Source organism: Panthera onca, chromosome C1, assembly GCF_046562875.1.
Source record: "Panthera onca isolate mPanOnc1 chromosome C1, mPanOnc1 haplotype 2, whole genome shotgun sequence".
Lineage (NCBI taxonomy): Eukaryota > Metazoa > Chordata > Mammalia > Carnivora > Felidae > Panthera > Panthera onca.
In genome coordinates, this window is record NC_138346.1 from 148560432 (window position 1) to 148632520 (window position 72089).

General features: G+C 37.5%; 1 protein-coding gene across 1 annotated transcript; it reads right to left on the minus strand.

Moving 5' to 3' along the window:
• Positions 1-17524: 17524 nt before the first annotated feature.
• LOC132672554 (calcium-activated chloride channel regulator 4) lies at positions 17525-41315 on the minus strand. The gene is made up of 14 exons (XM_060624704.3): positions 41108-41315; positions 36983-37123; positions 36695-36842; positions 34037-34145; positions 32330-32507; positions 31783-32001; positions 29508-29735; positions 27249-27426; positions 25835-25941; positions 23172-23387; positions 22311-22578; positions 20311-20481; positions 19132-19365; positions 17525-18542 (listed from the first exon to the last, which is right to left on the minus strand). The coding sequence occupies exons 1-14, from the start codon at positions 41261-41263 to the stop codon at positions 18100-18102; spliced, it is 2796 nt and encodes a 931-aa protein (XP_060480687.2). The 5' UTR covers positions 41264-41315; the 3' UTR covers positions 17525-18099.
• Positions 41316-72089: the final 30774 nt, after the last annotated feature.

The window sequence follows — 72089 nt, forward strand, 5'->3', positions numbered from 1 at the left end:
CAAGCAGGTGGAGGCTGAACAACATGCTATTAAACAACCAATGAGTGAATGAAGAAATAAAAGAGGAAATTTGAAAATACCTTTAGAGAAATGAAAATAGAAATGCAAAGTTTCAAAATCTTTGGGACTCCCAAAAAGCAGTTTTAAGAATGAAGTTTATAGTTGTACATGCACATCTCAAGAAACAAGAAAAATCTCAATCTACCTTACACCTAAAGGAACTAGAAAAAGAAAAACACACAAAGCTCAATGTTATGCGAAGGAAGATAATAATAAAAATCAGAATGGAAATAAATGAAATAGAGACAAAAATAGAAAAAAATCAATGAATCTAAAAAGTATTTTTTGAAAATATTAAAAAAGATAACTTTTAGCCAAATTCATCAAGAAAAAAAAATGGAGAACCCAAATAAATAAAATCAGAAATGCAAGAGAAGTAAGCAAACACCACAGACATCCAAAAGATTATAAGAAACTACTATTAAAAAGTATATACCAAAAAATTATATCCCCCAAAATTGGACAACCTAGAAGAAATAAATTCCTAAAAATGTGTAGTCTTCTAAGACTGAATCAGTAAGAAATAGAAAATTTGAACAGACCAATTGCTAGTAATGAAATTGAATCAGTAATCAAAACACTTTCAACAAAGATGCAGGACCAGATGTGTTCACAGGTGAATTCGACCAAACATTTAAAGAAGTGTTAATACCTATTCTTCTCAAACTATTTCAAAAAATAGGAGAGGAGTGGGTGCTTCCAAATTCATTCCATGAGGCCAACATAACCCTGATACCAAAACCAGTTGAAGACACTACCAAAAAATTATGTCAATATCCTTGATATACATAGATGTAAAAACTTTAACAAAATATTAGCAGCAAATTCAAAAATACATTAAAAATATCATTCACCATGATCAAGTGGGATTTATTCTAAGAATGCAAAGATGGTTCAATATTCACAAATCCTGGAAGATAGAGGGAGAAGTGCTAATACACAATTAAACCCTTCCAAAAGGAAGGTAGAGGGAGATGAAGCAGAAACAAATGGGAAAAAAAATAATAGATGCTAAATTTTAGAACTGATTAAGTAATCAATCCAAATATTAATCCAACTCCAAAAATCCCAGGCAAGATAAATAAAAAGAAGCCAAATCCTAATTACATCACAGTGAAAGTGGCAGAACACTGAAGGTATAATAGACAGAATGCTTTCAAAAATAACAATTAGAGTGACAGATGACTTCTCACTAGCAACAATGGAAACCAGAATATAGCTGAACACTGTTTTAAATGTACCAAGAGATTTTAAGATATTTTTAAGAATGAGTAAAAAGGATATTTTGGGAGGTAAGACTTGAGAGAAAGATAATTATTAAGAATACAACTTGGGGCAAGGAAATAGCTATGGTTAGAATATCTGAGAGATAAAAAGGAATGAAGAGCAAAGTTATCCAAGAATGTGAGTAAATAAAAACAAACACTGATTATTTGTAAACAAAAATAAAGTCTTGTGGTTTTAAATATGTGGACTTAGGATATATGAAAATGGTAACATAAATTGGGAGCGTGATTGAAATTCAAGTTTTCTAGGGTCTTTGTTTAATTGGAACAAAAGATAATTTTATTAACTTTATAGCTTGTTAAGACAAACATGCATGTTACAATTTCTAGAACAAATATAAATAGAGCATATAGCTTCCAAATTGCTAGAGGAGAAAAAATGGCAAGGGAACTGGCTGATGGTCTTGAGCCCAGCCAGTTAGCTTAACTGGTTAAGGCCCACCACAAGAAAGACTGCTTCTGTGAGTTTTATTGTATATAGAACAGTTGACTTACCGAGAGAACATTTTGTTTTATGGCTGGACAATATGGGCCCTAAACTAAGGTAAAATACCTGTTAAGCAGGTATAATTAAATTATTATTTGAGTAGATATAAAAAAAATAATGTGTTACTTCCAGCACAAATGTATCACTACTACTTCAAAAAGTACTCAGACCACATGACCTTTTCAACAGTGAGGTCTCTTTACAGACCAAGAGCTATCCCTGATTCTTAGACCTATTGTATGGTATATACAATTCTTGGGACTCCCATTATCCTAAATAACCACACTTCCTATTTCAATGGCATTTTGTATACACAAATAGTACTTATGTGATCTCATTAAATTTCCATGGAAACTCTTAAGAGGCAGATGTTAATTGATGTTATAAATGAGGAAATAGAGGCTATACAAGTTGAAATAATTTGTACAAAGTAAACTAGTAGTATATATAGACTTCAAACACTATTCTTCCGGCTGCCTATTAAACCCTCTAAAATATTCCCAAGTTGCCACTTGACTAAATTTCCCCAAAAGAAGTTTAATCATAATGTCTTATAAAATATTTAATTTTCAAGATGCTTATTTTCCTATGCCATAAATTGTCTTTCTAACCCATCATGCCTATGATATATATAAACTGTATGTGTTTACATGTATATGTGTATACATTTCAAACTTCCAAACTGAGTTCATTTCAGGGAGGTAGCAAATATCGATTCTTGATAAATAACTATGAAGAAGTGATTCAATAGTTCAATACTGTATATCCTTCCCTTAGTTTTCTTCTTTCAAAATTTTTAAACTGCTCCTCATTTCATCTACAAACATGTTCATATATATAACAACAACAACAAAAAATTGTTTCCTGGCTGTTAAGGTATGAATTGTTAAAATTCAAGCCAAGTATGGCTTCTTAGAAACTGTTTACTGTTTATTAATAGTTTTTTGAGTATTTTAATGAAAAGATAGTACAAATAAAATATTTATTAATTGGTAATTAAATTTTAAGTGATACCAGTTTTGCTGAAATTTTAGAAATAAGTATTTTTAAACATCCACTGATTTACAAATCAGATCACAAATCAAATAAATGAAATTGATTCTCTGCTAAATAAATATCAGTTGGTGTATCTTATATTTTGAATAGATCTTTTAGCCTTGCACAATTTGTTAATATCATGCATTGGTAATTTGGAAAATATTGGTTCACTAAGATATGTAGAACTTCCAGTGTTGATATATTTTGCTATACAACATCAAAAACTCACAATAATTAATACCACCACCAACTTTATCAGATAAGTCTTTAAGTATTAGAAAGTGGTCAAGAATGCAATAATGCAAGTTTTCCAAAATACTAATTTTTGAAAACTCAAATTTTATCATTGACAACAAATACTGTTGGTTGTCTTCCTCCTCATTGAAATTTTTGAAAAAAAAATCTGCAAAATATCTAAGTCTGAAAAAACCAGTTTGTCAGTAGTTTTTTTTTCAAGTAAAAAGGTGCTTATGAAACTGCATTTACTTGCACATAAAACTCTTATGAAAAGTGACTTTGTCAGTTTTATCCTAAACAAAAATAACTTGAAGATTGTTTTTCACTTGAAAAATAAAAATTTGTACGTGAAATTCTCTTTTAAAAATGACTTCAGCTTCTTATTTTTTTCATTTTTTAATTATGAATTTTTAAAAATTTACATCCAAGTTAGTTAACATGTAGTGCAATAATGATTTCAGGAGTAGAATCCAGTGATTCATTACCTATATATAACACCCAATGCTCACCCAACAAGTGTCCTCCTTAATGCCCCTTGTCCAATTAGCCCATCCCCCACCCCAAACCCCTTAGCAACCCTCAGTTTTTTCTCGGTATTTAAGAATCTCTTATGGTTTGTCTCCCTCCCTGTTTTTATATTATTTTTGCTTCCCTTCCCTTATGTTCATCTGTTTTGTATCTTCAATTCCACATGAGTGAAGTCATATGATATTTGTGTTTCTATAATTTCACTTAGCATAATACCCTCTAGTTCCATCCATGTTGTTGCAAATGGTAAGATTTCATTCTTTTTGATTGCCAAGTAATATTTCATTGTATATATTTACTACATCTTTATCCGATCATCCATGGATGGACATTTGGGCTCTTTCCATATTTTGACTATTGTTGATAGTGCTGCTATAAACATTGGGGTGCATGTGCCCCTTCAAAACAGCACTCCTGTATCCTTTGGATAAATACCTAGTAGTGCAGTTGCTGGGTTGTAGGGTAGTTCATTTCTAATTTTTTGAGGAACCTCCATACTGTTTTCCTGAGTGGCTTCACCAGTTTGCATTCCCAGCATCAGGGCAAAGGAGATCCTCTTTCTCCACATCCTTGTTAGCATGTGTTGTGCCTGAATTGTTAATTTTAGCCATTCTGACAGGTATGACTTGGTATCTTATTGTGGTTTTGATTTGTATTTCCCTGATGATGAGTGATGTTGAGCAGTTTTTCATGTCTGTTAGCCACCTGGATGTCTTCTTTGGAAATGTGTCCATTCATGTCCTTTGCCCATTTCTTCACTGGATAATTTGTTTTTTGGGTATTGAGTTTGATAAGTTCTTTATAGATTTTGGATACTAATCCTTTATTTGATATGTCATTTGCAAATATCTTCTCCCATTCCATCAGTTGCCTTTTAGTTTTGCTGATTGTTTCTTTTGCTCTGCAGAAGCTTTTACTCTTGATGATGTCCCAATAGTTCATTTTTGCTTTTGTTTCCCTTGCCTCAGGGGATATGTTAAATAAGAAGTTGCTGCGGCCAATGTCAAAGAGGTTTTGTCTGTTTTCTCCTCTAGGATTTTGATGGCTTCTTGTTTTACATTTAGGTCTTTCATCCATTTTGAATTTATTTTTCTGTATCGTGTAAGAAAGTGGTCCAGTTTCATTCTTCTGCATGTCACTGTCCAGTTTTCCCCAAACCATTTGCTGAAGAGACTGTCTTTATTCCATTGGATATTCTTTCCTGCTTCATCGAAGATTAGTTGGCCATATGTTTGTGAGTCCGTTTCTGGGTTCTGTATTCCGTTCCATTGATCTATGTGTCTGGCTTTGTGCCAGTACCATACTGTCTTGATGATTACAGCTTTGTAATACAGCTTGAAGTCTGGAATTGTGATGCCTCCAGCTTTAGTTTTCTTTTTCAGGATTGCTTAGGCTATTAGGGGTCTTTTCTGGTTCCATACAGATTTTAGGATTATTTGTTCTAGTTCTGTGAAGAATGCTGGTGTTATTTGGACAGGGATTGCATTGAATATGTAGATTGCTTTGGAAGTGACTTCAGCTTCTACGTAAACTTGTATAACATTTAAGTCACCTCTGACATAATTTTTCAATTGCAGCCCAAGAAAATTCTTCATAAGATATTAAAGTAATACATTTCGGAACTTAATAAGCCTCATTTTTGGTAAATATATTCTCACTGAAACCCACTTTCTCTCCTTTTTTAAATGTAAAATGTAATGATCATAGACATTAAAAACTTATCCTTTACTTTGCTGAATAGAATCCTGCCTCTATGTTCATTATTCTATAAATCTGGATTTTTAAAGACTAATTTAAAAAGAAATAATACTATTTGTAACATTCTTTCTCTTTTCTTGGCCCTAGAAAATATTCTAATAATTTAAATCTCTGAAATTACACACCCTTCCATTTCCCAGACCTATGCTCTAAAGCCTTCCTCATTTTTTGTTTATCCTACCAGACAGCTTCCTTTACTGACATTACTGACACCTCATTTCTTTTCCTACCATAGTCCTCTATTAGATCTTATTTTTCAATGGAATTCAGTTTTGGAACTATGGCCACAAAATGTTTGTTAGCATGGCCCTTTGGATGAGCTTGATTTAGGGCAATGAATATGACACATTTTGAAACCAGAATGCTCTCTAATACATATTTGTTTTTCTATTTTCTGCATGAAAATTTGAAAGATAAAATTTGGTTATAGAATGTATTTCTTATATGTGCAAACAAAGCATTTATAATTATATAGATAAGATCTTAACAAATATCAGGAATTAATGTCAGATTCAGAGAAGAATTTGAAAATATTGCTGTTCCATTTTAAAATGTTAATGAATTAGTCATTAAGGGAGTGCAAATTAAAACCACAAGATTCCACTAACCCATTAAAACCTCTCAATAAAATGGAAAATTTTACTAGATAAATAGAATCAGTCATAGGAAACTTGAAGAGACCAAGGATTAACTTTTGTTCAACTAATAAACAAGGAAAAGATACTACACTTGTAAAAATAAGTTAATGACATATATTTTTGTAACTGACAAAAATTTTAAAAAGACAGTCTATCTATTTTTGGTGAGTGTTTAGAAGGCAAATAACTTCCGTAGATAGTTGATACAAAAAACAAAAAGGGTCGCTAATATTTTCTTGTGAATAAACTGCCAGTGCCAATTAAAAACCTGAAAAAAGTTCTTGTCTCTGAAAATGCTCTTTTAGAAATTCTTCCTAACAAATTAGTTAAAGATATAAATTAAGATTTTGTTATAAGAATGTTCGAGGGGTGCCTGGGTGACTCAGTCAGCTGAGCAACCGACTTCAGCTTAGGTCATGATCTCAGTTTGTGGGTCTGAGCCCCGCTTGGGGCTCTGTGCTGACAGACAGGTCGGAGCCTGGAGCCTGCTTCGGATTCTGTGTCTCCCTCTCTCTCTGCCCCTTCCCCGCTCATGCTCTGTCTCTCTCTGTCTCTCAAAAATAAATTTAAAAAAATGTTAAAAAAAAAAGAATGTTTTAAAAGTGAAAAATAAGGGCGCTTGGGTGGCTTAGTTGGTTAAGCATCCGACTTTGGCTCAGGTCATGGTCTCACGGTTTGTGTGTTTGAGCCCCGCATCAGGCTCTGTGCTGACATTCAGAGCCTGGAGCCTAGTTCAGATTTTGTGTCTTACTGTCTCTCTCTGCCCCTGCTCATGCTTGTCTGTCTCTCTCTCTTAAAAATAAACTTAAAAAAAATAAAAGAGTGAAAAATAGGAACGATTCTAGATTTCCTTGTATAAATTTTATTATATGTATATACGATCATTTAAAATTAATTTAAGATTCAATATGTTAATGATACAGTTTTGAATTTTAAAAGCTAGTATTATATTGCAATGGGATCGGCAAAACACAACTGTACACAGCAATATGGGTGAATCTCACACAAATGTTTCAATAAAAGAAGTCAGTCATAAAAAATACAAATCAAAACCACACTCAGATATCACCTCACACCAGTAAGAGTGGCCAAAATGAAGAAATCAGGAGACTATAGATGCTGGAGAGGATGTGGAGAAACGGGAACCCTCTTGCACTGTTGGTGGGAATGCAGATTGGTGCAGCCACTCTGGAAAACAGTGTGGAGGTTCCTCAAAAAATTAAAAATAGATCTACCCTATGACCCAGCAATAGCACTGCTAGGAATTTACCCAAGGGATACAGGAGTACTGATGCATAGGGGCACTTGTACCCCAATGTTTACAGCAGCACTCTCCACAATAGCCAAATTATGGAAAGAGCCTAAATGTCCATCAACTGATGAATGGATAAAGAAATTGTGGCTTATATACACAATGGAGTACTAGGTGGCAATGATAAAGAATGAAATATGGCTTTTTGTAGCAACGTGGATGGAACTGGAGAGTGTGATGCTAAGTGAAATAAGCCATACAGAGAAAGACAGATACCATATGTTTTCACTCTTATGTGGATCCTGAGAAACTTAACAAAAGACCATGGGGGAAAGGAAGGAAAAAAAAAAAGAGGTTAGAGTGGGAGGGAGTCAAAGCATAAGAGACTCTTAAAAACTGAGAACAAACTGAGGGTTGATGGGGGATGGGAGGGAGGGGAGGGTGGGTGATGGGTATTGAGGAGGGCACCTTTTGGGATGAGCGCTGGGTGTTGTTTGGAAACCAATTTGACAATAAATTTCATATACTGAAAAAAAATAAAAAATAAAAAAATATTCTATTTACTTAAAGTGCATATGTCAACTACACTTTAAAAAAACTGTAAACAGATAAAAACAATTTATGTGGTTAGAAGTTAAGATAATGTTTACCTCTTGGGGAGATAATGTAGGGAACAGGGGGCATCTGGTAAGGTCTTGATACTGATTTTGATTAATGGATATGTTTATGAAAATTCATCCTTCAAATAACAAAAGCCAAGGTTTGCTTGTACTATGCTCTAGAAAGGAGTGGGAAATGATATAGACAAGTTATTATATAACATAAATATTTACAATAAACCTCCTTGGCCTGATTTTGTGTCCTCATACAAGAGAAGATACCTACAATAACCAGGTTATTCTCCCCTTATCTCTTCATTCATTCAATGAAGTTAAATTTTGAGAATTTATTATGCACCGGGTCCAGTTGTAGTTCATGATGTGAACAAAACCAACAGGTCACTGCTCTAACGGAACTTTTATCCCAGTGGGGAATATTAATGATAAACATTCTAACATTCCATTGAACATTAAAATATATCAGCCAGTGTTAAAAGCTATACAGAGAATTTTATAATGAAAGATAATGGTGATTATATTGCTGCTTAAGACTAAGTTGAAAGAGAAGGCCTAATTGTAAGAGATATTTAAACAGAGAAGTGAAAAGAAGGAATCAGCAATGAAAAATTGAGATTTTCAAAAAAAAAAATGACTTCTGGGTTTGAATTCAGGCAGCTGGGTGGATCAGTGTTACTGTGTATATAGAAGTAACAGGAAGAGCAACAGGCTGACACAGCAGGGTAAGGAAGGACTGCTTTTCTCAAGTGTGAAATAAGTCTTTAGCTGCTTTTGAATGAGTCTGGCCTTGATATCTTTAAAATGGATTTGAAGGATTGAAGTCCTGAAAAAGCTAAACACAGTTACAGAAGGGATTAGGATTAGAGAATTAGGCAGAAGCAAATTCATATAAAATTTGAATCAACCTAAATAAATAGAGACTGAAAGCTAGTTGGGAGATTACTTAAGAGGAAATGTTAAACCAAAATTTGTTATTTCAGTAGCAATGAAGATATAGTTCAAGATACTTTTTCCTCATTAGTTGGGTGATTCGACATTCCTGTCTAAAGGTATAATATTGTCTTTCTGTGGCTTAAGGCTATTCTGTAAGGTTGTTACTGGTCTCCTTTTGTGGTCCTTTTGTTAGCTCTGGGATTGATTTATTGCAACTGGTACTCTAGAGAAGACAAATTCTATGCCTTCATGTATTGAACATGGCAATAATCACTGGGGATATAATGGTGATAAGATTGTCTCCTTCCCTCAAGAATCCCACCTTCTGGAGTGAAATAGGGACAAGTAAATTGTCAATGAAAACACAAAGGGTTGGGGCACCTGGGTGGCTCAGTTGGTTAAGTCTCCAAGTCTTGATTTTGGCTTAGGTCATGATCTCACAGTTGTGGGATCAGCCCTGTGTTGGGCTCCTCCCTGAGCATGGAGCCTGCTTGGGATTTTGTCTCTCCCTCTTTCTCTGTCTCTTCCCTGGTCTTGCTCTCTCTGTCTCTCTCTGTCTCTGTCTCTGTCTCTCTCTCTCTCTCTCTCTCTCACACACACACACACACACAATAAATAAACAAACAAACATTTAAAAAAAGCCACAGGTGGTTAAGTGTTACCTTGAGGATGAGAATGAGGTAATGTGAGGGAACCAAACCCAATCAGAAGGGGGACTGGAGAAGTTAGGGACTGCCTCCAGGGGAGTGACACCAAGTCAAGACTAAAAGTATGAGCGTGAGTTATCCATGTGACTGCAGGATATGGAAGTGGAGAGAGACTTTCCAGGAGAATGAAAAGCACTTCACAGGCCAAGAATGAGAGATCCTGCATATATTGAGATAGGGTTCATGGAACCAAGTATATACAATGTGAGAAGGTATGAGACTTGAGATGGGAGTGGTAAGCGGGAGGTGGAACATGAAATACATTCAGTCATATCATGGGGCTTGAACTTCACACCAAGTGCAAAGGAGAGTGACAAGATCAGATCTGTACTTTAGAAAGACTCTGGCCACAGGCTGAAACAGGTTGGAAACAGGGCCACATTGCTATCGTGTATATCTTGTATGACGTAGAAAACAACTTGTGTGAATTAGAAGAATGTGCTCCTTCAACCTTGATCTTGAGAGCTGAGTTTTGACTGTATTTTGTCCTTGTTCTCCTTACCATCAACATGACTAGATGTCTTTGGGCAGGGCATGATGGAAAAGGATTATGTAGGAATCCAGGTGAGAGATGCTGGGGGCATGAACTAAGGATAGAGGCAGGCTTTTTGAGGTGTTCAGAATTGACAGGATTTGATGACTGATTGGATGTGAAGGGTAAGAAAAGGGAATGGGAAAGTTTGTGTATTTTTATGAGCATTTGAATATTCATCACTGTATTCTTCCCTCTCTCTTCTTTTATTCTCTCTCCCCAGGACACAGTCCTGTTCTCCAGAGAGAGCTCAGGGAGCTAAAGGAAGATTTATGTCAGATATGTAAACAGGTAAATGCATTTGGGATTTAGAATACTATATGAAGAGTAGAGAGTAGGACACAAAAGAAGGGATGGTCCATTCTTCCTGAGAGTTGGGAAGGCAGCCAGGAGAGTCAGTAGGAGTAGAATTTTAAAAGAGGGGCATATGGTCAGAAGGCACACAAGGGAAACTGAAGATGCTGAAGTTAGAAGTGGAGAAGGATGAGGGGAGTGTTGTGCTCTTGACAAAGACCCAGAGATGTAAAACAGTGTGGACTTTTGGGAAAACTGAAAGTCTGACTGATTGAAGCTGTGAGACCAATGGATACGGTGTAATAAGAGATAGGGAAGTAGAGTTAAGGGCCAAATGACTGGGGCCTAATATTCATTTGACAAATATTTTGGTGCTTTTGTGCTAGGCACCTAGTAAAAGTGATATATAAACAGGCATAGTCTTTGCTTTCATGGCATTTAGACTTTCTTGTGAAAGCAGTATGGGGCTAGTATTATAGTCTTTCTCTAGTTCCTTTGGGGGTCGTGTGGTAGATGTATTGGGGAAGGTAGACTGAAGACAGACAGATCAGGTAGGAATCATCTTTATCCAGGAGATGGTGATGGGCACTGAACTGAGGCAGCCTCACTGAAGGTGAAGCAGGGAGAGAGAAAGGTTAAGGAGATGTCACTGATAGGACTGGTTGACTAATTGGATAAAAAGTGTGTGGAAGTTGAAGGGTCAGGGTTGGCCTCTTGGTCTCTGATTTAAATGACTGAGTGGCAAGATATTTTTCTCTCATTGAGATAAGGCATTTAGAAGGAGGTGTGGGTGAAGAAAATGAATTCAGTTTTATAGAATTATTTTGTTTCCTGCCAAAATTGATAAATTTATATCCAAATTGTTCTCTAAACTTCTAAACTACCCATCTTCCAGGTTGGCTCAAAATTGTGTGTGTGTGTGTGTGTGTGTGTGTGTGTGTGTGTGTGTGTGTGATATTCATGTTGATGGCACAGAGGGTGGAGGTGGAACAGGAAACTCAATGGGACTTTTCTTAATAGTACTATCCTCTGATATTAGACTCTCTCAAATCTGGAAAGCAATGATTTACTCTGTAAAGGAAACTAGCTGATCAAGGTACTAAATACATTTGAGACATTGTATCTACTTGGAGAAAAGCAGAAGATTTTCACAGTTGTTAGTTCCCAGCTTGGCCAGACCTTCAAGTTATGAAATAAGTGATGGCTCTATGTTTATACCACCGAATTCCTAGTTTCCAGTTTCTCACATGCCTCTAAAACAGTTTTATGTAAGAGCCACTCCCTTATTTCTTGGCAACCTTGTGACAACAAATGGCAGGGCACAGAATGTGAGGTACTCTGCTTACATTCCCTGTGGGGCCAACCCTTCAGGAACTAATGTACTGATCATCACATAAATTATTAAAGCATGGTAGTGGGATCGTATATCATGTAACTTATTTGTAACAAATATTATTTGAATAGGTATTTTATTAAAATGTTATTAAAGGTGCTAAGGTTTTAAGACAACTTCCTGGTTCATGGAGCAATATAAAGTTATTTGCAAAGAATACTTATTTTTTCATATGTTGACTTGAAAGGTAGATCTACATGAGGATATAGAGACTGTACTTTGTGAACATGCCATTCATGTAAGGTATGATTTGAATGGATCTCTTTAGAGTTGTGTATGTGGCGGTCCTAGATAATTTTTAGGATTCTATGGGGAGAAAGGATAGAAATTAGTGGAAATGGGACCAATACTAAACATAAACCATGCTGGGCACCAGAAGTAAAGGCTGATAGTAGGAGGGAGGGCTGACTGGAGATGAAGACAAGGACTTGCCAAGAAGGCCTGCATGGAAAATGACTGGGCCTTTGCCTGCAGAATGGAGAATTGATGATGAGGAGGTAAACACAAGTGTTTTCTATGAAAGGGAAAAAAGTGGAAAGACACTAGGAGTTTAGTGGCTAGGGAATGGGTCTGTATATTATTAGTTGGATTGTCACCATAAATTTGTACAGTGATATTGTTGAATGTGATCAATCATTATAAAATCTATTTATTGAGCAGTATTAACTCACTGGGATATAAGCATAAAAAAAATGATGTTTTCCAGTAGCTATAATGAGCTGTGTTCTATTGAGGTCCCCTATCTCTTTGGGTAGCAAAATCTCTTACTGTCTTCATAGCCCAACTCCATGAGTATTGTCAATTTTGGCTATTCAAACAGCTTTGGTTTTACAGTTAAAACTCAAATCCTGTTCATTTTTAAACTTGTATCTTATTTGAGTTGAAGTTTTCCTCTTTCTCTTCCTCTAACGCAGATTTATCTTTGGTGACTTGAAATAGTGGTAGCAGAGGGTATATGGGCTCAGTCCCAATTAGCTGCCTCTCCCTTTTCCTAGGGATATTCTATTTAAATCTTGGGTAGGAGGAATAGGAGATGCCAGTGTCTTCAGCCTCTCCTGCTGTTGTGTGGTTTCAGATGTCACTCAGAGTGGCGTGTGTTCAAAGCTGGTCTCTAGCAGGTTCTTAGGTGGGTCCTGTAAGGCTCTTCTCTCTACACAATTTCTTGGCATAGGAGATCCAACTAAGTTATACTGTTGTCTTCTGGAATTCCCCTCAGTTAGTAAGAAACCGTATTTTTTAATGCATCAGACATGCATGAAATCCTTAGTGCATGCAGGTGATTCCACTGGCAGACCTCTCTTTTTCACCTTCTCTCTCTTGCCTGTTTCTTCAGTCTTGCAACATCTAGAACTCTGCCCATCTAGTGGCTCAACAACAATGTTGGTATAAATTACCATCTCTTAATTTATGTGGCTTCCTGAGATTTACTACCAACAGACCAACCCCCTTTTCTTTCTCCTAGTTCTCTTCTTATACTGGGGAATGTTTAGGGTACTGGGGTTGGTGATAGCGTAGCTTGGCTGACCCAGTACCTCTCCCTTACTGTAAGGAGATATGGCTGGCAATATCCTGAGCTTGAAATCTGGGATACATGGGGTGCCTGGGTGGCTCAGTTGGTTGAGCTTCCGACTCCGGCTCAGGTCATGATCTCACAGTCTGTGAGTTCACGTTGGGCTCTGTGCTGACAGCTCAGAGCCTGGAGCCTGCTTCAGATTCTGTGTCTCCCTCTATGACCCTCCCCTGTTCATGCTCTGTCTCTCTCTCGGAAATAAATAAACATTAAAAAAATTAAAAAAAAAAAAGAAATCTGGGATACATAGATCACTCCATTCTTGGAATCTGGAACACTTCTCGTTCTCAGATTTGGGGCTTCATAATTGATTTCAGAAAAGTGGAATCTGGGTAAGTATGAAATTTTATCCTGTTTCAATAGCAAAGGTCCCATAATGAGGACAAAACCAGTGTGTTCCTGGGAAATCTGACTATGAATGGAGGGTCAGATGTGTGAATGGTGAGGATTTTATTTGTGATGGGCTTGATAAATCTCTGTAACTTAATGATGCTTCAGACCACTTTGAAAACATGTAGTTATTTATATCTTGTGATTTGCTTAATGTTTGGCTTTCCTGCTAGGCTGTAATCTCCATGAGGACTGAGAGAGTATGTTTCATTCACCACTTTTCCACAGCACCTTGCTGCAGAATGATGGCAATTAGTAGGAGCTTCATAAACTGACTGACTGTTGGACAGGTGGTTCTCAGTGTTAAGACCTCTGAGTTTGGGACACAGTAGTACAAAGCTTCTTAACATAAAAGCTGCCATACACCTGGGTTGCTCAGCCAGTTAAGTGACCAACTTTGGTTCAGGTCATGATCTCATGGTTTGTGAGTTTGAGCCCCACGTTGGACTGTGTTGACAGCTCAGAGCCTGGAGCCTACTTTGGATTCTGTGTGTTTCCCTCTCTCTGCCCCTCCCCTGCTTGTGCTCTGTCTCTAAAAAATAAATACATGTTAAAAAACTAAAAAAAAAAGGTGCCATAAATTGAGCACTAGCTATGTTCGGGAATGGGGCTAATTACCTCTCATTTTCTAATGGGATTCATACAACACTTGGAGGTGGGTACTAGTATCTGATTTTTAAAAAAGACAAAACTAAGGCTGAACCATAGTTCAGTTCTATACCAAAGTCTGTCTCCAAATACTTAAAAATTAAAAAAAAATTAAATCAGTTTGTATATATGGAGCTTAAAATATCAAATATTTCTATAGTACTTATCATAAAACATAGCAGTTCCTTGTTCTACAGATCAAACCTCTCTTAACCACACATTACTTCTCCCAATTTCTGCTCCTTCTATATGCTCTATTTCACAGTCAAGATTCTTGAAAGTATTGTGTTTACATACTTTCTCTGTTTATTTACAGCCCATTTTTCCTTTACCATAATTGGTCTCATTAAGGTCATTTGTAACTTTGTGTTATGCTTAATGTCTACCCCTGAGCTTCCATGTTCTGTATTCAATGCCACCAATGTGGAGTGAGTAATCAACCAGGACACAGAAGCTCATAACCTCCTGCCTGTTGTCTTTTAAAACTATTTATTTTAAAATGTAAGTCATTTTATTTATTCATATATTTATAATTACTTTGTAGTTATTTATATATTATTTATAAATGATTTATTTATTACTTTATTATTTATTTTATTATTAGTCTGGGGGAGGTTCACACACCTCCATGTAAGGAATTCCTTGCTATTCCACAGCTGTCATTGTTGCATTCTTCCATGTCTAATGTGGCCTTTCTGAGGCAAGTTGGAGAAACTAGGCTACATTTCCCAGAAACTGAAGGATTTTGGGTTAGAGTTGGTCAAAAGAGACATTTGCTTGAAATCTGAAAGTCTTCTGTGTCAGCCCCCTTCACAGTATTATTCTGTTTCTTGGTCTTGCTAAGCTTCCAACATCTAACACCAAAAACCAACTTCAGTGCTTCAGGGAGGCTTGGCAGTATATTTTTTTCTGATCCTCCAATTCCTTCAGCTCTTTACTTACACAGCTTAAATCCTTCAATAAATTCCCTGCTCTGGAATATTCATAGTGATCCTGTTTCCCTGATGGAACTCTAATACCATTGTTGTTTCAGTTATCTATTACTGTGGACCAAACTATCCCAAAGCTTAGTGGCTTGAAACAACCATTTTATTATTTTCATGATTCTCTGGGCTGACTGGGCTAAGCTAGGTGGCTCTTCTGCTGGCCTTACTTGAAGTTTGGTGACTGACTATGGATGGAATCATCTAGAGGTTTGCTCATCTAGTGCTATGGACTGAACCGTTTGAAAACTTAGTGGCTTGAAACAATAGCCATTTTATTTTCTCCATATCTTTTGGTTGACAGGGTTTAAATGGGAGTTTCATTTCCTGGTCATGCTTAGAGTCTGGTAACTGCAATGGAATCACCTTATGGTTTGACTGGGAAGTAGAGATTTTGGCCTCTTTCTTTCTCCATACACTCTCAGAACCTCTTCAGTAGTCTCCCCATCACCATAGCTGAATTTTGTATATGGAAGCTCAGGGTTCCCAAGAACAACAAATAGAAGCTTTAATCATTTCTGCTATATTCTATTAGTTAAAGCAAGTCATTGAGATAGCCAAGGTCTAATGTAGGAAGTGACTACACAAGGCCATGTTGTGGTGTAATAATAATGATAATGATAATAGTTGTGGATCTTTAGAAATCATTTTGGAGACGAGCTACATAATTTTCCATTTGGCCTACAGTAGGCTTGGTTCATTTCCATGTTACTTTGAGCTGTGCTCTTCCTAGACCCATTTTATGCTATGCTGGTGTCATAGTGCGTGTTCATCAGGCACTATGTTTGGGTCCCACATTTATACATGCTCTGTTAGAATACTCTAGCCTGAAACACCAGCCACTACAAGTAGCATGAATAGGAGCATCAGAGGGTACTTCCCTTCGTCCTGGTTGAGCAGCTATGATTGTGAATGTATACCATCACTCAGTATAACAACTTGGATAGACCCTAGCCTGCAGGCATTTAGCTTGTGACACTGACCACTGCCTGCCTCTAGGGGCAGCAGCCAGTTGGATGGCTGCTGGTGTGAGCTTTTTTCTATTGACAAATCCTGAAGTCATTCGATTCTCTAAGGCTGGTACAGGAGTTGTCCTCCTCCACCTAGGGTTGCCACTTTTCCTTTACTGGGACAATTTAGGTTTATTTTTTGTACCTGGATTCCCTGTCAGGGGTGTTGGTCCTGAGGTTCCTTTTCTAACCCTGATACTTTTTTTGTGATTAACTAGATCAACTGTTAGATTATGAATGATGCCATGTGACCATAATAGAAAGCCCATGTCAGAGATCCCATATTGTATATGCTATCACTAGTTTATTCTAGACTACAGCTAGAGTTGGCTTCACTGGCATGAGATCTGTGCATTTGCACAAAGAACAGGTCTGGTTCAATGCTTTGGCATTGCTATCTTGATATTCTTGTTAATTTTTGAACAGGGGTCCCTCATTTTCTCTTTTGCACTAGGCCCTGTAAACTATATAGCCTGTACTGACCATAACAATTGTATCCAGTTATTTTTCTGATTCTTACTAATTCACAATTAGCTACTGAGGTAGATCTGGAAATAAAACTAAACTAGGGTCTGACCTTGAAGGTGAGAGCCCACAAGACCTATCTGAGCATAGCTATTGTACTGGTGCATCAGGGAGGGTAATAGCCAGGTTGGTAGGCTTTGCCTTGTAAGGAGTGGTGAGGTAGGTAGAAAGGACATAGGGAATGTCTGGCTGTTATGTATTATTTCTGTTGCCAACATAGAATTTCAGGCTTTTATTCCCCTCTTGGCAAAAGACCAGGTGTCTTATACTTACTCCTTTCCTACATTTTCTCCATAAAGCATGTTAACTATGGCTTACCACTGTGCTGAAAGAATTTCTATTCAAGAGAATAGGTACTTTATGTCCCATTTTGTTTGCATCATTAGGGTCTCAGGCTGGCCTGGCCATGGCCTACCATGTGAACCTGCTCTTCTCAATCTACATACTCTCTTTAATTGATTTAATTTAATTGATCCCATTTATTACTATGGTTGTGAATTTTAGGCTGTAACTTTGAGTAATAATTAAAACATTATGGTTTAAAATTTTTAATTTTCTTTCTGTATCTGAAAACAAGGGCAATTCAGTAATTCTTTCCTATAATAAAAGAAAATTACACAGTAGGTAGGCATGACTTTTTAAATGAAAAGGGAGATGACATATAGTATATATACATGTTATTATATTGAGCTGAAATTAGGAAAAACTATGATTGACAGATGGTAACTGAGTTTTTTGCTATTATCTTCCATGTCAACGATCTTGTTCATGTTGTATATAGTAATATATAAGTGGAGACTTTAGATGAAAGTAATAACATCAATTTATACTTAAAAGTACCAAGACCAAATTCATTTTTTCTCAAATATTGTTTATTTGCTCTTATATTTGTATTTTGACTACTGAAATAGATAATCTTAACTTCTTGATGGAATTTGAATTATCATTCTAGAAAACTTTTGTATCAAATAATCAATATGAATATCAGGTATCAATATGAAAAAGGATCTTTATTCATTTTTTATGAAAAATAATTTGTAAATAAAAAGTTTAACCTTTAATATTGACCTACAATTTTCCAAGTACCCCTGCATGTTTATAGTTAATCCAGGTATCCCTTCTAGAACTCTTAAAATTATTTTTATGAATTCGTAGTCACACAAAATGAATTTAAAAATTCAGAAATATCCTTAAGTTTTGCTGTTGATGTTTTTTAAAATCCTATTCTAGGTCTTCTTGAATTTTTTTTCTTTTTTAATATATAAATGGTGGCACCTATAATAGTACTAACAATTGCCACAGATCCAACCACTAACACCACCAAAATAACAATGTTAACCCTGGAATTAGACTGATTTTCATCAGGACTAGGATTTGGAGGACTTTCATCAGGACCTGGTTCTGCTTGAGGAATAAACAAAGCTACTTGTGCAATGTTGGATAGTTTTGATGTCAAATTGCTTTTATCCACACTTTGAATGGCAATAAAGATGTGAGTTGCATTTTCTTCTGAGATATTTCCCTGTTTAAATGCAAAGGTTTCTTTGGAGTTGGCTTCATTTGGCAACAGATCAGTAGTGTTTACTTGGAGAGCATTGTCAAAATTGTCTCTTAGATCCAGAATACTTCCACTTATCCTTATAATATACCGCTGAACTAAGAAAAAAAAATTACATGTAGTTCAGAAACTAGAGCATATAATGTTAAATTCCTTTTTATCTATTCTCCTCAAAATGTTTAGTTATGCAAAGCTTATACGTATAGCCAAAACCTTACTAATTTTTCTATGAGAGCTTAATTCTGATATGCTAAATACTATCTTCATTGTTTGAAAAGTGGGACCGGGTTAAAATGTGTCATGTTTGGGGCGCCTGGATGGCGCAGTCGGTTGAGCGTCCGACTTCAGCCAGGTCACGATCTCGCGGTCCGTGAGTTCGAGCCCCGCGTCAGGCTCTGGGCTGATGGCTCGGAGCCTGGAGCCTGTTTCCGATTCTGTGTCTCCCTCTCTCTCTGCCCCTCCCCCGTTCATGCTCTGTCTCTCTCTGTCCCAAAAATAAATAAAAAAATGTTGAAAAAAAAATTAAAAAAAAATGTGCCATGTTTGATTGATTTGAAAATATCAGATTATAAAATTAATACTTCACTGGGTAGTCAATTAAAAATTGTTCTCCTCCCACCCACCTTTATACCCTTGCTTTTGCAAAGAGCACCTTTCACTTAACACTACATGTCACTTCATCCTTACCTTTTCCAACATCAAAATTATCTCCTGGTGCTGTCCATGTTAAATTGATCTCATCTCCATTAAGTGTGGCCTCAAGATCTGTGATTTGACTTGGTGGGTACAGATCAGGCAAGGGAAGTTTTGAAATATTTGAAACTATAAATGCACCTCCAGATGCTGTTCTGGTGAAACTCTCCAAGGTTGTGTGAGTATCTTCATCAATTTCAACTCTTGGTGGATTCCCTTCAATTTTCCCTGCATTAAAATTTGCTATATTTAATGGCAAATCTCTACTAGTATTTTTAGAACTCAATGAATTGAATTCCTCATCCTACATCCCCCTGCTCCCTTTTCATACATATACACAATCACATTTTACTAAGTTTGGTGACAAAGTCATAGGCATCCAATTGGTGGCAGATTTTTTTTTCTTTAGCATTCCTGACTACGATATTGTAGGATAGAATTATATAACATATCGCTTGGAATTAAGGCTGCACTGAATGGGAATAATGTTATATAATTCAATATGTGCCCTTAAAAAAAAGAACTGCTTTATTTCTCAAATTATCTCCAAGCTAGGAATGAACCTGGGTAAATTTTTACTGTTTCCCTTTCAAATGCTTGAGACAGGTTTTTCCCTTGCTCTCTGCTACAAGCGCTAAGGAATAATAGTTCAAGTTATATTCCAGTTGCCAACAGAGAACCCCTAAAAGTCACAAGGTAAGGAATGGACTGAAGGAAAGCTGACAAAGAATGCATACTTAATCCTTATCATCACCTTACTCTACACAGTTTCCCTTTTGACTTAACAAAACATCAAAATAAGTGTTTACTCATTTAGGTGTTTTTGTGAACTGAATCCAGTATCTATGTGAACTGAAGAATAAATTCTGCCACTAGCTTGTGCTTAGGTACATAACACATTAGCATGTTTTCTTTATCTGAGTTAGAAATTTGACATATTGTTGTTAATATAGGTAAGGTGCTCCAAACTAATATAATAATGGCTGACATTTGTTGAGTGCTTACTAGATGCCAGACACTGTAAAAAGCTTAGCATAATTTGGAGGCAAACACAGTATGACTGAGAACTTCATTTCAGAAATGGGAAAAGCTGTACTTGAGTTGTAAAGTGTTTGAAGCCTTAATCATGTTAACTACAATTATTCAAACCAGATATAAGATATCATTACTCACCATCCACTACCCATCCTGGTATATGTGCGGCTCTATTCAGTGGACGCCTTAAGTTTTGTGTGGTCACATTTGCTCCTCTATAAGCCCGTACTTTTAAGCTATATCTGCCATTTTCTGAATAAGCTATAAAATATCTGGAGTACACCCCATCATTCTTGAAAGAATCAGCACCTTATTATAAAAATGAAGGAATAAAATATTACTGTGAAGAAAAAGAAAAATGTATGCATTTTCTAAGCCAAGCATATAGACTTTATAAGCATATCCTCTTGATTAGGCTCTCTATTTTGTGATTGACCCACTGGGGAATAGTTCTATTATGCTTTACAAACCAGTATCTTCTTTAATTGATATATCTTTTATATATATATATTTATAAATATATATATATATATAAAATAAGTACCTTTACTTTATCAACTTCTATGCCGATTATTTTAGTACTCTTCTTACCATGTTTTAGCCAAATGGTTTTCTTGCAGTTCTTACTTTACCTAAACACATAATTATGTCATCTCCTGTTAAAAGCAAAAGGATTCACACTAAAAAAATGTATCTTGGCATAACAATTTAATTCTCAGTATGTTTACCTAAAAATTACTTATTTTGACTTCTCTTCAACCACTCTTTGTGTGTGTGTAAGTGTGTGTGTGTGTGTGTGTTGTATCCTCTCCTCTTGTTCTATGATCCATTAACTCTCTGGTCTGATAGTGGAAAACCCCATCTATTATTATAATAAACATTTGGGGAGCTCAGGAATATTGTATCATAAGTTTATGTCTGATATCACCAGTACTAGAGTTATTCATTAAATTACAGACAAATTTCTCAGGGGGTTTAACACTCTAAGATAAAGGTTCTTCAATTGAGGTCCTTGGATGAGCACCATGTGCATGTCTCTTGATCATATTAGGAATGCCAATTACTTAGACCTTCTATGGAAGGGCCTAGCATTCTGTGTTATAACAAGCCCCTCAGGTGATTCCTTTGCAAGCTAAAGTTTGAGAACCCCTGCTCCAAGTCATTATTTATCACCAATACCTTCTTAGGTAAAGGCATTCCAAATTAGCTAAGTAGCCATCTGGTAAAACCTTTAGAAATGAAACAAGATGCTTTAACTTTTAATGTAGCTTGGGAGGGTTTAGGAAAAGGAAAAGTCAGGAAATAGTTGAGGAAAATATTATTATATCAGATGAAGGCACTGAGGTGCACCGAAGAACAATTTTACCTTATAAATTTTTACAGGGCAAACCCTGGTTGATTATATATTGACTGACATTGCAAGACACTGTTAGAAAATTCTGACAACTCAGGAAGTTATCGATATGGTAATTTCCTTGCTTATGGTCCTTTCAAAAGAAGGATCAGTTTCCAGGACAATCCAGAGTCTAGGAAAAAGGTACTATTCACCCATATAGACCACGGCATGGCCAACTCTGTATCTTGTTTCCTGCCATTCAGACCTGGCATCTGATCTCTGGTGATATCTCTTGTCTGTTTGGCTGTTCTACTTGCCCTTGGACCTTAGTTCCCAAGACTGTATGTTGCATTTTTTCCAGCTGTTGGGAATTATTCTTGCCTGTTCTTCCGTCTCTGCCAGGGGCTCAAGTTCTACCATTTAATCCCATCTGGCTGCTTGTGCTTCACTCACTCTGGCTAGACTTTCTGATGATGTGCAACTAAGAAACTTGCTCAGAATTCTTGATGCTGTCCTCAGTCTCCTGAATGAGATGTTCTTGATGAGTAACAGATATTGGTTGTCCAGATGAAAAATAATAATGACAGTAAATAACATTTATTGAGTGCATACTATGTGCAGGACACTTGCTAAGTACTTTGTAGGTTTTATGTGGATAGAATTTCCTGCTGGTTCTGCTGTTCATCCATAATCTGCATCAGTTCTTCTGGAGTCTGTCCCACTGCCCCACAATATTATAGGGACCCATAACATATCCTGAGTTATAAAATTACAGGCTTATTCACAAAAACCTGTGAGTTACCTGCACCGTTGTCCAAAAGTTCCAAAACTTCTATTTTTCCGTTACTTGATTCAATGAAAGCAGTCACATTGGCTCCAAGAATTGGTACATGCCCTTGTAGAACTTCTGCATAAACAATCATTGGGCTGGGAAAACTGTTTGTGTCTTTATTCATTTTAGCATTCACTGTGATTGGAGGCACAGAAGAATTTGCTGCCTGAGAATTTACTGTCATAGTCAATGTTTCTGGGTTTGCTTTGGCTTGAAGACTGTATGTCCAAACACCCACCTAAAAATTCAATGGAAATATATTAAATATCCAAGATCAAGCTTTTCTGTGTTTTCATTGTCCAACTCTTAAATACATTTTATAAATATGTTACAGAATAAACAAGTTTTGACAATTTTGAAGGTAAAAGGATGAGAATTGAGGCAGTTTAGATAGGGTATCCTGGCCGTTGTCATGCATGGTGTCTAAACTTTGGGAAATGTCAGCTAGGAAAAATAAGTTTGGGAAAGTTTGCTTTGGTCTTGGCCTTATTCTTTGACCTCAGAGTCCACAGATTCTAAGATCTGGTCGTGCTAATCAGGAATGACTGAATAGCTATCTACACACCAAATTGCACACATTCTCTCTACATTGCTTCTTCAAAGTTATTCTTAGCCTACCTCATTTTTTCTCTTCTCTTTCTCTTAATGCATATGTTCTTTCTTTTTCCTGACTCCATAATTTTCAGGACCACACAGGCATAGAAAGTACATTTTATTTTATTGTAAATTTGAAGATGATACAAGTATTGACACCTATTGTTGTGATAGTAAACAATGTATTTTCAGCTACCAAAACAAATTTGCAAGGAAGTCTAAAAGCTGATTGCTTACCTTTGCAGTTCCTGGAATACTGAGATAGGCCATTTTGGAAACTGTGTCCACTGTGAAATTTCTCATTGGTGTTCCACTGGGGTCCCAGAGAGAAATAATGGGAGACTGTCTGGCCCATGTGATGAGAACGAATGTGTCCTTTCCCACAGTGCTATCAATTATTACAGTGCCGTTCATCCAGGGATTATTGTTGAGTGTTAATCCTTTACTTTCAAGCTGTTTAAATATATTTTAAGAATTAATTACTGGAGAAGAGAGTAATTTTTTCTGTTTTCATTTTTAATGTAGTTTTTAATTTCTGGCCTGAGAACAAGCTTATGTAGGGCATACTACCTTAGGCTTGTGATCTCTGAAAGCTGATTGGGATGTGACAGTTGTCATCAGAAAGTGTAGAAATATAGAGTCTGAGGGAAGGACAGGGTATAATAAAGTCATTAAAGCAGGAGAATGGGTTTTATAGTTGGAGATATGGCCCTGTTATTTTTTTCCCAATTGTCTTTGAGGACACAGAAGAGAAGAATTAGCTATAGGGTGTGCGTGTATCACCCTAAGTTTATCCATCTTCATGATGACCTAAAAAATACTTATTGGTTGTGGCTAGAGTATTTGAATAGAGATACAGTAAAAGGGGGCCTCAACGGAGAAAATCAAGATTAGCAAACTATGAGAGAAGCAAACAGGGCTATTTTCCTGATGTGAAATCTTGAAATAATTTTCACACATGATAGAGTGAGTAGCACTGGACAGTAAACATTCCAAGAGGAGTAGAAAGAGGGCAAACTGTTTACAAAGATTGGAATCCTGAGAAGAGATGTGAAAGATAGGACCTTTCTCTGAGAAGAGCTTCAAAGAAAGTTTTTCAAGTCTTTGTGGATAGTTCTCAGTCAAGGAAAGCCAAGTTTATCCACGGATCAAGAAAGTACTTTCTAAAATGTGTCATTTCAGGAATGATGGGAAATCTCATTTCTATTCTAAACCAGTCTTTTAAACCAAAAATCCTCTCACACCAGTGCTTATAGAGGGGAATGAATTCTACCACTGCAACATCATTGCAATCACAAAAATCTCAGTTCTGTGTTAAGTGGACATGGCTTTGAGTAGACCATGTATTATGATTAAGTTAAATCTGAATGAGAGAGACTTTCAGGAAAGTCTAAGAAAATTAGAAAGCTTTGGCTACAGAGTAGTACTAGGGGAAAATAACTGAGTAAAGAGTGAGATGCAGCCTTTTCTCTGTATTCTAACTGCCACCATCCAAATCCAAGTTCTCATCTACTCAGATTATCACAACATACCTCTAACTGTTCTCACGCTTCTCTCCCAAGACAAATTGAGGTTAATCTTTCAAAAATGTGTTTTCTTTTTGTTATTTCTCTACTTAAACTATACACTTTTTGAGTGAGGGATGCAGATCTTTCTGCCCCTTCCACATCATTTATAAAACCATTCTCGAAACTTTAAGCATATCCTGCATGCAAATGTCTCTTTTCTGGATGATTTCCCACATTCTACTTTTATATTTTAAAATTCCTTTGGAACATTCCATTTAATGTCCCACCAGCCCCTCAAAGTCTAAGGTTAAAACAGAGCAGAAAATAATATCCTCAAAATCAGTTCTCCCTTTTTACGTGTCAATTTTGTCATCATTTTCTCAGTCATACAGATGGAAACTTTCAGAAATGTACATTATTCTCCATCATTTTATTCTCCATACACCACCAAGCTAGATCTCAGATGAATTTTTAAACTGTTTTCAGGGCAAAGCTGCAAACCTAACCTCCAAACCAATCAGCACATATTATCTTAACTCTGAATCCTATACCTTCTTGCTCTTCATTGTTGAAGAGTAGAGGAAACTAGGTTTGTCTAGGTGATCATGGCAAGTTGATGGTGGGCAGTGACTTGATGAGCTGTAAGATGGAATACAAGTGATACGCACTTGGTGGGAATGGATATTGATAGAAACAGAATTTTGTAAAAAATATTTTGAAAGAAACAGGCTATGCTGACATTTTACATGGTACATGAATTAAGAATGAAGAAAGGTGTAAAAACTTTTCAATCTAAATACAGAAAATGGTAGTGTTATTGATACGCAAATGAGAAAAGAAGTGGCATTCAGAAGACAGATGAATAAAATAAAAAGCCAGTGAAAAAAGTGGTTGAAGAAGTAAGATAAGCCCTAAATTTGTAGATATGCAATAGTTATTCACTTTCTTTTTTCTGATAAATTATTTCCAAGATACATCGCTTCCATCTCCAAACCAGATTCTTGAGTGAATTCATCTAATTCAAATCTATTTTACAGCAGTGAAGGGTGGGGGAAATCTTGGAAGAATGGAATTTTTTAATGCATTTATAGCAAAATGGATGCTACATTATTGGACAAAATCTATTTTTGGCAGAAAAGTTAACAGTATTCAGTTTTGATGTTATCCCTTAACCAAGCTCTATAGGAAAAGAAAAAGAAAAAGTATATCTGCTACTTCATTACTTAATTTGGCCATATCTAAAGAATAACTTCTATTTCATACTGAGATTTTAATTTTAATTAAAAATTTACTTTGAGAAAAATATAGGACTCAAAACTTTTAACAACTGAATTATTTCTCTTTGTTATGGCTAAGTGTAAACACCAAAATCTGAGGGGTGGATTCTCTGACCTGAAGAGGCTGTTGGGAAAGATCAGTGTTTCCTGATGCAAGGGCCCCAAAAGCATCAATGAGGCCATTGTTCTGGGCTTCATCTGAAGCAAAAAAATGGTTTCCTCCTAAAATGTAAATACATTAAATAGGTTTCTTTCTAGAAATTACATACTTACCACATTAATAACGTAATAGGATAAACAAAATCATACTTTCAGTATGTATTATTAAAATAGAACAAAATCAGTCATACGTAAAGATTAACAATGAAATATTAATTTAAAGCTGTCATAACTAGAAAATGTAAGCTGCCTTTATACGTCACTGATAGAAATATTCCTGGCTGGAATGCACGAAATATTCATAGAATATGAAAGAAGATGTTACAGTTCCATGTATTAAAATTCATAGATCTCACAGCCCTTTAGCGTAATTATTCACTTTTATTTAAGATAGTTATAACAATTCTGGCTTTCAGATTTTTCAACCAAAGTGTGTCAGAATCAGTTTAGAAAGCTTAAAGAGCTGTCATATTGAGGTATCCTAACAATAACTGGCAATGGAGAGATAGAAAAATGGTAAGCAATAGAGAAAAGTTCAAAAAAAGCATTACTTTAGAGGGACACTTGGGACAGAAATAAATTTTACAATGGTCACGAAAGTACTTTGAAATAATGGGAATTTGTACAACTAAGCATTAAAAAGCAAGTATGTATTTGGTAGCATTAGAATTCAACCCAATATAATAATTGATATTCATAATATTACAGGTTTTGTTTATTCTACTACATTTAAGAAGGCACTGAAACATCTGGTCTATTTTCATTATATGTCTCTATATCTAAGATAGCATCTTCCCTGTAGTTCATCTAGAAATTTTGTTGTTATTTAGATTTATTCAGCCTGAGCTTCTGTTAATCCCATCTGCTCCCCAACCCTACCCTAAAGCCTCTGCTCTGGTTTCATGGATTTCCCAGTATCTCTCCATGTGCCTTACACTGTCATTCCAACGTGATTTTTTTTGCTCATGACCTGATCATCTTTTCTCACTCCTTTCTTCAGAAGAAGTAAACACCTTGTTCATGGCCCAGCTCAGAAGTCACCTCATCTCTCATGCCTTCTTTCTCTGACTCTGTACAACCCTGGGAGAATTAATGGCTTCCCCTGCTCACATTGTGCTTTATTTCTATATATTTCTCCTGTCATGGAGGGATGCTATCTGATTATGCTATCTGATTAGAAGTTTTATTTGTCTCTTCAGCCAGCTGGACTGTGAGCACCTTGAGAACAGAGAGCAGGTCTAGTTTGACTCTGGTTCCAAGGTCTTGGCATAGCACCCACAGGGCAAGAGCTTGAGAGAAATTGTTCAGTTGTTAGCCTTTACACTTACACATTGCTGTCAAAGGACAATAATATATAGATCATATTTCACCTGTTAAAGCGCTCATCTCTATGACTGCTTTATCAGCAGATGGTCCCAAAGCAATCAGATGAATGATAGCTCCACTTTGTTTCACTTCATCAATACAATTCTTTGCAGAGTTATCCTCCCCATCAGTCAGCAGGACAATTTCAGATCCATCTATTTGGGGGTGAATTTCTCTAACTACCTGCAAATATAATGACAGCATAATTATAAGTGTTCCAAGATCAAAAGACTTATGGGATATTAGAAAAAATGTGCAAAGAAATTAAAAGTGTGCAGAAGAGATAGCTTCTCTTTTAAAATCAGATTCTGTAATCAACAATTTTTAGGCGAACATAAACATGATTTTATTTTCTGTCTATCTGCCTCGGGAATGCTTGCTCAAATGAAGTTATGTGGGTGCAGGGCTGTGGAAAATTCTATTTGGATTAAATAATAATGCCATCTCAGTCTGAGGACTCAGGTCAACCAGACATCAAAAATATAATTGCAGAATGTGGCATTAAATATGTCTCTGTTTTCTCTGACTGGACTGCTCTCTAACAAACCATTAGTGTATAAAGTCTGTTGCATATACAGCTAGATGCATTAAAACTCCACCTCAACATTTTAAAAAAGTTAATGATTCCAAATTAGGGAACCTTTAATATAAAGAAAAGATATAGAAAGTTCTAAGCAGGTTAAGGTTAGGGATCTTGTTATATAACTTTTGTTTTACTTCTAATAGTAAAGAGCACAAGACTAAGAGTATTGGTGGTGCTTAGAGAATACATGGATTATATTTATTTAAATTGAGTTCTATTTGTGGTTTGAACCCATTTATTATGAAGCCAAACAGTTTGAAACTCACAGTTCTGAATCTAGGTGCCTATAAGAGAGGATAAAAAGAATTTATCCCAGGATAGCAACTATATTTCATCTCTGACAGCTTTAATTCGTAGTGGATTCTTGGTACACCATTTTGAGAAACTGAGTCCATACCAAAGGGAAACAAAAGACAGATTATCAGTGGCTTTCATGAATTCGGAGTGGAGGAGTGTGTAGATTTGTAGAAGAGGGTTTGGAATTTAGATACTTGTAATAAAGCTGGCGTCAGGGAACAAAGGGACCAGCTTCATTTCAATTTTTTGCATGTTTTTAGACAAATGATGGCTAATATATGTTGTAATATATGTGAAATATGCTTTGACATACATTAAAATCACACTAAAAATAGGAAATTCTTTAATACATTCATTGCATTTATACAGCATCCCCATCACATTCCCCCTGCATGTTTGGGTGAAATATATAATATATTTGTGAATCTTATTTTTATCCAAATGTATATGACCTTGTTCATTATTATGGCATTTGTGAAATATATATATTTACTCTCTATAAAAGATATTGTTCTACATACATAAATGTAGTATTTCATTTAACCTTCATAATAGTCCTATGAGGTAGGCATTCTTGTTTTCCTATATTCCATAGATAAGGCACTGGGAATCCAAAGAGACTGAAAACTTTACCCAAGATCACTTAGTAAGTAGTAGAGCCAGTACTCTGATGTTACTTCCTGACCCTATGACTAACGGCCCCTGCTACATCTACTTTAATAAACATCAGTTTTCCCCAACTTAATGTCACAGAAACTGAAATGAAGATTGGCCCAAAATGGAATCATACCATATAACTTGCTTCATTGTCTAAAAAAATTGAGTTTTGTTGACCAAGCACACATATTTATTTAATACTTATTGAGCACTGACTACTGCATGGTGTACCAAGACAGAAAAAGTCCCTGACCTCATTGGGATTATACTCTAGTGGCATTTTAATAGTCAGTTATTCATCCATTTATTTATTGATTTACTGATCCATTAAAAATCATTAAATGAATTTTTTTCTATGGGCTTAGTTCATCCTGCACTTCTTAGGATTAGTCATGTTAATATTAGGCAGCAAGTATGTGTGGCAGCATTTGACATAAAAATGTCCTAATCATAAAAAAAGAAAGAAACTAGGTAAGGGGGATTAAAAGGTACCCAATTGCAGTTATAAAGTAAATAAGTGATGGAGATATAATGTACAGCATAGGGAATATAGCTACCAATATTGTAATAACTTTGTATGATGTTAGGTAGTAACTAGACTTGTCATGGCGATCATTTCATAATGTATAAAAATATCAAATCACTCTGAAACTAATACGATATTGGATGTCAGTTATACTTTAATTTTTTAAAAAAGAACAAACTATATTTGCAATATGATTTTCACCTGAAATGCTGATTTAATTCCGGCACAGATGGAAGTTCCTCCATTAGCTGCTGTAGGTAAGCTCTCCAAGAGCTTGTTTCTTTCTTTGCTGCTTATTATTTGGATTAGATTACTTTTCACATTGGCACTACTATCAAAGTGCACCATCCCCACCCAGGATCCATTTTCAATGGTCTGCAGCAGGAAGTGTTTTGCTGCTTGGTTCATTCGATTTAGGCGATTAAAACTCTGAATAAAAAAAAAATCAAGAAAACAACCAAGGGGTTTTCAATTGGAAAATAATTGCAGATCACACAAAATGAGTGAATAAAATTTGTCATTGATTTTTTACCAATGGTAATTGGTATTATTAAAGAAGACAATTTTCTTTTAATTGATAAAATTGAAAAATATTGTTGTATTATGGAACACATATGGTATAGTAAGGAACATAGGCTTTAGCTAGAGCTGATTCTTGGCTGCTAAGCACCCAAATTAGAGGTGGAGGGTAGGGTGGGGGTTGGGTTGCAATTGTGAGGTGATGACTTACCACTTAGAGACTGCCTAATAACTCCTGAGATCCTCTGTTCCAGTTGTATCAAGATGAAACCACTCCCCAGGTCCCACAGTATCAAACCAGACTTATCATGGACTCCATCTAGAAATGGAAGTCTCCCTATCCACTTGGGGACATCCCAAAAGATGAAACTTACTCAAGCTGCAGCTATATTTTGAGAGGCCCAGTCCCTACCGCCCTCCCCGCCTTACCTCTTCTGCTTCTAACCTCTCCCCACCACTTCCCCACCAATGGATTAATTGGAATTGGTTCTTTGACAACTCATTAAAACTCACATCCCTCTTTCCTAGGTGAATGCTCAATGTAAGCCTCTTCGTACGTTTGTCTTTTCCAGTTCCTCAACACCAACTGATCTGTGAAACCTCCCCCCAACACACATCCAAATTTCCCTCTGAACTCTCTAGAACCAACCCACAGTGAAAAACTTCTCTTACATTTCCATCTTTGAGGGCTCTCTCTCTACCACTTTGTTTTACCTTTAAACTTAGCTTTACCCGCATCTTGTCCAAAGGAGGCTGCTCATCTTTTCCTAATAAGGAACTCTATCTCTCCTCAGCAACACTTCCTAGAACACTTCTATGTATAGGTGTCTAGCATTCTGATGTTCTTTCTGAAACTTGCTATTGAGGATTATTTCATTCAGCTGCACCATCTTCTGTGCTTTTCAGTAACCATTCAACTGAGTGGTTTGTTGGAGACATTCACCTTGATCTTCAGCGTGCTCTGTTCTGCTTCTAATGTGACATCCTTCTGGGTGCCTTATCACATTATGTTTGCTCATTTGTAGTCCATTTCAACAATTATTTATTGAGTGCTTATACGAGATAAACACTATTTTAGGTAACAGGGATGCAAAGATGAGTAAGACACTGTTTTAAGTCCTAGAGGAGCTCCCAGTCTAGTGGGAGAGAAACGTGTAATTACAATATGATATATAGTAATAGAGGTTTGCACAGGTCATTACGGGAAACCAGCAGAAGACCCATTAGTCCAGTCTAGAAGCCCAGCCCATCTTCTCCTGGAGGAAATGGGTGCCTCTACCAAACTTGAACAATATGTATGAGTTAGCCAGGTAATGGAAAGGGAGAGAACATTTTCTCTATTCAGCAGCGAATTCTTCAAGGATGTGAGTTTGTACTCCTAGACCCTGGCACAATGCCTTCCATTCCTTGAATGATAGTAGAGGGAATAAATGGCTGAATCTGACTGTATCTTTATTATGGTGGTACTTTTGGTCTGTGGCTTCGAGCATAAAGGGGTCATTTATATAGATGATGCAAATAAGGTAAAAGCATGTTAACAGTTCTCCTGGTTGATTTTGTTCCTTGACTTGGAATGGAGTTCAGAGGCCCCAATCTACTCTCTCCTTATGTCTGTTAAGGATTTCCAGTAGATAACAGAGACAAGGTTAGAAAGAATGTCCATATTAAAAATCTTTAGTACTGATCTTCTAACTAAGGCTTTACTAAAGGATCTAAAAGTACTCCTCAATAAACTCTCCATTTTCTGGGGTTGGATATTGGGCTAGATCTTTTTAACTCCATTGCCACACTTTTTCATTACAATATTCACTGCCACTCTTGAGATCATGATCATAGGAGGTAACAGTATTTATGCCACCATGCAATTTAGAACAAGCAGGTAGTGTTTAGAGTATTCTCAGCTATTCAATCACTTTCATGTCCCTATATCCAGGAACAAATGGGCCCACAGACTTACATTCATGCTTCCAGACTTATCAAGAACTAAGCACACAATTCTTTCTCTGATCTTCAGCAATGAGAAGACAGGTGGAGGGGGTGGTGCCACCATAGATGTTGTGTTCTTAAAGTCCTCAGAATTGCTGATCACCTCCCATGTACTTCTGGAATTGCACATTTTGTTTTGTAGGCTTGGAGCTTCTTGGTTATGGGTTTTTTTATTACAGAATTCAACAACCTAAAAGATTAATAAAATGAAAAAAACCTTTACATACAATGTATTTAAAAATTCAACTACAAATCTGAAAAATAAAAAATGTTCTTGGCAAACATGTTGTTTACTTAATGAAAGAAGATTCACTGAGGAATCATATAATAGTAATATGCATTTTGAATAATTGTAATAACAGGTAACACTAGTTGAGTGCTTACTATGTGCCAGTTAATGTTTAAAGAACTCTATATTAATATATCTAATCTCTCAGGAAACCTGCACAGGTATTTTGTAAACTTGATAACATATCCTTTGAATATATATGCTCTGAACTCACAATTGGCATACTTACAGAATTAATACCTTGCATAAACATTATGGATGCCTTTTCAGTTTGATCTTTATCAGGGAAGAATTGACAATCTTTTTCATACAGTTTTGTCTTAGAATCAATTCTGCATCCTCTAGTTGTACAACTGTTCCCTTGACACTTATAAACTCTATTTATACCAGTAATACCTGTCGAACATCTGAAAATATATAATAGTTAGTCTTTGAGGCAACTTAACAATAAAAATTTTTGAAAATATTAAGTAATCTTTCCATCAAGGTTTTGTTTGTTCTTATTTATGTACCGCACACATCTTGTTTTTGGCAGCAACATTTAAGTGTTCCTATCAGAGCAGTTACCTGTTTTTCAAGAAATTGCAGAAAGAAATTTTAAGTGGGATGTCTAGTATATGTAATGGCTGAGTTCCCTGTTGGGATTAAAGTTGCTGCCTGTTAATCCCAATGGCTGGGGAGTCCCCTTTTCCAAATATCTCTTCTGGTGGCCTTGTGATCACTGCAGGCATCTGGACACGGCAACTTGTGAAAACATTTACTCTTGGTGCCACCTTAGCTTGAAGTTCTTTGTAAGATTCTTCTCAAAGAAAATATCTCCAAAAGAATGGGATGTGGCATAGCTACAAATATTTTGTTTTTTCAAGGAGCATTTTTATCTAAAGCAAAATGTGGCTTGAAGGAAAGACTAAGGTACTGCCTAGGACAGTAGTCACTACTGGTGGGGTTATTTTAGACGTATGTTTTATTGCATGGAATTGGCCACAGGTAGCAGTGATTACAGTAAATATGCTGGAATGTGAATATTATCCCATCTTTTCAATGTGTTTCCATTTCAAATTTAAGAAGCAATTACTAGATTTCATTCAGTTATTTAGAGTCTCCTAAATATGTGTATGCCTCTTACTCCCCAGAACTCCATGAACATAATGTTATCTACATTAACAACCATGATGAATATTCTTTAGCAGAGACTAGACATTTAGGGGGAATATGGTGTAAACAAATGTAATCAATGTAATACTCCTTAAATATGTGTGCTGCAACTGGTGAAGCAAATGGGCAAAGGAAGGGACTTCAATGAAATCAAGTATCTTTCAATTTGTGCATTTTTGATAAGTCCACAGACCTTGCAGGGCATCTAAGATTGAGTAAGCTGATGGCATCTAATTTTAAACCAATTACCAACAACCATTTTGCTCTATTGATCTTAGAACTAACAGGATTGTCTATTATTAACTGTGTTGTTAGATTGGTATTTTTAAATGAATTTTATAAAACCCAAGAAATCCTTGATTGGCCCTTTGAAAGTTGATTTCTTATTGAGCTTACATTTACCACTATTTTAATCACTTTTTTCATTCTTGTGTAGTATAAATTATTTTGATTTGCCATATACTATACAACCCTTTACACAGAATACAACTCCAGCACAAATGAGTTCTGGCAGCTATGGTAGAGAGGTATAAAAATATGCCAAATCGCTACCAAATGCTCTTGAAGTTATGTGTATTTTGAATGGAAAATCAGCTACTTTAAGGTACATCTTCTAAAAACAAAACAAAAACAAAAACAAAGAAACAGACACACTGTTTTGTGATATAGCATCTATTATCTGCATCGGGATAAAAAAAATTATTGGCATTTAAAAGAAATAAAACTAAGGTAAATAAGAAGATATAGCCTGGAGTAATTAAGAAAAGTTCAATGTTCATACCTTGTTGCTTCAATTTTCTTTGACTTAGCACTGTAGAAAGGCTCATCTTCATTGTACTCATCAAATACTCCCCAGCGGAGATGGGCCCACTCATGGACAAGCAGTCTATCTGTAGGAAAATATTTCAAATATATGATCATAATTCAAGTGACAAAATTTGTCCCTCAAATATTTTAACAAACTGTTTCAGTCAAAAAGTTATATTTAGGTTTTAAATAACTGCTAACATTTGTATTTTTATTTATAAAAAACATGTTGCATTACATTATATAGTATATTATGTTTTTATTACACAACATGTTACATCAAGAAAACATTTATGATATGTATGCTATGAGCAAAATAGTCTGAGCTTTGGCTTTTGGGGGGCAAAAAGTCTTAGTTGTTACAATGGTTTTTAGCGCTACAAAGCTTGCTTTTACCAAACCATAAATGGATATATAACATATCTTTGGTATTAATATTTCACTAGGATGTGATTAGTTAAAAGATGTGAATGGCTCAGTCAGTTGAGTGTCCAACTCTTGATTTCAGCTCTGGTCTAATCTCACAGTTCGTGAGTTCGAGCCCTGGGTCCGAGTCTGTGCTGACTGCGTGGAACCTGCTTAGGATTTTCTCTTTCCCTTTCTCTCTGCCCCTCCCTCCCTTTCAAAATAAATAAATAAAGTTAAAAAAAAGTCTATAAATTCTCTTGAGGGAGTGGATAATGAAAAAAAAAGCGTTGAAAAACACTGCTATAGACCATAGATAATTTGGGGGGATGTCCAAATAAAGTGATTAATTTATAGTACTTAACACATAAAGCATTGATTATGTGAAAATAATTATTATTAATTATACATATTTAGCATATGTTATTACTAGAAAATACAAAGTACTAGGCTCTAGGCACTAGATATGCGAAGTACTAGGTACTAGGACATACAAAGATGAATAAGATGTAGTCTTTGACTAGGAAAAGCTCAAAGAGAGGGATTTGGAATTAAAAAAAATTTTTTTTTCTGCTAAGGATTTTAGGGTAAATGGAAGAATAAAGGTAAATCCATAGCTTGAAATGCTGGAAGGAGAAACAAGTAGATTTCAGTTTTAGCAATATTAGGAAAAACTTCAGAGGAAATAGCAATGGAGAAGAGGAATTCAGAAATATGTTTGTTCTGCTACCATGTGTATTTCTCTAACTCAAATTAACTCAGGAGATCTAAACATAGAGGGGAAGTGTCAGAATTATGCAAAAGTCACATTTCTTCTTTAAGTCCTTACTACTCAAAATATGTTCATTGGACCAGAAGCATCAGCATCACCTGGCAGCTAACAAGAAATGTAGAATCGTAGACCAACTTTAGATCTACTGAATCAGAATCTGCATATTAACAAGATCCTTAAGTTACTACTCTATGCATTGAACTATAAAAACACTGGCTTAAGGTTTTCTAGGCAAATGGAAACATTAGAAGGAAAAAGCCTCTCTCTCATGCCCACTATAATTTGCTAAGAGAGTAGATTTCAGGTGCTATCACCACAAACATGAAATAAAAGGGAAAGGAAGGGTAGGGAACTATGTGAGGAGATGATATGTTAATTAGCTTGACTATAGGGCTCTATTTTCTCAATCAAGACATCTGTTGATGTGATTGAAAAGGGTAGTTAGAGATCTTGGGAAAAATGGTAGAAGTTTTAGAACAGCTGCTATGGGGAAGGAGAAAGGAAGCCAAGAAGAGACAAGTACAAATATTGTTGCATAACTTTGAGGGCTTCCCTGAGCTTGGGAAATCTGCTTATATAATGATATCATTAGTTTTATAATTTTCTTTAATAGTCTTGGAAGTACATTAACAGAAGCCAAAGAAAACTGGCTGGAAACTCAGTACACAGGATTTGGCAAGTTGAATGAAACATAGTATATGAATGGTGAGGGATTTGAGGTATTTATACTTATAGTTGAAATAACTAATTTTGCTGGATATGCCAGCTAGGAAAGAGAGTATATCTTAGAAAGGTGCAAAGGATTAGAGGTGTCAAAGAGAACAGTCATGGTCAGGCTAAAGTTTGAGGGAGAGATAAGATTAGGTTGGGATGGGATGGTATGGGATGATGGAACTTTCAAGTTGGGGTGGAGAATAGGTCTAGGTGACTGAGGACCAGGGCTAGCTGAATGTTTGACAGAAACAAGAGACTTAATGTGTGCTCATTGGAAGGGCAGTGGGAGAGAGAGATTGTGGGGTATGTGGATTTAGGTAGGTTTTCACTTAGTAGTGGCATGTGAGTTTGATCTTCCTTTAACAATGATTTGCATTTTTTAAATGCAAAACAATATACTTTAGTTCATTTGTCCAGCTGTGGAGAACTGAAAAAAATTAAATCTAAAAAGTACACCCTAAAAATTTTATTATTGCCCTGTGTTCAAATTTCTGTTGATGTTGTACTGAGTATCTAACTCAGTGTTCACAACAATTCTACAAGACAGGAAACTTTTATTTACTGTATTATAGGAAATAAGAACAGAGAAACTAGGTCATTTGTCCAAGGTCACACACAATTGGTAAGTCACTATTTGAATTTAGAGACTCTGGCTCCAAGGCTTGGACACATCCATAACCTGGATACAAAGATGCTTGTTAGAGTCATTTGCAACACATGTATTCTAACAAAAATTCCTACCTGATGGTCCATATTCATTTTGTTTTTTTCCAAGTACAAAGTCAGGGGTGAAATGAATGTATTCTCCTTTTTCTTCACAGGCTGTGAACTGTCTGGTATATGGTTCATCTCTACCTGGGAGGGCAGGTGGTGCAACTAAAACATCGGCCTGAGAATGTTTAAAAATATTTTTAAAACATCAGAAATAGAAATGATAACAGTCTTAAACACTCTAAGACAATCAATGTGCTGAAAAACTGGGGATCACCAGAAAATACAATTTTTTAAAAGAAGCTTTTTGACTCTTACGTGTTTGTAGCTTTCATGTTTTGGCCTCTTGTATTGTGAGTTTTCCTTCCAGCTGTTAGGAATTAGTATTGATACATTTTTGAAAAAAAATCTTTTTTCTGTGGCTTCAAACAGGTAAGTAGAAGCTGTAGTCACCATACCCTATTGTTAAAGGAAAAAAAAATGTGAGTATGGCCAAGTAGCAATGGACCAAATGGGCAGAGTTTCATCACCGGCATTTCCCAATTTAAGAGTGGACACACAAAGCAACTGACTAGGGAGCAGGTCTCTGCCTCAGAGTTCCAGTTCTGCCACCTGTCAGTCCAAAATTATATGTTAATCTTACACATCACAGGCTTTGAATTTTCTGTAACCCTTCATCAAAGGGCAATTGCTTCTCTTGAGTGTTAAAAGAAATTACATAAAATGACAAAGACACAGACTTCAGAGTCATCTACTGGGTTCCAATATTGGTATTAGTACCTTCTGGGTAATAGAGGTTGGACAGTTTAACACTCCGAAGCTCAGTTTCTTCATCTCTTAAATGGACTATTACAACCTTTCTTTAGAATTAACATAAACATGAAATGAGTTATAAAGTGCTGTACACGTAGACGGTCATAAAACTGTCTGATATCATCACTGTTAATAAGTCTCATTACAGAGCAGCCTTAGCTGATGCAAGCTGAGGAGAACAGTCTGTAGCAATGGATCTTAGGGAGAGGTTTTTTATTATACTCCCAACCCCCAGGAGAGACAGTTGGATTGGGAACTGGGGAGTGGAGTGATAGCAAAATTCATAGGAGATGCAGAGCTTTGTAAATCATAGACAGAGCTTGATGCTCTGCCAACAAGATAAAAATAGTATCACTTTATACTGTTCAGTATCCTGAACCCAAAGGTATAATGATTAATAAGGGAGATAGTCCCTTTCTAGAACTCACTGTCTAATGGGGGAAATGGATGAATGCTTCTTAATGGAGATCTATTCTGCATAATCAAAACTACTGAATAATTGAAGGATATTGGGTGCTAGATGAAAATGTCAAACTCTTCATCTTGTCGGCAGCATTCCAGTCTGCAGTGTTGTTTCCTTCATGGTGGGCTCTTTTCCTCCATGATGCTTCCTGACTTGACATAAGCCCACAATAGAATTTTTCTTCTTCAGGAATCCCAGGACTCTGTATCTTGTTCTCTTGAAGAGTCCAGTGTGCTTACTCAATACATTAAATAGATCAGCAAACTAATTGGGTTTAGAGCCATGGATCAGTCAGAAGCCAGAGTGCACAGAACTGAAGACCCAAAGAACTGGCTAGGAGTTAGTAAAAGGGCTTCAGAGATCTCTTAAAGTAGATTGGAAATTACTGGCCTAAAGCAACTTTTCTCTAAGGATGGCTTTCCTCCTTTTTTTTTTTTTTTAATATTCAGATCTCACCAGTTGTCACATTTTGCTTCAAGTGACGACTATCTATGTTTCTATGAGATAAAAATATATAGGGTGATTTGAATTGTGGTGAGTATTTGAAAAGTAGGGTTGCTACGTTTGTGTAGGTTGTGCATTCTACAACTCCAAGGGATTCCATTTACTTTGTAGTTTCCATAGCTCTATGCATCTGCCTTGGGTAGTGGTATGTTCTGAGGTCATTGAGGGGTTTCGTAGATCCTATGTCAGATGACTATGATCCCCTAGGGCATATTAAGGTAGCTAATAATGATTCTCATAGGCTTTCCAAGGAAAATTTCTGTAACATTCCTTCTAAATTCCATCTCAGAATTCCTATAATATCCTAGTTGGATCAAAGATGATTAATATTATCAATATTTCAAAAAATAAGTACTTTCAAACCAAAAAGACACATGAATAAAAGGAATAAGGAAAGGTGACAGTTAACATCTCAGGTTATGAATTGTGAGTTAATTCAGCATGAATGTTATTATGGTCAGATGGTATCCCCAGAGTAAGGTTATATCTACAAGTTGATTCACTAGTTACAAAAAAAAGTAATTTTTGTCATCTTGTACAAGCCAGAACTCAAACCCACATCTGTCAGCCTTCAAATCCCATGGGTTGGATCTCAGCTCTAATTGTGCTATTTAATGTGATCTCAGAAAAAAATATTTACTCTACAAATACCAGTTTTTTCTTCTGTATAATGTGGATGAGAGAATTTTACAAGGTTGCCTGGTAATATAAATGCAAGGACTGTTCAGAGGGCTGGGAGAATGTCAGGAAACATTGTGTAATCTAGGCATATCTACTAATAGTTGAACTTTTACTTGTGGTGTTTGATAGAGGACATTTTAATATTTTTTTTTGCCACTGCAAAGTAATTTTTCCAAATACTGACTTCTGATGGTCAGAAAAGTTTGAAACTGATTCTTCCTGAACACTAAGAAGCCATCATGCAGAATTAGCTGAGACACGGTCAACCCTATCTAGAATGAACTGCTATTGAAGCCTGTGTTCTTCAGTAAAAGAATTTTTATATCCCCCTGGAATTCAAAAGGTATCAACAAATGAACACTGCTATTCTGCAAGAGTTTATTCAGAGTGAATGATAAATGGCAGCCACAGAATCACCATCTCACCACCCAGGTCCAGCCCATCAGTCTCTAATGGATAGCAACACACATGTAAAAGGCCAAATCAGTGAGCCTAAGGACACAGTACTAGAGGAACTGAATGTAAGGAATTAGTAAATGTTGATGTCAGGAGAGCTGATTTGCACGGCTGTTAACACCAATTTCTATTGCATGAAATGTTACAGTTGGTAGAAACTTTAGAAATCACATTTCTCCTTTTAGGCTTGGAGCCTTTCTCTTCTCCATCTGCACTTTATAGTGAACTCATTTATTACCATGGCTTTAAATCTTGTCTACATGCTGATGAGTCCCCAGTTTTTATCTCCAGCCAGTTTTTCCCCTTGAATTCAGATTCTTATCTATATCTATGTGTGTATCTAATAAGCATCTCAAATTCAAAACGCCTCAAACTAACTCCTGATCTCCCATCTGCCACATTATTTTCACTTATAGTCTACCTTTTCAACTGATGATAATTCCATCCTTCCAAGTGTTCAGGCCAAAAGCCTTGGAGTCTTCTTTGACTTCTATTTTCCCTCCTCCTCTCCACCTCCCCACCCCCCATCTAAACCATCAGCAAATTTGTCTATAATACCCTCAGAATATGTTCATCATACCACTTTAATGATCTCTACCACAATATCCCTGTCCTTCATCATCATTACTTCTCACCTGCAACTGCTTCCTACCTGCACCACATCTCTGTGCTGCAATGAAACTTATGTAGGATGAGTGACAAGTGTAAGCCCTCTACAGAATTTCTTCAATACTGCAGTCAGAGTGATCCCAGAACATGCATGAGAGAGCACACTCCTCCTCTGCTCAGAATCCTTTCGTGGATTCCCATGGCACTCAGAAGTAAAAGCTCAAGTCTTTCCAGTGGTCTGGGTCCTCTATGTCTCCATGTTGGGCTCTCCCACCCTTCTTCCTGTTCATCACCTCCTGATGGTCACTTCAAGCATGTTTGCTTTACCTACTGTTCCCTCCCCGAGGTTTTCAATGGGTTCTTCCCTCACTCATCTCAGGTCTCCGCTCAGATGTCTACATCAACAGTGAGGTCTTTCCTGACTGCCCTACATGAAATAGTAATGAACATTCTCCTCCCACCCAGCTCCAACACTGCCTATCCCAATATGTTGATTTTTTTTACTTCATGGAAACCTATTACCATCTGACCTGCTATACTTTTACGTGTTTTTATTATCTATATCATCTAAAAAGAATGTGTACTGCACGAGGGTAAGGAATTGTTCACTGTTGTCACTCCCTGACATGTCATAAGTATTCATTAAATAATTGTTTAAAGAACAGATGAGTCCAACTGTTCATTTACAGATGAAGAAACTGAGGATCAGGAAGGCCCTGTGCCCTGTCTTTGGTCTTATGGTGAGACAGGGTAGAACTCTATTAAAACTTTCCATTCCCTCTGCCACTCCGGTATTGTCTTCACTGTACCATGCTGCTTTTAAACTTCCTGTAGCATTCAGAAGTTTCCATAATAATTAACTACTAACTTTTTTCTTCTCCACAATTCAAACAGAAGAAATCCAATTTTTTTCTTACCTTTATCTCTTCAATTATTTTTCCATCTTCTGGCACATGAGGGTCTATAGCGATGATAATGCCTTCATAGCCATTGTTATTCAGCTGAACAAGGGAAGTATTGGACCCCTGCAGCAGGTATAGGACTAAGAGGAAGACAAAATCTAATAACCCCATTGTTCTTGTCAAAGCATTCCTGGCCCCAAAGTTGGTTTGTTCAAAGGGTTTTTCTTTTACTTTGTTTCTCTCTCCATATATATAGCCCTAAACCTTATCAATGTCAGCTGATAATAGGACGTTGCTTGTATAAAGGTCAATGTTACATATGTAAAATGTTTGATGTCAGTTTATGTAATCATTTTATTGTATGTTATTATAAAAGTGATCTAAAACATAGAAGAGATTGATCTTTTTATAAAAAAATTACACATATTCCTCTTGGAACTTTTTTTTATATTTTCTAATTCTGGTTTATTTCCTACATATAGACATATAACTTGTATTTTCTGTACAGTACAATGTAAAAGTTAAAAAAAATTTATAATGAAATGAGTAGAAAAAATAATGGTAAGATTGTTATTCAGTTTTACAGAGAGACTTAATAATTATTTAGATTATTTCCAAAGTATAAATAATTGAAGAGAATGTAAGATTATTAAATATAAATAACACCAAATTAGGTAAGATGGCCTTGAAACTTAATTTAAAAATTTAAAGACTTTGACAAATTAAGGAAGATTTGATAGTTATTATATTTAAAAATCCTGTTTAGTAAACAATGAATAGAATGTTTTTATATACGTATATCAAATAAGTCTGGTATGTGCTAATTATTATTGAAGCAGAATGAATAATTTTGATAGTTAACATTTATTTAGTGCTTACTAGGGCAGAGATTCTCTCTCTTAATTTTCACTGTAACTCTCTAAGGTAAGTATGAATATAATCTTCATTTTATGCATGGGGAAACTGAGGCACACAATTTCAGTAACTTGCCAAGATTACATACATAGCAAATGACAGAGTCAGGATCTGAACACTGTATTCTTACCCCAAAGCCCATGGATTTAATTACTTCACAATAAGGCAATATGATTTTATAAGGCAAACAATATAATAAGATTTTTTCTTTTAAAAAGGAGAAAGGGGTTAGTTTTGGAACTGTAAAGATGAATAAAAAATGTCTAATTCTAAAGCAAAAGGAAACAGAACTCATCAGAAACCAAAAAAGAACAAGAAATAGAAGACCAGAAAATACATTTTTTTTATGTTTATTTTGAGAGGGAGAGAGACAGAGCATGAGTGGTGGAGGGGCAGAGAGAGAGGGAGACACCGAATCTGAAGCAGGCTCCAGGCTCCAAGCTGTCAGCACAGCCCCTATGCAGGGCTCAAACTCACAAACTGCAAGATCATGACCTGAGCTGAAGTCAGACACTTAACCGACTGAGCCACCCAGGCTCCCTGAAAATATCTTTAAAAGAAGAGTTTCTGTAGGAGGAAATCATGTTGCATTCTCAAAAGACAGCATCTTTAAGAGAGGCATTTTATCACGTGCCCAGACTTTGACCTCTTAGGCAGCATTCTATACCATCCTTCCATTCCCTCATGAATATTATGGGGTAATTTTACATTTATGAAATTAATATGTTGTACAAGATACAGGATGGAGCTGTTACACTGGCAACTCTAGGGAAATGTGATTACTTGGAGGCGGTAGGGGTTGAGCATCAAGAGATATATCTGAGGCAGTCTTTCCCTGGTTCCCTTGCTGACCTCTCTTCTATTGCCCCCTACCTCTCCCTGAATTCCAGCTTGGGGTCTTCAAACAAACCAAGCATGCACCCATCCCATGGAGTTGGTGCTCAGAAAATTGTTTTTGACTGATGGACTGACTGAATTAGTAAATGGTTATCATTTTAACCCCAAATAATGACATATCACAATACTTAAATAGAAGCTTGTTCAAAACCTTTGAAATGTTGGAGAAACCAGAAGCACTCAGGTCCCCTTTAACATTTGTGTGATATTTGAGGAGGTGCTATTACTCTCTCAATAAAATCAGGAAACTCCTGTTTATTAGGTTGGAAGAGAGCTGCTTCATCTTTGCCACAGGAATTAGGAAAATCTCCCTACAAGCACTGGGCACATACAGCTCCATGAAAATAGAAGAGTATTTGTAACAATCACCCTCTACTTATTCCTGGTGGCACAGAAAGGAGTGATGATTCAGGGATCCTGAAAAAGGACCCCCATGGAATTAGAGACAAATGTACACTCTTGACTTATTTTCCAACTATATCCCTTGCTGAATTTATAATACTCTTCATAAAAAGGAAAGTGGAAAGCTGCTCTAGTATCCCATAGCCATCTCTGTTCATTGCAAGTCTGCCTCTTAGAGATTTTTCAGTTGGCTGGTCCAGCCCCAAGGGCCACTGTCTCCATCAACCCAACCTGAACAGACATTCTGGGCAGAAGCTGGCTGGTCACAAATCAGAAAGGACTTTGCTAAATTCATCTAAATCAAATCCTGCTCAAGCAAACAGTCTCACTTAAGGCATTCCTAAGTGTTGGGTTTCCTTATCTATTACTGAGACAAGGAACTTTGAAAAAATTTAGTTGTTATCCAACATACCAAACTGATGATTTCACAGATATTACTGTTATAATGATACCAAGCTTTTTTTTCTTTTTTTCAAGTGAAAAATAATAATAATAAATAACAATAAAATAAAGAGAATGAGATAACCACCATACACTAGGTTTCCTAATCTCACCCATGCACATTCAGGATTGTTGTCATGTTCATATACCCATTCTACAATTTTCTTAATATATGTTTAAATTTTTTTAAACATATGTTTAAATCTTAATACATGTTTCACTTGAAAAAAAGAAAAAAACTTGGTATCATTATGACAGTAATGTCTGTGAAATCATCAGTTTGGTGTGTATAAAACATTTCATATATATAAAAACCTTCAACTCTTATTTATTTTTTTTAAAGTTTTATTTAGTTTTGAGACAGGGAGAGACAGAGCATGAACAGGGGAGGGTCAGAGAGAGGGAGACACAGAATCTGAAACAGGCTCCAGGCTCCGAGCTGTCAGCACAGAGCCTGACGCGGGGCTCGAACCCATGGACCGCGAGATCATGACCTGAGCCAAAGTTGGACGCTTAACCAACTGAGCCACCCAGGCGCCCCAAACCTTCAACTTTTAAATACAGTTTTTGTGAAGTTTAGTTTTCAGATCTTAACCCCAAAAGGAAAATGGTAAAATTTGAATAATGATTGACTCTAGATTTGAATACTGATTTTCTATTATGCAGTATTAACAGTTTGGTTGTGCATTTAGGATCTTAGGAGAATTTATCTTTACTGTGTTAATAATTTCCTATCCTACTCTCATTCTATCTCTCACAGAAATTTTATTGGTGTGATAAACCAAGGTGATTCACTTTTGAATGAGTAACACTGGTTCCCAAAAGCCATAAAAGAAACAGATTTGTCTCTTCCCATGTTAAATTTATCAGTAAGAGAAGTTCCTTGTGTTCCTTACTAGGAGAATGTCAAGTTAAGAAAATGAGATACTAATTTTACATTCTTTCATTCTTTTTAACATCCCGTTCCAGATTCTCCTCTTCTCTGGGAATTTAGCTGAATAATTCTAAAGTATCCAGAGAGGGACAGACTTCTGATTACCATGGTGACAGAGGTCTCCTGTTAAGGAATTTTTAAATTTTGGGTCAGACACATGCTCAGAGAATAATAGCAAGTTTCTTTCCTTATGGAAAGAGGGTTTGGATTGTTATATTGAGGCAGGTATATGGTGTATGATTTCATTTACGATTTCTTGGATGGAATGATATTTCCTCCTCCTGCTCCTTTGGATCTATCAGTCGACAGTGTGTGTATTCTATTCTAGATTTTTTTTTTCCCTTCTAAGCACACATGGGTCAGGGTTCATTCCCACCTTCTAGAGCCACATCTGGAAACTATTCTCTTTCCCTACTACTAGTGTCCATTTTGTGTGAGGTTGTGATTCTCTCGACACCAAATCAGATAACTTTGCAGACTATGGTTTGGGTCTGGCAGAGGGAGTATCTGAGTTCTAGACTTGGAGAGAAGCATTAGAAATCCCAATTGTGGCTTTAGGTCAAGTCATATTTATTAGTCCAACTTCACCATTGATATTTTGGTGAACTGACTCCTATGTTTATTTCCAAATCAGTTCCAAACCCTGAAAAGGAAATGGCTGGTTTTTGTTACTGTTTTTGTGGGTTTTGGAGCAATGTAGGGTGCCTGGGTGGCTCAGTTGGTTAAGTGGCTTTGGCTCAGGTCATGGTCTTGCAGTTCGTGAGTTCGAGCCCCACTTCAGGCTCTGTGCTGACAGCTAAGAGCCTGGAGCCTGCTTTGGATTCTGTGTCTCCCTCTCTCCAGCTTGCACTCTATCTCTCTCTTTCAAAAATAAATAAATGTTAGAAAATAAAAAATAAATAGGGAACAATGTGAAACCACATGTTTTTTTATGTTCTTGGGACATCCCACCATTAAGGGGATCTTATGCCCTTCTTTCTACTTAGTGCCCAGCTTTCCCTTTCCTTCTCTCACTCTCTGTTTCTCACTCTTTCCTTTCAGGATTATTAAATTCCTGGTACTCCAAATACTTTTTCTCTATTCCACAAAGTGGTACTTAAGCTCTTTCTTGCTCTTACTCTCAAACTTGTATATTCATACCCATTAAGGAGTTGTATCTATGGTTATAAAGAGCTATATGGTCTTATATAATCAAAGGAAGTCTACCTTCCTACATGTTCTCTACATGGGGATGGAGGGGTGGAGATGATTCCATTTTCTCTCATTGTTAGAGGAATGCCCTGTTCATCTAATTGCTTTATAATATTAATCGAGTGGTTTAAACCCCTCAACTTTCAAGGATATTTCATCTCATAAACAGGCAATTTGGCAGCCTTCTTACAGATTTCTTTATTTTTTAATTTCTTATTTTTTAGATTGAGAGAGTACGCATGAGTAGGGGAGAGGGTCAAAGGGAGAGAGAGAGAATCTTAAGCAGGTTCCATGCCCAGCACAGAGCTCAATGTGGAGCTCGATCCCATGACCTGGGATCATGACCTGGATAATGGCCATCAGGCTACTGGACTTGCTTTGTCCATTTATGCAGACAGCCAGAGGTAGCTTATATTCTCCCAGGTGGTCCTTAGCCAATGACTGAAAGGTGCAGAGATGAAATTTCAGTGCCTTTCTTCAGATTGAAACAAATTCCAAGGTGTAACATATACACTGAAGATCCCTGTGGGGTCAGCCTGATAACACTTCCATTGGACTTTGCCTGTAATCAACACATCTGCTTGATTTCTTCTTTTCCTGTCCTGCTTCTCCTCCTCTCTTACCGTTTTTTCTTCACGAATTTCCTTAGTAAATTGCTTGTACACAAATCCTTGTCTTAGGATCTTCCTGGTGAACAGAGTCTACAATAGAATGTTATACCTTAACTTTTCAAATAATATTTATCAAGCATTTACTATGTGCCAAGCACTATATGACAGTCTTAGACTCTATCACTCATTTCATCCTCACAACAACCCTGCAAATAGATAAATTTTCTCATTTTGCAAATGACAAAGTTGAGCCTTAATACCTTGCTCAAAGTCACACAGCTAATAGGTGTCAGAACCAAGCTAAAGTCCTATTCTGATTCCTCAGCCATATTTATAACCCCTATGCTGTGCTCTTGAAGACACATCATTTCTCCTGGTAAGGAGCCCAATTCGTAGTCTGTCAAACCCTTCATCTATGGAAGACTATTAAAAACAAATGAAAACTCCAGTGCAAAAACCAAATTCTCACATATTAAAATTTTCTTTTCCTAATCTAAAAGACAAGATTTCTGCAACTGGGGAGAATAAGCCATCTTATCTGTGCAAAACATATCACAGCCATCCCTTGGAGATATTTCAGGTTCAGTTTCAGACCACTGCAATGAAGTGAATATCCCAATAAAGTGAGTCAAATGAATTTTTGGATTTACCAGTGCATATAAAAGTTATGTGTACACTATATTATAGTCTTTTAAGTGTGCAGTAGCATTATGTCTAAAAAATGTAACATACCTTAATTTAAAATATTGCTAGAAAATGCTAAGCATCATCTGAGCTTTCAGTGAGTCGTAAGATTTTTTTGTGGTAGAGGGTCTTGCCTTGATGTTGATGACTACTTACTGATCAGGGTGGTGATTTGGGGTGATTGTGGCAATTTCTTAAAATAAGACAACAATGAATTTTGCTTCATTGATTGAGTCTTCCTTTTACAAACGAGTTCTCTCTGGCATGTGATGCTGTTTGATAGCATTTTACCAACAATAAAATGTCTTTCACTGGAGATATTTTGGAGACTGGAGTCAGTTCTCTCAAACCCTGCCACTGTTTTATAAACTAAATTTATGTAATAGTCTAAATCATTTGTTGTCATTTCAACAGTCTTCACAACCTGTTCACAAGGAATAGTTACCATTTCAAGAAATCACTTTGCGTGCTCATCTGTAAGAAGCAGTGCTTTATCCATGAGTCTGAAGCAATTCAGCCACATCTTTAGGCTCCACTTCTAATTCTAGTTCTCTTACTATTTCTACCATATCTGTAGTTACTTCCTCTACTGAAGTCATGAACCCCTCCAAGTCATCCATGAAGGTTGGAATCAACTTCTTCCAAACTCCTGTGAATGTTGATATTTTGACCACTTTTCATGAATCCCAAAGGTTTTTGTTGCTGTTGTTTGTTTGTTTGTTTGTTTGTTTGTTTTCAGCAATGTCTACACCCAATGTGTAGCTCAAGCTCATGACCCCAAGATCAAGAGTCACATGTTCTACCAACTGAGCCAGCCAGGTATGCTACAAACATTCTTAATTGAATCTAGATGGGTGAATCATTTCCAGAGGTTTTCAATTTCCTGCTTCATCAGAGACAGGTATAGCCTTAAGAAATATATTTTTAAAATAATAAGACTTGAAAGTCAAAATGATTTCTTGATCCATTGGCTACAGATATTATATTAGCAAGTATGAAAACAAGATTAATCTCATTGTACATCTCCATCAGAGCTATTGGGTACCAGGTGCATTGTCAGTAAGCAGTAATATTTTGAAAGGAACATTTTCTTTTGAGCAGTAGGTCTCAACAGTGGGCTTAAAACATTCAGTAAAACAAACCACGTTATAAACAAATGTGCCATGATCAGGCTGTTATTCCATTTATAAAGCACAGGCAGAGTAGATTTAGCATAATTCTTAAGGGCTTTAGGATTTTTGGCATGGTAAATGAGAATTGGCTTCAACTTGATGGTAAATGAGTCACTATCTGTGTTACCCCCTAAGCAAGAGAGTCAGCCTGTCCTTTGAAGCTAGGGATTGACTTTATCTGTCTAAAGGTGAAAGTGCTAGATGGTGTCTTTTTCACAATAGAAGGCTATTTCATCACACTGACAATCTGTTGTTTAGTGTAGCCACCTTCATTACTCTAGCTACATCTTCTGGATAACTTGCTGCAGCTTCTGTATCAGCATTTGCTGCTTCACCTTGCACGTTTATGTTATGGAGACAGCTTCTTTCCTTAAACCTTATGAAACTCTGCTAGCTTCCAACTTTTTTTTTTTTTTTCTGTAGCATCCTCACCTCTCTCAGCCTTCACAGAATTGAAGAGAGTTAGGGTCTTGCTCTCTGGATTAGGCTTTGGCTGAAGGGAATATGGTGGCTGGTTTGATCTTCCATCCAGACCACTAAAACTTTCTCCTTTCAGTAATAAGTCTATTTTATTTTTTAACATTTCTGTGACCTCTGGAGTAGCACTTTTAATTTCTTTCAAGAACTTTTCCTTTGTATTCACAACTTGGCTAACTATTAAGCACAAGAGACCTAGCTTTCAGTCTGTCTTGGCTTTTGACATACCTTCCTCACTAAGCTTAATCATTTCTAGCTTTTGGTTTAAAATGAGAGACATGTGACTATTTTTTTCACTTGAACACTTAGAGGCCTTGTAGGGTTCTTAATTGGACTATCCCAATATTTTTGTATCTCAGGGAATAGGGAGGCCTGGGGAGAGGGAGAGAGATGGAAGAATGGCTAGGGCAGTCATGGGGCAGCAGAGCGCACAAAACGTTTGAGCTCACCATCTTATATGGGCACAGTTCACGGTGCCCCAAGACAATTACAGTATTAACATAAAAGGTTACTGATCACAGATGATGGGAACAAATATAATAATGAAAAGTTTGAAATATTATAAGAATTACCAGAACATGACACAGAGACATGAAGTCAGCAAATGCTGTTGGAAAAGGGTGACAATAGGGTTGATCCATGGAGGGCTGCAACAGACCTTCCGTTTGTAGAGAATGCAATGTATCTGTGAAGTGCACTAAGATAAAGCACAGTAAATAGGTGATTACTGTATATAACACATCATATATACTTTAACCTAGTTCCTAGAATACTTATGGAGTATTCGTTTTGTGATAAGCTCAGAAGATAAAAAAGTGCTTGCCCTTAAGTAATCTACAGTTTACTAAAGAAGACTGACCTATGAAGATCTCGAATACAAGGTGATAGATGCTATAATAAAAATATGTGATAACATGAAGGAAGGAGCAAGGAATTCTGAGTCAGGGCTAAAGATGGACTTAGGAAATCAATCAGAGTCTTACAGAATAGATAGGATTTTAATGTTTTATTTTATCTTATATATTTTTTTCCCACTGCATAATAGTTTATTTAATCTCTACATCAACTCCAAAAGTTAGGTACTATTATTATCTTCACATCATAGATGAGGAAACTGAGGCAAAGAGATAATAAGCAACTTGCTCAATGTTCAGTTTAATTCAAATTAATTGACTTGGTTTTCTTTCTAAAATGAAATTAGTCATATGTTTAGTATTTAGAGTTTTTTTTTGTTTTTAGGAGATTAGTTCAGAAAAATAGTTTGGCACTAGTTTTTGGATGAAAAAAAATTACTTGTGGAGTTCCAGTGTGTTCAAGACTTTCAACCAGACCTTGTTGGGGGGCTAGCATGTAAGAAATCAATAGCTTATCATTTTACTATTCTAATTTTTTATTTTGTTTTATTTTGAAATGTTACTTATTCTATTCTTTTTTTCTAATGTTTATTCATTTTTGAGACAGAGAGAGAGAGAGAGAGCCCAAGTGGGGAAGGGGAAGAGAGAGAGGGAGACACAGAATCCAAAGCAGGCTCCAGACTCTGAGCTGTCAGCACAGAGCCTGACATGGGGCTCGAACCCACAAACCATCAGATCATGACCTGAGCTGAAGTCAGGTGCTCAACTGACTGAGCCACCCATGTGCCCTACAAGCACCTAGATCTTGATGTATTTGCTCTTGTGGTCCAAATAGCGGTGCTTCTTTCTCTGATTGACTGATAGAGTAGGCTGGGTCATTGCTGTCTTAGGAATACCCCAAATTACTTTATAATTAGAATTTTTGCCTCCAAACAGTAGCTGCTTATATTCCTAGCTATATTAAACATCTGATTCTAAAATTGAAGTTTTAAAGTTTCGAATGTTTCCAATATGGAAATGCCAACCTAGAGATGTTAATAGCAACACTGGATTGGGAGAGTAATTTCCCATCTGTGGACAAAGCCCCTTGGGGGACTAAAGTTTATTGAGATGAGTGTTCAAATCCATATGCATATCTGTATTCCTTTTTAAAGCCACAGATACCAGAGGTCTTATCTTATGTGGCAGCGATAAGACAAAGTGCCTGAGACTATGAGGTTTTGGTGTTGTGCTGCCTGAGTCCAAACCCCAACTTTATCATTAAGTAAGTGAGTGAACTTGGTTAAGCTACTTAACCTTTCCATGCTTCAATTTCCTTATTAGTAGAGTGAGGAGAATATTAAACTTGCCTCAAAGAATGGTTTAAGACTTAAATGAATTAAACATATATACATATGGGACATTTAGAACACTGGCTGACACATGGTAATTGCTCAGTAACTCAGTTATTGTTATTTGTGTAAGTTGGGAAAGCATATCACTGACATTATTTTTGATGAGGTTTTGGCATGATGGGGGTTCGTGGAGTCCAGAGCCAATGGCCAAGAAAGAATTCTTGTGACGTCTTTCGTGCAAAAGGTGATTTTATTAAAGCACAGGGATGGGACCCATGGGCAGGAAGAGCTGCCCCGGGACCATGAGGACAGACTGGTTTGTTCTGCCTGCTTCAAGTATTTGCCAATGGGCTGCAGGTTATAAGGAAATTTAATTTTATCTGCCATTTCCTTCTGCCTTTTTTTCCCATATCATTCCCCACTGAACAGTTTTGACCCTTAAAATCTTTAAGGTTGCTAAGGGTGGATGGTCTTCTTTTCTGTAACTTCTTCCTGCTGGATAGGGGCGTAGAGATGTCCCTATCTATAGGTCAACATTGGTCAGTTAGAGAAGGTATAGGGTAGTTGCAAAAGGCAAAGATGACCAGTCCAGGGGAAACAGCATGTATGAGCTTCCTTGAGTAGAAAGAATCATCTGTCTTCTGGAAAGTATGGTGATGAAGGAGTCTTGGCACCAGGCAGGGAGACACCAGAAAAGACAACAAAATAAAGGTTAATATTATGAGAAAGAGAAGCCTAAATAAAAAAACCTTTGTTAGTTTTCCTCCAGTCCTTTATTGTAGTTTGAAGAGAAAATTGAGGTCTTCCACTGGTTCACAGGAATAAGAAGGTGTGTCAGCTTGCATGCTGGATTTCTGTGAGGAAGGGACAGGTTTAATTCTTGATTATGGCAGTCCATGAGGAATGGCCTTCTAATTTTATGGCAGTGGGAATACATACTAGGACCTGTCAGGGGCCCTTCCATTTTTGAGTTAAATCCCCTGCTGTATTAGACTTCCAATCCTTTAAATAGAGTGTATCTGCTGCGTTTATATGGGATAGGTTTCTAGTAACTGTCGGATAAGTTTTAGGAAGGCTATGACTTGTATATTTATTTAGAGATGTATGAATTAACCTGGCCTCAAATGAATAATTTAATAAGGCACTATAGTCTTTTCATACATTGTTGGGAAAATCTATCCCATTTTCCAGTTGTTTAAACAATCATATGCCCATGGGGTCCTGTTATCCCCACAGAATAACAAGCAAGAAGATTGTCCATACCTGTGCTATTGTGACAATTTTTTTCAAGTTCATCTCAAGTTGTCCAACTTAGACAAACAACATTTAAGGAGTATCAGAACTAGAATTTAACATCCACAAAGGTGCATTATTGAAACATAATTTTTCTCTCTAAAAACCCTCATTTCTAGAGATAGCCAAATAAAGACTAATTCATTTGTAAAACAAGTCCAGTTTTAACAAATTTGGCCTGATTATTTGCATAAGCCAGCAAAAGTAGCAATTGATCATATACATCTCTTAAAGTTTGCTTTACTGGAACTTTTCATAAGTAATCTAGATTGAACATTTAGTAGCCTCTCCAGGCAGAAGCCAAGCCAAATAATTGACATCAGACATGCCTGCAATACCTGTAGATTTGGGCAAATTCTTCTTCAGGTGGTCCCTGCACCTGCCGGGAAGTGACATTCTTTACTCACCTGATAAGGCTGCTGGGAACTCTGTAAGCAAGGTATCAGGCCAACATTAACAAGGGACTTTATTGGCATCATGCTTCATAAAGTCAACCTTAGTTCCTTAAAGCTGTATGGTCTTATAACCAGTATTTCCAATGGTGTCCTGTTATAAGATGAACAGATTCTTATTGAACTCATGCAAATAAGTACAATTGCCATGGAAGAAAGAATATTCACTGAGAGTTTTTGAATTTCAGAGGGTTTAGGTAGAAAAGTTAAATGATTTAGTTTGTTGACAAAGGAATACTTTATCACATTTCTGTATGTCATAGATATTTTAAGAAAGTTCCCTTAATCTGGAAGAGCAAACATTGGAGACCCAACCATACTTCCAACAAGAGCCACAAAACTATGACAGAAGAGTCAAAAATGGACATGATTAAAGATCTGATGAGAGTTCCTTATAATGCAATTGACAAGGACATTCAGTTATTTCTGTGGCACATAACACTTAAATAATCAGAATATCAAGTGAAGGCCTTTTACCAGGAAATATTACAACTTTAGGAATCACACATATGTTTGAGCAGTTATAGTATTTACCCAAGCAATACACCCTAAGGCTTATATCTGACAGTGCTTCCAGAGTAACTTAACATACCAAAGAAGGCTAATTGGTCAAAAAGACTTTATTTACAACTTAAGTCCTGGGAAGTTTGTTAAAAAAAAAAACAGTACTCCTGTATCCCTTGGATAAATTCCTAGCAGTGCTATTGCTGGGTCATAGGGTAGCTAAGTGAAATAAGCCATACAGAGAAAGACAGATACCATATGGTTTCACTCTTATGTGGATCCTGAGAAACATAACAGAAACCCATGGGGGAGGGGAAGGAAAAAAAAAAAAAAAAAAAAAAAAGAGGTTAGAGTGGGAGAGAGCCAAAGCATTAGAGACTGTTAAAAACTGAGAACAAACTGAGGGTTGATGGGGGGTGGGAGGGAGGGCAGGGTGGGAGGGAGGGCAGGGTGGGTGATGGGTATTGAGGAGGGCACCTTTTGGGATGAGCACTGGGTGTTGTATGGAAACCAATTTGACAGTAAATTTCATATATTAAAAAATAAAATAAAATAAAAAAAAAAAAAAAAAAAAAACAAACACAAGAAGTTATAAAGTACAAGGCTTGTTTACCATTAAACCCAAATATCCTTAGTTTCTCTGCAATTAAGTCAAAAGCAGATAAATCTTATGTTTAGTAATTTTTTTTTAAATTTATTTATTTATTTATATATTTTTTTTCATGAAATTTACTGTCAAATTGGTTTCCATACAACACCCAGTGCTCATCCCAAAAGGTGCCCTCCTCAATACCCATCACCCACCCTCCCCTCCCTCCCACCCCCCATCAACCCTCAGTTTGTTCTCAGTTTTTAACAGTCTCTTATGCTTTGGCTCTCTCCCACTCTAACCTCTTTTTTTTTTTTTTTCCTTCCCCTCCCCCATGGGTTTCTGTTACGTTTCTCAGGATCCACATAAGAGTGAAACCATATGGTATCTGTCTTTCTCTGTATGGCTTATTTCACTTAGCATCACACTCTCCAGTTCCATCCACGTTGCTACAAAAGCCCATATTTCATTTTTTCTCATTGCCACGTAGTATTCCATTGTGTATATAAACCACACTTTCTTTATCCATTCATCAGTTGATGGACATTTAGGCTCTTTCCATAATTTGGCTATTGTGGAGAGTGCTGCTATAAACATTGGGGTACAAGTGCCCCTATGCATCAGTACTCCTGTATCCCTTGGGTAAATTCCTATCAGTGCTATTGCTGGGTCATAGGGTAGGTCTATTTTTAATTTTCTGAGGAACCTCCACACTGCTTTCCAGAGCGGCTGCACCAATTTGCATTCCCACCAACAGTGCAAGAGGGTTCCCATTTCTCCACATCCTCTCCAGCATCTATAGTCTCCTGATTTCTTCATTTTGGCCACTCTGACTGGCGTGAGGTGATATCTGAGTGTGGTTTTGATTTGTATTTCCCTGATAAGGAGCGACGTTGAACATCTTTTCATGTGCCTGTTGGCCATCTGGATGTCTTCTTTAGAGAAGTGTCTATTCATGTTTTCTGCCCATTTCTTCACTGGGTTATTTGTTTTTCGGGTGTGGAGTTTGGTGAGCTCTTTATAGATTTTGGATACTAGCCCTTTGTCCGATATGTCATTTGCAAATATCTTTTCCCATTCCGTTGGTTGCCTTTTAGTTTTGTTGGTTGTTTCCTTTGCTGTGCAGAAGCTTTTTATCTTCATAAGGTCCCAGTAATTCACTTTTGCTTTTAATTCCCTTGCCTTTGGGGATGTGTCGAGTAAGAGATTGCTACGGCTGAGGTCAGAGAGGTCTTTTCCTGCTTTCTTCTCTAAGGTATTGATGGTTTCCTGTGTCACATTCAGGTCCTTTATCCATTTTGAGTTTATTTTTGTGAATGGTGTGAGAAAGTGGTCTAGTTTCAACCTTCTGCATGTTGCTGTCCAGTTCTCCCAGCACCATTTGTTAAAGAGACTGTCTTTTTTCCATTGGATGTTCTTTCCTGCTTTGTCAAAGATGAGTTGGCCATACGTTTGTGGGTCTAGTTCTGGGGTTTCTATTCTATTCCATTGGTCTATGTGTCTGTTTTTGTGCCAATACCATGCTGTCTTGATGATGACAGCTTTGTAGTAGAGGCTAAAGTCTGGGATTGTGATGCCTCCTGCTTTGGTCTTCTTCTTCAAAATTACTTTGGCTATGCGGGGCCTTTTGTGGTTCCATATGAATTTTACGATTGCTTGTTCTAGTTTCGAGAAGAATGCTGGTGCAATTTTGATTGGGATTGCATTGAATGTGTAGATAGCTTTGGGTAGTATTGACATTTTGACAATATTTATTCTTCCAATCCATGAGCAGGGAATGTCTTTCCATTTCTTTATATCTTCTTCAACTACTTGCATAAGCTTTCTATAGTTTTCAGCATACAGATCTTTTACATCTTTGGTTAGATTTATTCCTAGGTATTTTATGCTTCTTGGTGCAATTGTGAATGGGATCAGTTTCTTTATTTGTCTTTCTGTTGCTTCATTGTTAGTGTATAAGAATGCAACTGATTTCTGTACATTGATTTTGTATCCTGCAACTTTGCTGAATTCATGTATCAGTTCTAGCAGACTTTTGGTGGAGTCTATCGGATTCTCCATGTATAATATCATGTCATCTGCAAAAAGCGAAAGCTTGACTTCATCTTTGCCAATTTTGATGCCTTTGATTTCCTTTTGTTGTCTGATTGCTGATGCTAGAACTTCCAGCACTATGTTAAACAACAGCGGCGAGAGTGGGCATCCCTGTTGTGTTCCTGATCTCAGGGAAAAAGCTCTCAGTTTTTCCCCGTTGAGGATGATGTTAGCTGTGGGCTTTTCATAAATGGCTTTTATGATCTTTAGGTATGTTCCTTCTATCCCGACTTTCTCAAGGGTTTTTATTAAGGGTGCTGGATTTTGTCAAAGGCCTTTTCTGCATCGATTGACAGGATCATATGGTTCTTCTCTTTTTTTGTTGTTAATGTGATGTATCACGTTGATTGATTTGCGAATGTTGAACCAGCCCTGCATCCCAGGAATGAATCCCACTAGATCATGGTGAATAATTCTTTTTATATGCTGTTGAATTCGATTTGCTAGTATCTTATTGAGAATATTTGCATCCATATTCATCAGGGATATTGGCCTGTAGTTCTCTTTTTTTACTGGGTCTCTGTCTGGTTTAGGAATCAAAGTAATACTGGCTTCATAGAATGAGTCTGGAAGTTTTCCTTCCCTTTCTATTTCTTGGAATAGCTTGAGAAGGATAGGTATTATCTCTGCTTTAAACGTCTGGTAGAACTCCCCTGGGAAGCCATCTGGTCCTGGACTCTTATTTGTTGGGAGATTTTTGATAACCGATTCAATTTCTTCGCGGGTTATGGGTCTGTTCAAGCTTTCTATTTCCTCCTGATTGAGTTTTGGAAGAGTGTGGGTGTTTAGGAATTTGTCCATTTCTTCCAGGTTGTCCAATTTGTTGCCATATAATTTTTCATAGTATTCCCTGATAGTTGTTTGTATCTCTGAGGGATTGGTTGTAATAATTCCATTTTCATTCATGATTTTATCTATTTGGGTCATCTCCCTTTTCTTTTTGAGAAGCCTGGCTAGAGGTTTGTCAATTTTGTTTATTTTTTCAAAAAACCAACTCTTGTTTTCGTTGATCTGCTCTACCGTTTTTTTAGATTCTATATTGTTTATTTCTGCTCTGATCTTTATTATTTCTCTTCTTCTGCTGGGTTTAGGCTGCCTTTGCTGCTCTGCTTCTATTTCCTTTAGGTGTGCTGTTAGATTTTGTATTTGGGATTTTTCTCGTTTCTTGAGATAGGCCTGGATTGCAATTTATTTTCCTCTCAGGACTGCCTTCACTGCGTCCCAAAGCGTTTGGATTGTTGTATTTTCATTTTCGTTTGTTTCCATATATTTTTTAATTTCTTCTCTAATTGTCTGGTTGACCCACTCATTCGTTAGTAGGGTGTTCTTTAACCTCCATCCTTTTGGAGGTTTTCCAGACTTTTTCCTGTGGTTGATTTCAAGCTTCATAGCATTGTGGTCTGAAAGTATGCATGGTATGATTTCAATTCTTGTAAACTTATGAAGGGCTGTTTTGTGACCCAGTATATGATCTATCTTGGAGAATGTTCCATGTGCACTCGAGAAGAAAGTATATTCTGTTGCTTTGGGATGCAGAGTTCTAAATAGATCTGTCAAGTCCATGTGATCCAATGTATCATTCAGGGCCCTTGTTTCTTTATTGACCGTGTGTCTAGATGATCTATCCATTTCTGTAAGTGGGGTGTTAAAGTCCCCTGCAATTACCACATTCTTATCAATAAGGTTGCTTATGTTTATGAGTAATTGTTTTATATATTTGGGGGCTCCGGTATTCGGCGCATAGATATTTATAATTGTTAGCTCTTCCTGATGGATAGACCCTGTAATTATTATATAATGCCCTTCTTCATCTCTTGTTACAGCCTTTAATTTAAAGTCTAGTTTGTCTGATATAAGTATGGCTACTCCAGCTTTCTTTTGGCTTCCAGGAGCATGATAAATAGTTCTCCATCCCCTCACTCTCAATCTAAAGGTGTCCTCAGATCTAAAATGAGTCTCTTGTAGACAGCAAATAGATGGGTCTTGTTTTTTTATCCATTCTGATGCCCTATGTCTTTTGGTTGGCGCATTTAATCCATTTACATTCAGTGTTATTATAGAAAGATATGGGTTTAGAGTCATTGTGATGTCTGTATGTTTTATGTTTGTAGTGATGTCTCTGGTACTTTGTCTCACAGGATCCCCCTTAGGATCTCTTGTAGGGCTGGTTTCGTGGTGACAAATTCCTTCAGTTTTTGTTTGTTTGGGAAGACCTTTATCTCTCCTTCTATTCTAAATGACAGACTTGCTGGATAAAGGATTCTCGGCTGCATATTTTTTCTGTTTAGCACACTGAAGATATCGTGCCAAGCCTTTCTGCCTTGCCAAGTTTCAAAAGAGAGATCAGTCACGAGTCTTATAGGTCTCCCTTTATATGTGAGGGCACGTTTATCCCTTGCTGCTTTCAGAATTTTCTCTTTATCCTTGTATTTTGCCAGTTTCACTATGATATGTCGTGCAGAAGATCGATTCAAGTTACGTCTGAAGGGAGTTCTCTGTGCCTCTTGGATTTCAATGCCTTTTTCCTTCCCCAGTTCAGGGAAGTTCTCAGCTATAATTTCTTCAAGTACCCCTTCAGCCCCTTTCCCTCTCTCTTCCTCCTCTGGGATACCAATTATGCGTATATTATTTCTTTTTAGTGTATCACTTAGTTCTCTGATTTTCCCCTCATACTCCTGGATTTTTTTATCTCTCTTTCTCTCAGCTTCCTCTTTTTCCCTAACTTTATCTTCTAGTTCACCTATTCTCTCCTCTGCCTCTTCAATCCGAGCCGTCGTGGTTTCCATTTTGTTTTGCATTTCGTTTAAAGCGCTTTTCAGCTCCTCGTGACTGTTCCTTAGTCCCTTGATCTCTGTAGCAAGAGATTCTCTGCTGTCCTGTATACTGTTTTCAAGCCCAGCGATTAATTTTATGACTATTATTCTAAATTCACTTTCTGTTATATTATTTAAATCCTTTTTGATCAGCTCATTGGCTGTTGTTATTTCCTGGAGATTCTTCTGAGGGGAATTCTTCCGTTTGGTCATTTTGGATAGTCCCTGGAGTGGTGAGGACCTGCAGGGCACTTCCTCTGTGCTGTGGTGTATAACTGGAGTTGGTGGGCAGGGCCGCAGTCAGACCTGATGTCTGCCCCCAGCCCACCGCTGGGGCCACAGTCAGACTGGTGTGTGCCTTCTCTTCCCCTCTCCTAGGGGCGGGATTCACTGTGGGGTGGCGTGGCCCATCTGGGCTACTTGCACACTGCCAGGCTTGTGGTGCTGGGGATCTGGCGTATTAGCTGGGGTGGGTAGGCAAGGTGCACGGGGGCAGGAGGGGTAGGCTTACCTCGCTTCTCCTTAGGTGATCCACTTCAGGAGAGGCCCTGTAGCAGCAGGAGGGAGTCAGATCCGCTGCCGGAGGTTTGGCTCCGCAGAAGCACAGAGTTGGGTGTTTGCGCGGAGCGAGCAAGTTCCCTGGCAGGAACTGGTTCCCTTTGGGATTTTGGCTGGGGGATGGGCGGGGGAGATGGCGCTGGCGAGCGCCTTTGTTCCCTGCCAAGCTGAGCTCTGTCGTCCGGGGGCTCAGCAACTCTCCCTCCCTTTGTCCTCCAGCCTTCCCGCTTTCTGAGCAGAGCTGTTAACTTATGACCTCCCAGACGCTAAGTCGAGCTTGCTGTCGGAACACAGTCCGTCCAGCCCCTCCGCTTTTGCCAGCCAGACTCGGGGGCTCCGCTTGGCCGGCGAGCCGCCCCTCTGCCCGGGCTCCCTCCCGCTAGTCCGTGGAGCGCGCACCGCCTTGCCGCCCTTCCTACCCTCTTCCGTGGGCCTCTCCGAGCTTGGCTCCGGAGACTCCGTTCTGCTAATCCTCTGGCAGTTTTCTGGGTTATTTAGGCAGGTGTAGGTGGAATCTAAGTGATCAGCAGGACGCGCGGTTAGCCCAGCGTCCTCCTACGCCGCCATCTTCCCTCCCTGTTTAGTAATTAATTAATGCTGTAGCATTCCATTCTGCTTGGAAAAGACCTAGAAGACCAATGGATTCAATCCCAATTATCATGGAAGCAAAACTTTAAAGCTTTCAAAGATTGAAAACTATCTTAGCTACTCATGAAAATTTTGAGACAGATATTAACTATTATTTTAAGTCATCTTCTTGCTAACAAATTGTAATAGGGACAACACAAGCTTATTTGACCTTGAGCAAACCTAGATAGAATAGAAAATTTATATTTAATGTTGATAGGTCTATTTTAATTAAACCAACAAACTTAAATTAGTTTAAACACCAAATATGTTCCACTTGCATCCACTTCAAAAACAATCTGTTCCCCATGGTCAATTTTTACCTGGGACACCAGTGGGGAAATCAGAAATGGGTAGTCCAAGTGGGTGCTCTTCTCTCCTTGACACCGAGGATGGGAGGAGGAGTCAGTGGTGCCAGTGGAGGAATGGAGGATGGTATAGAATCAGTTATGCAGGCCATAGGTGGTGCAGAAACAGGAGGCTGAAGAGGCAAGATGCCACCAGCAGGTAGAGAAAGAGGATTCCCAGTTCTAAATCTCATCAGCTGGGACAGAGGAGTAGATGTCATGTTTGTTTTCCTTTCCACCACCAAGTGGAAATATGCAGTCCATGTCAGGCCAGAGAAGACAGGGAATCTCCTCCAAACAAAGGGAGTTTTGGCAGCTGCTTTGCTTGGGAATATTTTTTAAAGCCCCTGTCCTGGGGTAGACTAACCACAGTTAGATCCAGTTAGAGCCATTACCCAGGAAATGAGTGAGGGAGAAACCCCCCATGAGGAACAGAGAGAAAGAGTCAGCATCCCCTTCATTAGGGATGGCCTGTGTTCATCCAGCGACTGAGTTCTATCAGGAGGAGGCCTATTTAGACATCCAATATATCAGGAGGGAGTTTAACACATTCTGTTAAGAGGCTTTTTGGTCTGGGTCCTGATTTAGTGTCGTGAGGGCCTGGACCAAGGGCACCTCTACCCATTTGCCCTGTTTCCTGCAGAAGAGATCTAACTGCTAGATCCTATTGAGGCCATGCAGAGTTAAAGAAGATCAGTCCTTTCCCAAATTTTGCAGTCCAAATGGTTTTCAGTGGGTTAAAAAGGTATCCCAAGGGAGAGTCCTTGAGGACCGAAGAGAAGCTCCCAATCTCCTCCTAGAGAGAGAGAAGCTCCATTACCATGAAAATCTCCCCCCGCCCCATTCCTGGGTGGCGTCCCATGCACAGGATATGTCAGAGGTTCCTGAGGTGTCAAAGCAACATGAGGCATCCCTGAAACAAAATCACTCTGACCACTGACTAAGCCACTAAGGGTTCCTGAAAGAGGGAGGCCGGCTCTCCTCCTGCTTCCCCAGTGCATTCTAGACTACAAATGTGTGCCAGCGTATGGACCTAGTTGGCCTTGCTGACTTGTTGCAGAGCACCGGTGTGGGGTGGGGCGCTTGCTGTGCTGTGCTGTTGGTGGCCATGTTGCACCACACTATGGCTTGCCTCTTAGAGAAGGCCACAAAAAACCCTCCGTTTTTAACCCATGGAAAACACTGGAAAATTTTTACAAAATTACTCAATTCTGCAGTTTTAGTTACTGGAAGACATTGACTGAAAAAAATAAAGACAGAAATCCATCATGATCTAAGCAACATTCCAACATATATAGTCTTTATACCCAACTTCCCTAGGAAATGTTTCCTGCTTGGGTTTTTAATTCAGTTGGGTACTGGTTTCTGCTGGCTCCCAGTGGAGGTCCCTTGGCCAGAAGCAGCTGGATCATGTTAGAGCAATGGGAGGAAACCTCACACGTGAGTCTTAAGATTGGCAGCCATCCTGGTGACTTAGGTGGCTGTCCCATGCCCAAGACAGACAACTTTATAAAAGGACAGGAATAAAGAGAGGGCATTGAGTTTCTGAGTCTTAATACCATTCTGGCCAGGGTACTAACTTCCAGCCAAAAGTCAGGCTTTATCCTCCCCATAGAGCAGCCACAGGTGAGAGGATTACAGCCTGAGCAATTGACATGAAAGTGTTCCAATAAGACCATACTTCTCAAAAGGCCCCTGAAATGAGAGTAAAGGAAGGAAAGACTACTCCTCAAGTTTGCACCGGCTCAGAGTCCAGATGAAAGGAACCATAGCCCCGTGTTTGGGCACCAAATAAATGATGAAGTCTTTGGGGTGATAGTGGGGTTTGTAGTGTCTGGAGCTGAAGGCCAAGAAAGAATTATTGAAGACATCTTTGGTGCAAAAAGGTGATTTTATTGAAGCATGGGGACAGGACCCGTGGGCAGAAAAAGCTGCCCTGAGACCATGAGGAGAGCCTGGTTATATACTATGGCATTAGGTGAGGTAAAGTCCTGGGGATGTTTCCAATGAGATTTTCATATGCTAAAGAAGACTCAGAGGATACTGGAGGCCTGTCTATTGTTAAACTGAGGTTGTTTTCCCCTCTAGCAGAGCATTAACATTAAGACAGTAGGGAGAGGTTCCTGGAGAAGTGTTTTGCTCTGCCAGCCTCAAGTATTTGCCAATAGGCTGCAGGTTAGAAGGAAATTTAATTTTATCTGCCATTGCCTTCTGCCTTTGTTTCCCACATCATTTTGACATTAAAAGAAGTTCTTAGTGAATTATTTCTGAAAAAGCTGGTCTCACTAGTCTCACTAGCCCCTTGATGTGGGACTCAAGTAAGATCCTTGCTTATTCAAAGAAGCTTATAGCAGTGGATTACCCAGGTCCTTTGCTCTTCATACTCCCTTTCCTACTAGTCTGGTTTTGGATTTTGTTTTGTTTGTTTGTTTGTTTGTTTTGTTTTGTTTTTGTTTTGTCCTTGGTTCACACATTAGTATCTATAGCCTGTATGTGTTTTCACCTAATTAATAGTAGTGTCAGGGAGGAAGACTTTCCTGCCCTTTGAGGTCTTTCTAGCTGGACTTAGAATCAAATTGACATGAGATAGATTAACAGGATAAAAACAAATATAATAGGTGTAAGTACAAGGAATCCACACAGACATGGAATTTCAAAGACCATGAGACCACTAAGGAGAGGGGTATGGTCTAAGGATACCAAGGGGAGGAAGGCCAGTAGCAGGAAGGTGAAAGGAGATGGTTTGAAAAAAAAAAAGTTTGCCCTATTATACAGATAACATTCTTAGGTAAAGGGGAGTCTCTGTTAATAGCTCTCTTCTTGGTATAGGCTCTCCTTTCCAATGTAAATTTAGGCAATTGCTGGGGAGGCAGAGAGCTTTTCCTGCATCTGCTGGGTTTTGATTACTTCTTTTTTTTAAATACATGTATTTAAAAATATTTATTTGAGAGAGAGAGACAGAATGTGAGTTGGGGAGGGGCAGAGAGAGAGGGAAACACAGAATCCAAAGCAGGCTCCAGGCTCCGAGCTGTCTGCACAGAGCCCGACGCAGGGCTCAAACTCACAGAACCGTGAGATTGTGACCTGAGCCGAAGTCAGTCACCCAACTGACTGAGCCACCCAGGCACCCCTTGATTGCTTCTCATGTAAAATAATGTTCATGCCAAAGTGGCCTATTTGGGGCAGTCTGCCCTTGGCCCCTACAGTGGCTTAACCAAATACCAATTTATTTTTCTTACAAGGCAGTCCAGGGCTGGTACAGTGGCTTAATGATGACATCAAAGACAAGCAATTTCTATATTTCTTCTTTACCAACCTTGAATTGGTGCCTTTTTACTCATGATTGCAAGTGGCTGCTGCAGAGACAGGCCCTGTATCTGTGCTGTAAACAAAGGAATATGGTGGCTTCAACAATGTCTGCTTTTTTATCAGAAAAGCAAATGTTTTACCAAAAACCCCCAAAAGTTCAATTTCTACTTATTTTTTCAGGCCTTCTGATGGTGTACATTATGCTATTAAAATTGTGGACTATGGACCACCTGTATTGGTATCACCTAGGAGCTTGTGACAAAAGCAAAATTATAGGCACTATCCCAGACCTGATGACTCAGAATTTGTATTTTAACATGGTTTTCAGGTGATATGTATGCACATTAAATTTTGAGAACTGGTGTTCATCACATTGACCATAGTTGGCACATGTTTACTTTGTGGGTCTGACCTTGATGCAAATGCATTTTTATTAATCACCTCTCTGATAAGGGAAAACAGATTTATGGTGGCATTCCTAGCACCCATTTAATCCTTCATGCTTAACCTAGTTTCTTTGCTAGACCTTTACACTTTGCGTTTCTTTGGTAGTGTGAGAAGTGAGATGATTCATTTTCAGAAATACCAACTAAAAGCTGTGCTGTCTAGTTAACAATAGGTTTACAATCAATTGGAAATACATGCTCCTCCCAATGGAGCACCAAACCCTTAGACACTCACTTCCTGGTTCTTCTTCCCCCTCCCCATTTTGTGGGCTTATTTTCATGGGCTTTGCAATGAACATGTGCTAAAGAACTTAAGTCTCTTGTGTCACCTCAAGGAATATACATTTGTCCCAATCAGATTACTTTTTGCCTTACATGGGCATAGGCTACTTCTGGGTAAGGCTGTAACCTCTGTAGTACTCAGCCAATGAGGAATCAAGGAAGGGAACTTCACACTAGGAGATAAATTGCCTGCGGTAAGTGCCCCGAATATGCCTCTCCATCAGACACTTGCTCTTTCAAGAACATTGATTATAAAGCCTTGCTTTGAGAAGGAAAGTTGGCAAGAGCAGATAAAAAAGGCCAGCCAGATGTCCTTGGCCAGATACTTCCCTTGCATGCTTTTGGCTTCTGTAATCTTGATTGCCTCTTGCATCAGCCAACTGCCCATGTAGCGCAACTGATAGTGCCCCTCCCTTTTTTCCCCTTGAGTCCCTGCAATCCCACCCACCTGTGTAGCCAATAGAAAGTTTGCTGGAAAGCTAGCCAGACATAAAAGAAGGCCAGCACCAGGCTCAGGGCCCAGCCTTTGGAGGTGACTCCACTGGCTGACACCAGTGCAAAATAAACAGTCTTTTCTGATTCCCCTAGTGTATGTCACTTGTCTCTTCCTGGATACCGCATATTTGCTGTAACAGCTTCACTGTGCTCCAAGTCTCAGTGTCCCTCCTTTGATTGGGTCAGTGGACTTATTTCTCACAATAGGCATGGCCTTGGTTCTTGGTACAGAGTCAACTTGTGCCATTGATGTTTTTATGACTTTTTATATATTCTTGTAAAACCTGATTAGATTCTTCTCTTCTTTCTAGTTGATCCTTGCCATGTAGGGTATGGATGGTTAAGAGAGGAGGAGGAGTTCTCTTTTGTTGAATATTTGTCCAATTAATTATTGGTTGAGCTGCTTGTTTTTCTTCTTTCTACATATATGTGCATCAAAGTAATCATTCAAAGTTATTGAGCTCCTTGTATAGGAGTTGTTTTGTGCATTGGGTTTCCCCTCTAGATACAGTTAAAAAATTTAACCTATTCCTATATACTTTGAGATATTTTATTTGGAAAGTTGTCAAAAAACGGATCAATTTTAATTTTCTTTTGGGCAAAGTGACTTTCACACATGAGTCAACAAAATCTGTTCCCTTTCTTTTTTAAAAAAGTTCAAGTTAGTTAATGTACCATGTAACATTTCATCACTTATATATAACAACCAGTGATAACCCCAACAAGTGCCCCCCTTAATGCCCACCACCCAGTTAGCTGTTGGCCCTTCAGCAACCCTCAGTTTGTTCTCTGTATTTAAGAGTCTCTTATGGTTTGCCTCCTTCTCTGTTTTTATCTTATTTTTCCTTCCCTTTCCCTATGTTTATTAATTTTGATTCTTAAATTCCACATATGAGTGAAATCATATATTTGTCTTTCTCTGACTGTCTTATTTTGCTTAGCATAATACATTCTAGTTCCATCCACATTGTTAAAAATGGCAAGATTTAATTATTCTTGATCGTTGAGTCATATTCCATTGTGTATATATACCACTTCCTCTTTCTCCATTCATCAGTGGATGGATACTTGGGCTCTTTCCATAATTTGGCTATTGTCAATAGTGCTTCTATAAACATTGGGGTGCATGTGCCCCTTCAAATCAGCATTTTTGTGTCCTTTGGATAAATACCTAGTAGTACAATTGCTGGGTCGTAGGATAGTTCTATTTTTAATTTTTTGAAGAATTCCCATACTGTTTTCCAGAGTGGCTGTACCAGTTTGCATTCCCACCAACAGTGCAAAAGTGTTCCCCTTTCTCCACATCCTCACCAATATCTGTTGTTTCCTGAGTTGTTAATTTTAGTCATTCTGCAGGTATATAGAGATAGGTCATTGTAGTTTTAATTTTTATTTCCCTGAGTAGAAGTGATGTTAAACATCTTTTCATATGTCAGCCATCTGGATCTCTTCTTTGGAAAAGTGTCTATTCACACCTTCTATCCAGTTCTTCACTGGATTGTTTGTTTTGGGGCTGTTGATTTTGATCAGTTCTTTATAAATTTTTGATACTAATCCTTATCAGATATGTCATGTGCAAGTATCTTCTCCATTTCCATTGGTTGCCTTTTAGTTTTGTTGATTGTTTCCTTCACTGTGCAGAAGATTTTTATCTTGATGAGGTCCCAGTAGTTCATTTTTGCTTTTGTGTCTCTTGACTCTAGAGACATGACTGGTAAGAATTTGCTGCGGCCGAGGTCAAAGAGGTTGTTGCCTGTTTTCTTCTGTAGGATTTTGATTGTTTTCTGTCTTACATTTAGGCCTTTCATCCATTTTGAGTTTATTTTTGTGTATGGTGTAAGAAAGTGGTCCAGGGTCATTCTTCTGCATGTTGCTGTCCAGTGAGACTGTCTTCTTTCTGTTGGATATTTTTTCCTGCTTTGTCAAAGAGCAGTTGGCCATACATTTTGGGTCCATTTCTGGGTTCTCTATTCTGTTTTATTGATCTATGTCTGTTTTTGTATCAGTACTGTACTGTCTTGATGACTACAGTTTTTTAACACAGACTGAAGTCTGGAATTGTGATGACTCCAGTTTTGGTTTTCTTTTTCAACATTACTTTGGCTATTCAGGGTCTTTTCTGGTTCCATACAAATTTTATAATTGTTTGTTCTAGCTTTGTGAAGATGCTGGTATTATTTTGATAGGGATCGCATTGAATGTTTAAGTGTGTAGATTTTTTTGGGTAGTATAGACATTATTTCAAAGTTTATTTATTTGAGAGACAGAGAGAGAGAGAGCACAGGGGAGGTGCAGAGAGACAGGAGAGAGAGAATCTCAAGCAAGCCCTGCCCTGGCAGTGGCAATGGCATGGAGCATGAAATGGGGCTTGAACCTGTGACTTGAGCCAAAACCAAGAGTTGAATGCTTAACTGACTGTGCCACCCTGGTGCCCCAGGGTAATATAGACATTTTAACCTTTCTTTTTAAAAGCATATTTCCTTGGGACAGTGATTACAGAGAATATATCCATAACTTCATAAAGTTACAATGACAATACCATAATACAGAATGTTTTAAAATTTGCTCCTGGATTTAAAAAAATGCAGTTGATAAGTAATATGTGTCTTCATTAGCATGTCATGGGCTCTTGGGTAGGGTTGCCTGCAAAGCTGGATAAACAGAATGATGGTATAAAAGGAATAGGGTCTAAATGAACTGTGTGATTAAACAGAGGACAAAGACTAATTTAGGGCCGACACAGTAGGAAAAGGCTGTGAATTTTGTGTATTGACGACAAAGTGTCAGGTATTTCAGCACCTCTATATCGCCATGAATAAATAAAGAGAATATTATCCTGTGGGAAATGTCCCTCAGTCATATGATTTCAAGGAAGTTTTCTTTCAGTTTATGACTCAAGAGTAATGTGAGATTTAGAGGGGACTTAGAGTGACAAGGAAGATAAATGTTGGTCCAAAAATCCAAGGAACTTCACAATGAGATATCACTTCACACCCATAGGTATGCTATTATCAAAACACACACATGCAGAAAATAACAATTGGTGGGAGGGAGAAATTAGAACCCTTCCTTGTGCATTGCTGGTGGAACTGTAAAATGATGCAGCTGCTATAGAAAACTCTGTGGTGACTCCTCAAAAATTAAGCACAGAATTATCATGTGACCTTGCAATTCCATTACTGGCTATATACCCCAAAAAGTTAAAAGTAGAGACTTGAGCAGATATAGGTACACTCATATTCACAGCAGCATTATTCGTAATAGCCCAAAGTGGAAGCAACCCAAGTGTCCATCAATGGATGAATGGACAAACAAAATGCAGAGTATACATACAATGGAATAATATTATTCATCTTTAAAAAAGAAAGAAATTCTGACACATGCTACAACATGGATGAATCTTGAAAAAAAATGATGCCAAGTGAAATAAGCCATTCATAAAAGACAAATACTGTGTGGGTATACTTATATGATATACCTAGAGTAATCAAATTCATAGAGGTAGGAAATAAAACAGTGGTTTCCAGGGGCTAGGAGGAAGGAGGGGAATGGGGAATTGTTGTTTAATAGATATGGAGTTTGAGTTTTGGAAGATGAAAAGTGCTAGATGTACATGGTGGTGATAGTTGCACAACAATATGAATGTACTTAATGCAACAGAATGGTACATCTAAAGTGGTTAAAATCATAAATTTTTAAGTCATGCATATTTTAGCAGGATAAAAAATTAGGAACTTAGGAGGATAAAGGTTTAACGTTTTTCTTTTATGTCACATACTTAAGTTAATAAATTTAGCACTCAGCACAATGTTTTTTCCTTTATTCAGCAATTTGAGAGCAACCGGAATATCCAATATTTCAACAAACTTTTCTTGAGTCTCCACCAACTATAAAGCAGGCACTATGGTAGGCTTTAGGAATACAAAAGCAAATTAAATATAGTCCTTGGCTTTAATGAAGTCACAGATGAGCATGGTAGAGAGACATGGAAATCAATGATTGCAATTTAGTGCAGTGCAATATGTAACAAATATATATGACATTGTGGTTGAGAGTGCAGGTTCTAGAATAAGATTGCCTGAATTTGAATGCTGGATTAGTCATCTTTACCAGTTCATGATCTTAAATAAGTTGCTAAAACAGTGCTTCAGTTTCCTCATCTGAAAAATGGGAGTAGTAACAGTTTCTACCTCACCGGCTTATTGTGAGGGTGAAATGAGTTCATATTGCAAAGTGCTTAGAATAGAGACTGGAACATGGTGAATTTTTTTTTAACTCTAGCCAGCATCAGAATCATGGATAGGGAAGCAGTAGCAGTGGAATGTAAGGAAGAGATTTTATCTTTTTTCTTCACTGCTAAATCTCCACTGCCTAGGAGATTACTTGGTATATGATAAGTGCTTAAGAAATGTTTTTATTTCGTGATGAGAAAAGTGAGGTTTAGAACAAGTACAGAGAAGAGAGTTTGAGGCCTGTGGGGTAGGTGGTTTGAGAAAACGTCAAGAAGCAATGCCTTAACAGGATTTTGATAGTTAACTATGTTTTCCTTGTAATAATGGGGAGCAGGCATTCCTGATAGAGGGAACGGAATTGTAGCCATGCAGCTGAAATAGCATCGACCAGCTGGGGAACAATAAGTCTGGTATTGTATTGTAAAGGATAAAGTGGGGAGTGGCCTGAATGGAGGCTGAGAAAATAGAGAAGTATATATTTAAAAAATTATTTAGTCATTACTAGATGCCTGATAATATGCCAGGTGTCAGAGTTGAAGTAGTGACCATGGCACTATTGTACCCCCCCCCACCCCCCAGCCGGGAGATTATGTGAGAGACCTGAAATGCCATGTAAAGGGGTTAGGCTTCATGGGGTTAACCAGGGAATTGATGAAGAACCCTGAAAACTTTTAAGGAAAGCTTTGACCTGGTTAGAGTGTACTGATAGGTAGATCTCTGGGAGAGAGAGAGGGTGGGCCAGGCAGTGGCTGGAGTGTCCTGCTGCTGGTGCCAGAGGGCCGCTCATGACAAGATTTTGCTCTTAGACACTTCTCTAAAGAAGACATCCGGATGGCCAACAGGCACATGAAAAGATGCTCAACGTCGCTCCTCATCAGGGAAATACAAATCAAAACAACACTCAGATATCACCTCACGCCAGTCAGAGTGGCCAAAATGAACAAATCAGGAGACTATAGATGCTGGAGAGGATTGTGGAGAAACGGGAACCCTCTTGCACTGTTGGTGGGAAAGCAAATTGGTGCAGCCACTCTGGAAAACAGTGTGGAGGTTCCTCAGAAAATTAAAAATAGACCTACCCTATGACCCAGCATTAGCACTGCTAGGAATTTACCCAAGGGACACAGGAGTACTGATGCATAGGGTGAAGTAAAAATAATGTCAGAAATATTAGATTACCTAATACACACTTTAAAAACACTTTTGGAGGAAATTCTCCAGCAAGCAAAATAAATAAAGATGAATCAAAAAGATATGGGTGGTGGGGATTAAGGAGGACACTTGTTGTGATGAACACTGGGTGCTGTATGTGAGTGATGAGTCACTAAATTCTATACCTGAAACTAATATAGCATTGTACGTTAACTACCTAGAATTTAAACAAAAACTTGGAACATTAAAAACAATAAGTTTTGGTAACTAAATGCTGGTAAATAGTAAAATTTCCTGTCTAAATAAGCAATGAACAACAACGAAAAAAATCTATCAATTTATAATTTAAACTCTAGAAAATATCAACAAAAGGGAGGTTGGTATTGGAGTGCAGAGAGAGATAAGAGGCTGCTAAGGCATTTTTGTTGGAAGTGAGGAGATGAGGGAACAATAGATATTGATAAGCTTTTGAATTCTATTACTATAGGAATACATACATGAATACTAAGTATAATAATGGGTCTTAATCAGTAGAGATGACCACCAGAAGTCTAAAAGCACAATGTATCATTTTCAAACCAGCAGAGTAAAATTCAGTCAACCTAATGGACGTCAGGAAAGAAGGGGAACAGAAGAAACAAAAAGGAAATACCTGAGATAGAAAATATGAAAGAAGATGCCAGAAATAATTTTTAACAAATAAACCTCATGTGAATTCACTAAATTCACTTTTAGTAAGACAGGGACTCTCAGATTTGTGAAAAGATGTAGTAACATGCTGTCCACAGAGCCACATTTTAAATCATAATGTTATATTTTATAACAATTCCAAAAAAGACAAAATCAGTTGACCCTGATTTTATTTTGCCTCATTATAATTTTGCATAGTAGCTCACTAGCTCCAAGATTGCAACCTCTTTCCCAACAGAACTCCTGTCTCTATCTTCTCTCAATATATTCTACAGCATAATCTTTCTAAACAAAACATGATTTTGTCCTGCTGTAGCTATTTTACTATCATTCCCCAGTTGCCTACAAGAAAAAGCTCAAGATCTTTGGCATTTTATTTAAGGCCTTCCTTGATTTGTAGCTTAGTTACTTCCTCATTGCCTCCCTACTTTACAGCTCCCTGCCCTTTCTTCTTTCTGCTTTGGGCATACAGAAACGTTTACATTTCTAAATGGAACACTCTGTCTCTCATTTTTATGTCTTTGCCTATTCGGCTCTTTCTGACTGGAATTTCCTTTTTCTCCTTCTATTTGTCCTTCAAGACTTATATGAGGTGCCACCTTTTCTGTGATCTTTCTCCTTTATGCTCCTATAATTGTATGACATTATATCATATCACATGAAATTACTTTGTGTCCCTCCCTAACTAAACTGTAAGCCACTGGAAGAGCAGGGACCATGCGGTCCCAGCTTCCAGCATGGTACCTGCCATACGGTATAAATTGTGCTTGGATGGATAAATGAATTCAAGTCAGCAAATATGTCAGATGCTAGATGGTGCTAGACTCGGACCAGTAGGTGAGAATCAAAAATTAGGAAATAGGTTCTGTGTATAAAGGTTACAATGAACGGTTTATTCAATTCAAAAAAGAGGATTGAGATAAATTATTTTCTGAAATATTAATTGTATTGTTTGAGTGTGTTAGGCATACTCTTTGGCTGCATGTGAAAACTCAAATAAAACCAACTCAAATAAGTTAGTCATATATTTTTATATATGGAAGGATACTAGGCACATTGTGCTGCAAAGGTGAGGTTGTCACCTAGAGTTCAGGTTCTGTGGGAACTGGGGAAACTAGGGATGCGAATGTAGCCAGGTTTTTGCCCATCTCTTGGTCTATTCGCCTCATAACCCCATAGCAACTTACCCCTTTCAGCAGGGA

Coding starts and splice junctions, on each gene's coding strand:
- LOC132672554 (XM_060624704.3), bottom strand. CDS start 41,263: ATGGGGTTATTAGATTTTGTCTTCCTCTTAGTCCTATACCTGCTGCAG. Junction 37,124..41,107: donor AAATAATTGAAGAGATAAAG/GTAAGAAAAAAA, acceptor CTTTAACAATAG/GGTATGGTGACTACAGCTTC. Junction 23,388..25,834: donor TTTCCCAACAGCCTCTTCAG/GTCAGAGAATCC, acceptor ATATTTAAACAG/CTTGAAAGTAAAGGATTAAC.